The sequence below is a fragment of the Rattus norvegicus genome, chromosome 15 (assembly GCF_021556685.1).
Source record: "Rattus norvegicus strain SHRSP/BbbUtx chromosome 15, alternate assembly SHRSP_T2T, whole genome shotgun sequence".
Classification (NCBI taxonomy): domain Eukaryota; kingdom Metazoa; phylum Chordata; class Mammalia; order Rodentia; family Muridae; genus Rattus; species Rattus norvegicus.
The window spans coordinates 92,996,215-93,068,303 of NC_141548.1; the positions used below are offsets into that span (position 1 = coordinate 92,996,215).

At 36.3% G+C, this 72,089-nt stretch overlaps 1 pseudogene; it reads left to right on the plus strand.

The window, feature by feature from the left end:
* Nucleotides 1-40,261: 40,261 nt before the first annotated feature.
* Hnrnpa1-ps27 (heterogeneous nuclear ribonucleoprotein A1, pseudogene 27) lies at nt 40,262-41,346 on the plus strand (annotated as a pseudogene).
* Nucleotides 41,347-72,089: the final 30,743 nt, after the last annotated feature.

Consider the following 72,089-nt stretch of genomic DNA (forward strand, 5'->3'; position numbering starts at 1 on the left):
TTTATTGTTATAGATAAAGGCCTTTAATTGTATCTGCTTATTTCAGTGAACACATATTTAAACATGGATATTGCAATCAATTTTTGCACAGTTATTTTGGATTTTAACCACAACGACATTTTGTATATTGGTTGGAAATTCTATCAAAACAATTTCGTTTCTACTCTTAACCTTTCCCACTTTAATGTTCTTTTAAAGATTTTGTTTCTTTCATTTCTATTGAAAAATGTCACTAATTTTAAATTTTATTTTGCTTTAGATTGTATCAGAAGTAACAGGTTCCATCATACAAACTTGATACATGTGTGTAAGTATGTTTTGATCTCATTCCTAGAAATTTACTTTAGTGATAATTTGTATAACACTCACAGAGGACTACATTTCATCCACATTACTAACAAATAATACCATTGCTTTTGAAATTAATTATCAATGTAAAATTGTTACATAATCTTTTTCATATTAAAGATGAACCTTATCTGTCCTTTCAGGGAAGAGGAGAGAGAACACCATATAGTAGAAAAATGACCATGTACAACAACCTAAATGAAGAAACACTCATTGCATTCAAAATTATACTGAGCATTGACTTAGAAGGAATTGATGTTCCCCTTATATCACCTCAAATGAATACAAGACTCTTTCTAATTTTTATTTATTTTATTTTATTTATTTATTTTTACATTCCACATTTTATTCCCCTCCAAATCCACCCTCCAACTGTTTCACATCCCATACCTCCTCCCCGCCCCCCCTTTCCTGTATCAACGAGGGTGTCCCTACCCCACCCACCTGAGGCTTCCTGGGGCTTCCAATCTCTTCAGGGTTAGGTGCAACTTCTCCAACTGAACTCAGACATGGCAGTCCTCTGCTGTATATGTGTTGGGTGCCTCAACTCAGCTGGTGTATGCTGCTTGGTTAGTAACCTAGTGTCTGAGAGATCTCAAGGGTCCAGGTTAATTGAGACTGCTGGACCTCCTACAGGTTTACCCTCCTCATCAGCTTTCTCCAGCTTTTCCTTAATTCAACCAGAGGGGTCAGCCGATTCTGTTCATTGGTTTGGTGCACATTTCAGCTGCTTGTTTGGTCTTTTAGAGGGCAGTCATGACAGGTCCCTTTTTGTGAGCATCCTATAGCCTTAGTAATGGAGTCAGGTCTTTGGGCCTCCTCTTGATCTGGATCCTAATTTGGGCCTGTCACTGGACTTCCTTTCCCTCAGGTTCTTCTCCATTTCCGTCCCTACATTTTTTTCAGACAGGAACAAATACAGGTCAGAGCTTTGACTGTGGGACAGCAACCCTCACTTGATGCTCTGTCTTTCTGCCGGAGGTAGGCTCTTCAAGTACCCTCTCCCCACTGTAGGGAATTTCATCTAGGGTCTCCCCCTTTGAGTGTTGAGAGTATCTCACTCCCCAGGTCTCAGATGAATTCTGGAGGGTCCTCCCAACTTCCTTCCTCTCAAGGTTACCTGTTTTCATTTTTTCCGTTGGCTACACTAAGAGCTACAGTATTACCCCCCCCACACACACACACCCAATACCAGATCATGTTCCCCTCTGCCCCCATCCCCATCCTCTTTTCTTTTCCTTTCCCTCCCTCCCTCCCCACTTTGGTTGCTTTCTTCTCCCTCCCAAGTTGGAATGAGGCATCCTCACTTGGGCCCTTCAGCTTGTTGATCTTTTTTAGTTCTGTGGACTATATTTTGGGTATTCTTTACTTTTTTTTTTCTTTTTGGCTAATATCCACTTAGTGGGAACATACCATGATGTCCTTTTGGGTCTGAGTTACCTCACTCAGGATGATAATTTCTAGTTCCATCCATTTGCCTACAAAACTCAGTATGTCTTCATTCTTAATAGCTGAGTAGTACTCCATTTTGAACCACCTGAACCACATTTTCTGTATCCCTTATTTTGTCGTGGGTCATTTGGGTTATTCCACCTTCTGGCTGTCACAAATAAGGCCACTATGAATGTAGTAGAACATGTGCCCCTGTGGCATGGTGGTGTATTCCACCATTGGGGTACCAGTGGTGTACACCATTGGGGTGTCTTCCCAATAGTGGTATTTCTCCTTTTTTAGGTAGGTCTATTTCCAATTTTCTGAGTAACCTCCAATTTGGTCTCCAGAGTGGTTGTACCAGTTTTCAAACCTACCAGCAATGGAGTAGTGTTCCTCTTTCTCCACACCCTTTGACAATATCTGTTGTCACATGAGGATTTGACCTTAAACCATTATGACTGGTATAAGGTGAAATCTCAGAGACATTTTGATTTTCATTTCTCTTATCACTAAGGATTCTGAACCTTTCTTTAGTTGCTTCTCAGCCATTTGATAATCCTCTGTTGTAAATGAGGTTTAGTTCTATACTCCATTTTTTAACTGGGTTGTTTGGATTTTTTGGTGGTTAGCTTCTTGAGTTCTTTATATATTTTGAATATTAGCCCTCTATGGAATGTGGAGGCAGTAAAGATTTTTTTCCCAATCTGTAGGTTGCCGATTTGTCTTATTGACTATGTCCTTTGCCTTGCAGAGGCTTTTCAGTTTCATGAGGTCTCATTAATCAGTTCTTGATCATAGAGCATGAGCCATTGGAGTTCTGTTTAGGAAAATTTCCCCTGTGCCAATGAGTACAAGGCTCTTTCCCCCTTCCTCTTCTATTAGATTCAGTGCATCTGGTTTTACGTTGAGGTCCTTGATCACTTGGACTTGAGCTTTGTGCATGGTGAGAAAATGGGTCTATTTTCATTTTTCTACATACTGACATCCAGTGAGACCAGCACCATTTATGAAGATGCTGTCGTTTATCCACTGTAAATGTTTGTCTTCCTTGTCATCTCTTTCTGAACCTTTTATTGTCCATTTTTAGGAAACTTTCAAGCATGAATTATGCCTCTTTCTCATCTTTGTATGACTTCTCCCACACTCTAGACAATTTCACCACTAGGAACATCTTTCTCAAGTACCTCAACATGATTTACTTGAAGTGCATTCACAGAAAATATATCATCCTTGTCTCTGAGCCTTGTAGAAAGTTAACAGCCTACTGTAGAAAAAAAAACAGTTTTCACAAAATCTATCTATCTTGAACATATTGGCCAATCTCCCCTCTATTCCTTTTAAGAACTATTCCTTTCTCACTCAACACAAATGTTCCATCATTAGAAAAGGATATTCTTCCTTCTCTTCCGAAGAGCAGTAGTCCTTAACAAAATCTCATTTGCCTTTTTAAAATCACCTGCATGGACTTTTACCTTACAGCCCATAACAGCTATCTGATTAAAGATAGACTTCCATATATTGGATATGTGCATTAGATATCCAGTGCTAGAATAGAGACATTTCTTCTGAATTTTTTGGCAAAACAAAAATATTAATGCTTAAGCAAATTTATTTAGAAGAAATGTACTGATGAATGTTGAATGAATTCTATACCCAGCCTTCAACATTATTTTATCTCTCTTCTTCTCTTACAGCTCTCCTGACACCTCTAAGCATTTCACACATTCTTCAGGCACACGTGTACAGTGCATTCTAAGCTAATCCTTTCTTAATTTCTTCATCAGACAAAATGACAAATTATATGCATTTTAAACATTTTTATGTCTGCATGGACTCTTCTTGCATTTCTAAATGCATAAATCTTCTCTAAATGTGTAAATCATTTCTAAATGTGTAAGTCATTTCTATACATACATTTTAGTGTTCAGTTTATTTTCAGTATAGGTGCTAAGAACCTACATTTTTGAGCTATGAAACATAACTAGAAGCACAATGGCAAGAGAGAAACTGGGCATAGGAATTTGCCCTCAGGATTATATTTACTTCTGTAAATTTCTAAGTAATCTCTTTTCATAAGAAATGTATAACAATATACTTAAATATTTGTAAACATCCATCTTTTTATAGAATTAACCAGAAAAGATATCCTTATCCCACACCTAAAAAAAATCTGATATTATTTTTACTAAACAAAACCTCTGGCATAAAAACATGCAATGTGATAGGGTTTTCCTAACAATTGTGATGGCCTTGGATCTCTACCCAACACCATAAAATAGAAACAAAGATTGAATACAAAACGCAGATTAAAGCACCGACTAAGACTAGAGGTAAACTAGGGAGACAAGCCAAGATTTGCTGCTCACTTCCTTCTTGTGAGTCAGAGATTTCAAACAGGAAGCTGGGCTAATCAAAGCCTCAAACATAAAATGAGACAGCAGAACAAGAATGAACTAGAGAGCAGGGTGTCTTGCTCAACAGAAAACCAAAGCAGGCAGAAGCTTGCTTTTTAGCTAAGACAAAGAATTAGAGCAAAGCTTCTTTGTGCATAAAATATTACATTACAAAGAACTGAAATGGCAATCTAAACCTAAAGCTGGAAAGTTAGTCGGAAAGGATTTCAATCATTTCCTCATTCAGGACTCCCTTTGCGGTATGATGTGAGGTTCTATCTGCATAAAGTTTCTCTTACAATTAATTACTGAGATTTTAGTATATATTGTGCACATGCATCTTAAAGCCACTGATCAATAATTTTAATACATCTTCATTTAAAGCATTTTAGTAGAGCTCCTGTCTCATGTGATGAAGCTCACAACAACTCCATAAGTAGTTGCAATTACCCAAATAGATGAGTTTTATTATTTTAGATTTTAATTAGTGGAATATCTACTTTGTCATTTTTCTTCTATCTGATGACCTTTGAAATTTAATATAAAAATGATTCATGGAATTTACATAAAGCCTATGAAGAGATAAACACATTATTTCCATGATTCTGACATTAATTTAATTCATGAGCTCAACTCTGACTTGCATGTCTCTGCAAGCATTAGGCAGCAAGTGAGTTCGAAATGTTTACCATCTACCAGGTAAAAACACTTCAGGTGGCAATGGTTGCCACCTTATGAGATACAACTGTGTATTTTTTCAGTTAATTTGTGTCATTACATTCACTGGCTAAAAATAATTGCCCAAGAAGGAATAGAAATAAGAAAATGTGAGGTTAAAGTAGTCATGCAGTGAAGTACACCGTGGGGTAACTTATATGCTTCTTCCAAGAATTAATGTTCATCAATGTCACCCAAGTTTTTTGATAAATTTAAATTTTGGCCCAGAAAGTTATGAATGACCTGAGATTTGTGCACCATCATGTTCCAGTGATGTTCCTGATGGTCATCTAAGAGGACTTTTGAGCTGATAAATATTGAATGACAACACCTATACTGTTATAAGTACCAAAAAAGGAAAGATCTGACAGGTCGAGGTGAGGGATCAAGAGTGCAAGTAATCTGGACTGCAGAGGTGAATGTTAGTTCATACTGGGATATATGAGATCCTCTTCAAAGAAAATAAGAAAGCAAGAAATCAAGAAAGTAAGGAAGGAAGGAGGGAGGGAGGGAGGGAGGGAAGGAAGGAAGGAAGGATGAAAGAAAGAAAGAAAGAAAGAAAGAGAAAGAAAGAAAGAAAGAAAGAGAAAGAAAGAAAGAGAAGAGGAAAGAAAGGAATTTCATTTCAGAGCTGGGGAATTTGTATCAACCAGTAAAGTACCTGGCATGTAGCTTGAAGACCCAAGTTCAGATCTCAGTACCAATTTTAAAAGTTATGTGTAGCAATGTGCATCTTTTAGGCTTGGAGCACTTGCTATTTTGCACACTGAACCATCTCCTCATCTCCAACTTATCATTTCTGGCATGCAAAATAGACAAAAGTTAAAAGTACATCTTGAGAAAAGTGTACTAGACTACAGATAGTTTAGTCGTTTGCATAGCACTATGAACACTGTAGGGCACAATGGTACTGCTGAAAATTTGAAATTGAAGCTTGCAGTACAACATCTGAAACACTTTCTTTATAACCTATTGTTGAAACATTATATTGAGTTTCTCAAACTTGTACATGTCAATACAGCTCAATCAGATATGAACTGAAAAGCATGCTGATGTCTATGGTCTAGGCTACTGCCTGAAGCCTTGCTGATGTCCTTGGGATGTTTCTATGCAGAAGGTGGGGGGAGGGTAGAGTGAATACTGATTTGAGAGCCCTGTGCTGCTACCTGGGGCCATGGTAATGTGTACAAGTCATGCTACCACCTGGCATCAATGGCCATCTATCAGGGTACATGTTGACGTCTGTGGCCTGTGCTGCCATCAGAGGCCACATGGATGACCATGTCCTGTGCACCAGCCAGACTCTGCTGCAGGAATCCATGTTGATATAAATGGTCTGCCTTGTCATCTGAATTGATGTTTGTAGTCTATGATGTCTGAAAGGGGATTGTGTAGGTTGGTGGTCATTGTACATCTGGGGTCTGTACATATCTGTGGTCTGTATTATCACCTGAAACCATGAGAAAGCCTGTGGCCCTGCCCCTTGCTGACTGTAAGGTGCAAGGAAACTACTTTTGCAGTGATTCTGATTACTCCAGACACACAGTTAAGATGACAGACCAGAAAGGATACGCTGACAAACTCCACCCCCAAACCTACCCTGCTGTCCCCCAAACGAGAATTGGACTAAACAGGAATGCATTGAAGAGAACTCTTAAAATGTGTGTAGGATGCTGAAGTTAGAGCTCCATTATTGATGCTTTCATGCAGGGCTGAAAAGGGGACAGATTTTGATCTATTTGAGGAGCAGGCCACTGAGAGTTTGAGCATGCTCCAGTGAGTATACAGACAACACATATTATAATTGCTTTTTTTCTTCTATTTTTTTAACTTTTATTTTTTTAATTTTAAGTGTACTTATTTTGTTGGTGGGGTGGGGGGAGGTCACAATGGTGGGAATTGGACATGGAAGGACTACAAAGTCATTGTGTGAATTTCCCAAATTGCATAATGTAAAAATCCCATAATCAATAATAATATTATATTGGGAAAGAGTGATACTGAAGATTTACCAATGTTTGTTAGAATACTGGGTGTCTCTATAGCTTCTAGATGGACTTCTGCATTGCAAAATTTGAAGAAAAAACTATCACTAAAGTTTTTCAATAAGTGGAAAATGAATACTCTAATCTTTCTATGGGATTAGTTTTAATGAGAAATGGGTATTCAAAAACTCTGGGGTTAAAGTTGTCCCAAAGGTTTAACTATAAGGCAAGGTTTTGCAAGGGTCACTCATTTTATTCCCATTCCACACTACTTGTTTTTCATTTTCTTGGAACACAAAGGTTCGTGCCTTACTAATGAACTAATTCTAATTCTTCCTAGGTAAATGCAAAATGTTAAAGGCAGTTTCAAGAAATGCCTTATAAATTTTGGTTCAAAAATTTTAGGGCTGTGTTGGTGTCCCAAAACCAACTGCATTCAGGTTCCTGCCTGGCTTCTGGAGATGACCTCTTCAGATTCCACATCTTCAATGCTGTGAGTCACAGCTAAGGATGCTTTCCTTGATTCTTGAGTGACTCTCTGATTCAAGGTCTCTGTCTCCTCCTGGAGATGTCCTCTATCTTCCCTCACCTGTCAGTTGAATATTTCCTTTCATACCCATGGCTCTTGCAGACATGAGTGATGGGACAGAGACTGAGGGAAGGACCATTCAATACCTGGCCCAAATTGAGACCCTGCCCATGGGCAATCCCTAATTAATCCCTGACACTATTAATGATACTCTGTTATGTTGAAGACAGGAGTCTAGTACAGCTGTCCTCTGAGAGACTCCACCTAGCAGCTGACTCAGACAGATGCAAAGACCCACAGCCAAACAGTGGATGGAGTTGGGGACTCTTGCAGAAGAATAGAAGGATTGCAGCCTGTAGCAGGATAGTAACTCCACAAGAAGACCAACAGAGAAAACTCACCTGGATTCCTGGGGATCTCAGAGACTGAACTACCAACAAAAGAACATAGAGGGGCTGGACCTAAACCTCGACAAACATATGTAGCAGATGTGCAACTTGGACTTCAGGTGGGTCCCAAACAACTGGAATGGGGGCTAACCAAAAGCTATTGCCTGCAGGTAGAATGTGTTCTTATAGCTGGGCTACCTTGCCTGGCCTCAGTGAGAGAGGATGTACCTATACATGCAGGGGTAGGGGTATACCCATGGTGGGGCACATATTCAGAGGAGAAGAAGTCCGAGGATGGGGAAGAATTGTGGGAGAGGCTCGCTGGGAGTAGTAAGGGAGATGTAAACTTAATAAGTTAAATGATGATGATGATGATGATGACGACGACGACGACAACTACGACGAGGAGGAGGAGAAGGAGAAGGAGAAAGAGAAGGAGAAGAAGAAGAAAGGAAGGAGGGAGGGAAGGAAGGAAGGAAAGAAGGAAGGAAGGAGGAAGGAAGGAAGGAAGGAAGGAAGGAAGGAAGGAAGGAAGGAAGGAAGGAGGGAAAATATAGGTGAAGTAAAATAAAGAATAAAAGAAAGGCCTTAAACACTGGAAGCGCAGTGAACCCATGAGTGTGGAACATCTTGTGATACATGTGACAGCATGCCATCACACATCTCTCAACCTCAACAGCACATTCATTGTGAAACTCTGTTTAAAGTATGAAAAAACAAAACAAAAACTTTTATTATATAACGTTCAAGATACAATCATAAAAGAACAATTACCCTTCTGGCTAAGCAACAGCCTACCATAAGTAAAACAGTAACTTGTGCCAACAGGACAAGTGTCTGAGATTTCAGGCAAGTACAGCTTTCCGGCCCCTTGTGCAAACAAGTTTTGAGTTGTTGACAACATTTATAAGCGTCTTCTAAAACTAAAAGTGCAGGTTTGTTCCCTCCACTTGTTATAAGTCATAAAATTCCAACATTTATTCCATTTTAATTCAACACAGTTAAAAATAACCTCGAGTATATGACAAATTGGAAGTTATGATTTTTTTCTTGGTTTTGTTCCTTTTTCTGTGTTTCTTTGAAATGAACCAGGTTTCCTCAGTTAATGCTTAACAGGTATGTAACCTTTTAGATTTTCATCTTTTCAAAGACATTGCTGAGCTTTGAGTAGAACCACTTAATGCATATTCAACTTCAGACTGACCAATAATTTCCCATCCTTAGCAGAGTAGCACTATGCTATATCATTCACGTTCAGAATTGGTGATAGGAATTTGGAAGACATAAGGAAAAGAATTCCAGGACATTGGAGCTGTATTGATAGAACTAGTTCACAATGGATTCGGACGTGTTCGAATTTTAATAGATTTGATAACTTCATATTTTCCTGTGTCAATTATTATCCCAGAACTGGACATACAGTACAGGTATTGCATCTTTAATTCACCACTAGTAATTAGCCTTGTAAAAAACATTACATAAATGGTGACACAATTTTAAATAATACTTGTTCCTTTCCCAATCTCATAAAAACAAGTTTCCTTCCTTATCTCTGAGGTCAATTTTAACCCAAATAAAACATCAGTTCTTTGGGAACCGGCAGATTTTAGGAAATCCTTTCTACGTAGAAATGGAAAGTGACTCACTGTGGCTTCTCTAGCTCTGCTCTAAGGATTATGGGTAGACTCTCGTGGAATCTGTCCCATCCCTGAGGCAGGTTGCTTATTGCCTGTTGGAACTCCTCATGACTGAATTTTCTTCTCCATTTCAATAAATGCTTCCATAATTCAGCAGGATTGAAATTTGGAAAGCATTCAAGAAATCTGTGATACTTTCTCCAAAACTAAACTTCTGTTAAAACATTCTTTTCCCCTAATGTTTAGGGATGAGCACCTGTCAACTGTCTGTAATGAGACGATTTAATACCTTCAGGCGAGTTAAGCCTAATCCTAGACATTTGGACTTGGTGGTCAGATAGAACTACATAGTGTCAATTTCATTTTAACAGAGAATTATCTCACAATGACAACTCGATGTGTGCCCCACGTTCTTACCTAATGTGAAATTATGTTATTTGCCTTGAAGGGATGGTTTACACCAGTAGTTCTCAACCTCCCTAATGCTGTAAACCTTTAATGCAGTTCCTCATGTTGTGGTGACCTCTAACCATAAAAATATTTTGAAATAGCATTATATAAATCATAACTGTAATTTTGCACTGTTACAAATCACAATCAGATATCACATGTAGAATATCTGCTATAAGACCCCTCTAAAAGGGTCGTTTGTCCCTCAAAGGGGTTATGATCCGCAGGTTGAGAATGTCTGGTCTGCGTGAGGTTTCCGTTGTAAATCATTTCTGGTGATACACTATGCATTTTCATGGGTCATGGGAACTTTTCTTTGAATTTGTTAGTCATATCTTATACACAGGAAATTATTCATATAATTCCAGACATAAAGACCTAGTTTCCACTACCTCTCAAAATAAGACTATGATCATTCTTACTCCTGGATGCATTATACCTGTGAATTACTGGCAGCTTTCCCTGTCTTTATTTCTGTAAAATGAAACTAAGTGCCTATATTCTCATTTACATAAGCTCAATGAAGGAAGTGAACAAAAGTAGGACATTTGAAAGAAGCTATTTTCCTGAAATAATAGAAAATGTTGAAGACATATCTGTAAATACTCATTAGCTCTAGTGTCTTAGAACAGTGTTAAAAATAATTTTCCAGGTCTCCTACAGTGTCAGCTTGCCACGGTAATAATCGCTTATCACTAAAATATTTCGGTGGCTACTTTATAGGCCCAGTCCAAGAAGAAATAAAATTGTTATGAGGCATTATCTTACACATCTAAGGATATCCGGGGGGCAGGGTTGGGGACAGGGAAGTCCACTGTACCCACGGTTACTTATAGCAACAAAAATAAAAATGTTTCTAAAAGATTGAGATAGACATTGAAGACTAAACATAAATGAAGTATTCCAGTTTGGAAACTCAGCTGCTAACATTTTTAATGTACCATGGTCTCCCAGACATGACAAATACTATGTGCAGCTTTATTTTAGAGAGGAAAGATAATGAAAGAGCTGTCTTGATCTGGACAGTAAGAAAGATCCAAAAAGCATGTATCAGGAATTGTGTATACAGCACTGAAATCCATTGGCTTGATGTAAATGCATAAGACTTTTTGGTTATGATTAATTATCTATGTTTTAATAATCGACTGCATGGTTCTCTGTCCTCAGAAACAAACAGTACTAATTTATTTCCTAACATCTGTGTTGATAAAACTGAACTCTCTAAAAGTAATTTCTGAGAAGAAACATCTGATCGTATCCCATCAAATAAGCTTCCCTTTTCAAACATTAAACAATTAAAGAAGATAAGAGTTTCTCTAACATTGCTTTAAGTGATAATATCTTAATGACAACAACATAAGGAAGTCTGAAAATTTTGCATTGTTTTCTATTTCTTGATATTATGTCTTGTTTTGCATGTGTCAATATAAATATTTAGACCAATGCTTTCTATAGCATATGGCACACTAAAGATATACATTTCTTTCTCTATAAACTGATGACAAACGTCTGAGTGTGACTAAGTACTATCAAAAAAAAAACAGTCTGAAGTCATTCACAATTTAACAATGATCTGACCGATAGAAGCTACTCTGACAAGATACAACATTGAATTCACAATACTAATACCACTCTTCTTAATGTCCTCTAAGACTCATAAAATACTCAGGACCATGTTTCGGTTTCACAGACTGAAGAAGAATTACAAGAAGCCTCAGGACATCTTATCACCCAGTTTCTTCAATCTCCTGTCATATTGTAATTTTGCTTGTCCACATTGTAAATAAGTGAGTGTTGTGGAGATATCTTGTGAAGAATGGAGTTCTGAAATTGTTACTCAGTGTGTTCTGTCATCACGGACTCTTGCTTCCAGAAGATAAGCAATTATCAATTTTGTAGGCAGTTCTAAATTATATCTGAAAATGCACTTATCATCTGGACTTCAAATTATCATGTTAGTACATTCAGCCACTTGATTATCTTCAGAGTTCTAATGGAGATTGTTCAAAGGAAAAAAAATTGCTCTTTTCTCTGTCAGTCAACACATACAAGCAAAGTAAATGTAGTGTTTGTGCAACGTAGTATTCTCTTAAAACATGGCCACCTGCAGTTAATGGGATTGTGAGGGTAAGAATAGGCTGCTTTCTCATCCTCCGGTCCGCAAATACTCCGCAAGCTTTTAGTGGAGATAATTAAATTGAGGATTGCTAGGAAATGAAGCAGAATCAAAGTATTTGGAAATAAATCATTCCTAAGCTTTTTATCTCAACTACCTTTCTAATCATAATCTCATGCTTCCTTGGGAAATTAAGTTCTCAGTAATATATATTTCACACACACACACACACACACACAAACACACACACAAGAAGGATTGGAAGATATAAGTAATAAATAGAATTAAGGAAGTTGAAAAGGCATAATAGAACAGTTATAGATTTATTTATTCTATAGATAGGGTGTCTCATTCTATACGTTTGCCAGAATGTCAGTGAAAACCATCAAATAATATATGCCATTGCTGTTGCCCTTGACAGTCCCTGAAATGTGGAAGATAAGATTCCATTGCCGAAGACACTGCATATTTCAGACAAGGCAGAAGGAACTGACCCGGAGCATTTCTCCCTGGTGATGAGCTCTTGCCGACTCTGAAGATCTATGCAAGTGGTTCAGGGATAAAAGCGTTCAGTGGTCCCACCACAATGTAAGGCTAACAAATCATAAAAATAGTGATCACAGCAAGATATCCAAAATGACACAATAATGGTATTTGTACCTTGGGGGTAACCAGCAACTCTCTAATTAGACTTAGAGCCTGCTCAATGGGAGGGAACTAAGCTCTGTCCTAGTGCTACAGACCTAGTCAACTAAAGCAGTTGATGAGATCGTGGACCCTAGAGGAAGACCTAATACTCTTCTTTGCCTCATCCAGAATAATTTCTATCTGTATTACAAATGGTTATTTATTTTATTTTTACTTCTTATGGCTTTTGCTGGTTATTTTAATTTGCATTTCAAATGTTATTCCCTTCCCTGTTTCCCCGCCATTAGCCCCCTATCCCATCCCCCCTCCTCCTGCCTCTATGAGGGTGCTCCCTGGCCAGTCCACCCCCTCATGCCTCAGTGCCCTAGCATTCCCCTATCCCGGAATATTAAGCCTCCAGAGTACCAAGGGGCTCCCCACCCAGTGATGACAGATAAATCACTTCTACATATCCACCTGGGGACTTGTGTACCCACTCTGTACTCTTTGGTTGGTGGTTTTGTCCCCGGGAGCTCTGGTTGGTTAATACTGTTAATACTGTCCTTCCTATGGGGTTGCAAACCCCTTAAGCTCCAAAAGTTCTTGTTTTACGTCCTCCATTGAGGACTCAATCTGACATTTGGCTATGTGCTTCTGCATCTATATTGGTCTGTCTCTGGCAGAGCCTCTCAGGGCACAGCTATATCTGGCTCCTGTCAGCATGCACTTCTTGGCATCAGCAATAATGTCTGGGTTTGTTGTCTGAAGATGGAATGGATCCCTAGGTGGGACAGTCTCTAGGTGGCCTTTCCTTCATTCTCTGCTCCACTCTTTGACCCTGCATTTCCTTTTGACAGGAGGAATTCTGGATTAATATTTTTGAGGTAGGTAGCTGGACCCATCCCTCAACCTGGGTTGTGCCTATCCAATGGATATGGTCTCTAAAGGTTGTATCTCCCTTTTGCTGGGTGTTTCAGCTAATGTCCTTCTTGTTGGGTCCTGGGAACTTCTTGGGTCCCTGGTATCTGAAATTTTCTAGTGATTATACTCAGTTGTCTCTCCCCCGCACTGCTACACACATAATTTCAAGTTGCCGATCCTCTGTACCTCTCCCCTGTCTGAACTGGCCTCCATTTTCCCCTTTTCCTTCTAACCTCCTTCCAGATCCCTTTCTCTCTCTACTTCCAGGGATTATTTTCTTCCCCATTTTGAGTAGGATTGTAGCAATCACACTTTGGGGTGATTTTCTTTCTTCTTCTGTTTAATATGATCTGTGAGTTGTATTATGTGTTTTCCATGTTTTTTTTTTTGGCTAATATCCATTTCTCAGTGAGTACATATATTCCGTGTGTGTTCTTTTTGTGACTGGGTTACCTCACTGAGGATGAATTTTTTTTTAGTTCCATCCATTTGCCTAAGAATTTCATGATGTCATTGTTTTTGATAGCTGAGTAGTATTCCATAGCATACATGTACCACATTTTCTGTATCCACTCCTCTGTTGAGAGAAATCTGGATTGTTTCTAGCTTCTGGCTCTTATGAAAATAGTGGAGCAGATGTCCTTGATATATTTTGGAGCACCATTTGGGTATATGACCAGAAGAGGTATAGCTTGGTCCTCAGGTAGAACTATTTGCAATTTTCTGATGAATCACTAGACTGATTTTCACAGTGGTTGTATTAGCTTGCAAACCCACCAGCAGTGAAGAATTGATCTCCTTTCTCCACATCCTAGCCAGCAGCTTCTGTCACCTGAGTTTGATCATAGCCATTCTGACAGGTATGAGGTAGAATCTCAGAGTTGTTTTGATTTACATTTCCCTGATGACTAAGGATGTGGAACATTTCTGTAAATGCTTCTCAGTCATTTGAGATTCCTCAGTTGAGAATTCTCTGTTTAGCTCTGCACCCCATTTTTAATAGGGTTATTTAATTCTCTAGGATCTAATTTCTGGAGTTCTTTGTATATTTTGGATGTGAATTCTCTATCAGATGTAAGGTTGGTAAAGACCTTTTCCAATCTATTGGTTGCTGTTTTGTCCTACTGACAGTGTCCTTTGCCTTACAGAGCCTTTCAATTTTATGATTTCCCATTTGTCAATTCTTGATCTTAGAGCATAAGCTACTGGTGTTCTGTTCAGGAAAATTTCTCTTGTGCCAATCCGTTCAAGGTTCCTTCCCACTTTTTCTTCTATTAGATTAATACTATCTGGTTTTATGTAGAGGTCCTTGATTAATTTGGTCATAAGCTTTGAACAAGGTGATAAGCATGGATCGGTCTGCATTCTTCTACATGCTGACAGCCAGTTGAACAAGCACCATTTGTTGAAAATGCTGTCTTTTATCCACTGGATGGTTTTGGCTCCTTTGTCAAAGATCAAGTGAGCAAACATGTGTGGGTTCATTCCTGGGTCTTCAATTCTATCCCATTGATCTACCTGTCTGTCTCTGTACCAATACCATGTGGTTTTTTATCATTATTGCTTTTAGTATAGCTTGAGGTGAGGGATGGTGATTCCCCAAGAAGTTCTCTTATTGTTGAGAATGTGTTTTTGATATCCTGGATTTTTGGTTATTCCAGATAAATTTGAGAATTGCTCTTTTTATATCTGTGAAGAATTGAGTTGCAATTTTGATGGAGATTGAATCGAATCTGTAGGTCTAACTCTAGTTTTGTTTTCTGTTTTGTTCGGTTTTACCAAGGATACTAACAGATGAAAATAACTGATAAGTAACAGGACAAACAAAGAAGTAGGACTCATCAGGCAGGAAACATTAATAGCTTATTTATATCCAAGTGGTCAGCTCTAAACACATGTAGATATGTAACATTAAATGTATTATACAGGCACTGGTGTTCGCATGTGTGTGTATGTGAATGTGTGTGTGTGTGTGTGTGTGTGTGAGTATGTACATGTATGTATATCACATGTCTAGGAAATTGTCCATTTCACGAAGATTTTCAAGTTTTGTTGAATATACGTTTTTACAGTAAGATCTGATGATTTTATGAATTTCCCCTGAATCTGTAGTTATGTCTCCCTTTTCATTTCTGATTTTGTTAATTTGGACGTGCTCTCTGTGTCCTCTCGTTAGTCTGGCTAAGGGTTTATCTATCTTGTTGATTTTCTCAATGAACCAAATTTTGGTTCTGTTGATTCTTTCTATGGTCCTTTTTGTTTCTACTTGGTTGATTTCAGCTCTCAGTTTGATTATTTCCTGCCTTCTACTCCTCCTGGGTGTATTTGCTTCTTTTTGTTCTAGAGCTTTTAGGTGTGCTGTCAAGCTGCTGACATATGTTCTTTCCTGTTTCTTTCTGCAGGCACTCAGCACTATGAGTTTTCCTCTTAGCACAGCTTTCATTGTGTCCCATAAGTTTGGGTATGTTGTACCTTCATTTTCATTAAATTCTAAAAAGTTTTTAACTTCTTTCTTTATTTCTTCCTTGACCAGGTTATCATTGAGTAGAGCAATGTTCAATTTCCACGTATATGTGGGCATTCTTCCCTTATTGTTATTGAAGACCAGTTTTAGGCTGTGGTGGTCCGATAGCACACATGGGATTATTTCTATCTTTCTGTACCTGTTGACGCCCATTTTTTGACCAATTATATGGTCAATTTTGGAGAAAGTACCATGAGGAGCTGAGAAGAAGGTATATCCTTTTGCTTTAGGATAGAATGTTCTATAAATATCCGTTAAGTCCATTTGGCTCATGACTTCTCTTAGTCTGTCTACATCTCTGTTTAATTTCTGTTTCCATTGATGAGAGTGGGGTGTTGAAATCTCCCACTATTATTGTGTGAGGTGCAATGTGTGCTTTGAGCTTTAGTAAGGTTTCTTTTACGTATGTAGGTGCCCTTGTATTTGGGGCATAGATATTTAGGATTGAGAGTTCATCTTGGTAGATTTTTCCTTTGATGAATATGAAGTGTCCTTCCTTATCTTTTTTGATGACTTTTAGTTGGAAATTGATTTTATTTGATATTAGAATGGCTACTCCAGCTTGCTTCTTCTGACCATTTGCTTGGAAAGTTGTTTTCCAGCCTTTCACTCTGAGGTAGTGTCTGTCTTTGTCTCTGAGGTGTGTTTCCTGTAGGCAGCAGAATGCAGGGTCCTCGATGCGTATCCAGTTTGTTAATCTATTTCTTTTTATTGGGGAGTTGAGGCCATTGATGTTGAGAGATATTAAGGAACAGTGATTATTGCTTCCTGTTACATTCATATTTGGATGTGAGGTTATGTTTGTGTGCTTTCATTTTATTTGTTTTGTTGCCAAGACGATTAGTTTCTTGCTTCTTCTAGGGTATAGCTTGCCTCCTTATGTTGGGCTTTACCATTTATTATCCTTTGTAGTGCTGGATTTGTAGAAAGATATTGTGTAAATTTGGTTTTGTCATGGAATATCTTGGTTTCTCCATCAATGTTAATTGAGAGTTTTGCAGGATACAGTAACCTGGGCTGGCATTTGTGTTCTCTTAGTGTCTGTATGACATCAGTCCAGGATCTTCTGGCCTTCATTGTTTCTGGCGAGAAGTCTGGTGTGATTCTGATAGGTCTGCCCTTATATGTTACTTGACCTTTTTCCCTTACTGCTTTTAATATTCTTTCTTTATTTTGTGCGTTAGGTGTTTTGACACTTATGTGACGGGAGGTGTTTCTTTTCTGGTCCAATGTATTTGGAGTTCTGTATGCTTCTTGTATGCCTATGGGTATCGCTTTATTTAGGTTAGGGAAGTTTTCTTCTATGATTTTGTTGAAGATATTTACTGGTCCGTTGAGCTGGGAGTCTTCACTCTCTTATATACCTATTATCCTTAGGTTTGATCTTCTCATTGAGTCCTGGCTTTCCTGTATGTTTTGGACCAGTAGCTTTTTCCGCTTTACATTATCTTTGACAGTTGAGTCGATGATTTCTATGGAATCTTCTGCTCCTGAGATTCTCCCTTCCATCTCTTGTATTCTGTTGGTGAAGTTTGTATCTACGGCTCCTTGTCTCTTCTTTTGGTTTTCTATATCCAGGGTTGTTTCCATGTGTTCTTTCTTGATTGCTTCTATTTCCATTTTTAATTCCTCCAACTGTTTGATTGTGTTTTCCTGGAATTCTTTAAGGGATTTTTTGTGTCTCCTCTCTATGGGCTTCTACTTGTTTATTTATGTTTTCCTGGAATTCTTTCAGGGATTTTTGCGATTCCTTTCTGTAGGCTTCTACTTGTTTATTAATGTTTTCCTGTGTTTCCCTAAGGGAGTTCTTCACGTCTTTCTTGAAGTCCTCCAGCATCATGATCAAATATGATTTTGAAACTAGATCTTGCTTTTTTGGTGTGTTTGGATATTCCATGTTTGTTTTGGTGGGAGAATTCGGCTCCGATGATGCCATGTAGTCTTGGTTTCTGTTGCTTGGGTTCCTGCGCTTGCCTCTCGCCATCAGATTATCTCTAGTGTTACTTTGTTCTGGTATTTCTGACAGTGGCTAGACTGTCCTATAAGCCTGTGTGTCAGGAGTGCTGTAGACCTGTTTTCCTCTCTTTCAGTCAGTTATGGGGACAGAGTGTTCTGCTTTCGGGCGTGTAGTTTTTCCTCTCTACAGGTCTTCAGCTGTTCCTGTGGTCCTGTGTCTTGAGTTCACCAGGCAGGTCACTTGCAGTAGAAAAGTTGGTCTTACCTGTGGTCCTGAGGCTCAAGTTCACTCGTGGGGTGCTGCCCTCGGGCTCTCTGTGGTGGCAGCAACCAGGAAGATCTGTGCCGCCCTTTCCGGGAGCTTCAGTGCATCAGGGTACCAGATGGCCTTTGGTGTTTTCCTCTGGCATCCGAGATGTATGTGCAGAGTGTAGTCTCTTCTGGTTTCCCAGGCTTGTCTGCCTCTCTGAAGGTTTAGCTCTCCCTCCCACGGGATTTGGGTGCAGAGAACTGTTTATCAGGTCTGTTTCCTTCAGGTACCGATGGTGTCTCAGGCAGGGGTCCTGCCGCTCCTGGGCCCTCCCCCACGGGAGCCCAGAGGCCGTATATAGTTTCCTCTTGGGCCAGGGATGTGGGCAGGGGTGGGCAGTGTTGGTGGTCTCTTCCGCTCTGCAGCCTCAGGAGTGCCCACCTGGCCAGGCGGTGAGGTCTCTCTCCCACGGGTTCTGGGAGCAGAGAGCTGCTGCAGGCCGGGATCCGCGGGTGATGAATATTCTTGTTATCCAAACAAAGAAATAATGTAGAAGGAATTATTCTCCTCAAAGTTATAAAGATTTGTGAAGCATGCAAGAAAATGTAACCCATTTAAAAGTATCTGTCAACATAATATCTCACTTGGAATTAAATTAGAAATGATGCATCATTAACTTGGAAACACAATCTGTAATATAAGCATATTTTTAAAAGTAAGTTAAGCTGTTTAAAAGTTTAGAGCAGAGACTGAAGGAACGGCCATTCAGAGCCTGCCCCACATGTGGCCCATACATATACAGCCACCAAAACTAGATAAGATGGATGAAGCTAAGAAGTGCATGCTGACAGGAACTGGATATAGATCTCTCCTGAGAGACACAGCTAGAACATGTCAAATACAGAGGCAAATGCTAGTAGCAAACTACTGAACTGAGGACAGACTCGTGTTGGAGGAATTATATAAAGGACTGAAAGAGCTGAAGGGATTTGCAACCCCATAAGAACAACAATGCCAATCAACCAGAGCTTCCAAGGACTAAACCATTACCCAAAGACTATACATGAACTGACCCATGACTCCAACGGCATAGGTAGCAATGAATAGCCTTGTTGGGGCACCAGTGGAAGGGAAAGCCCTTGGTCCTGCCAAGGTTGGACCCCCGGTATAGGGGACTGTTGGGTGGGGTGGTAATTGGTGTTGGATGGGGAAGGGAACTCCCATATAGAAGGGTTAGGGGGTGATGGACAGGAAACCAGGTAAGGGGATTGCATTTGAAATGTAAATAAGAAAAACCTAATTTAATAAAAATGGAAAATAAAAGTTAAGCTGTTTAAGTTTGAAAACTTCTCTCATGCTCATGCTTGTGTTGTGTTGTATCATATAGTCTTGTGTTGTTTTTGGAAGTAATTGACAAAGAAAAAGAACTGAATTATAGCAAACATCCCACAGTCCAGCTACTGTTAGGTTCATTTTTACAGTAGGAGGATGTTGGGCTCAAACATGCCAAAGTTTCCTATGTAGGGCAAATGATGCAGTAATGAATCCAGTCATCATGTTTGGCCAGATCCTTTCATGGTCTCTGTTTCTTGCTTGGTTGATCACCAACACACACCATTGTATACTAACCAGATTTTGTTCACATTGTTCATCTTATTTTATTAGAAGTTGTTAATTTAACATACAATTTGTGTATGATGTGGTGTTTCTGAATACATATACAACATATACTGATCAAATGATGAAATCAACTTAAATCTCTATTCTATTAAAAGGCATGCCTTTGCAATTAGGGAAATCTCATTTTCTGTGATCTATTATTGATTTCCATAAAAAAGCTTTCACTTTATGAAGCAATGTAATTATTAGCACTATTTATACTCTGTCTTTTATGTTAAAAACTTTAAATATATAACTTTATTTTGCATTTGTTCATCTAATTTTTAAAGTAAAATGGTAAAAATTATTTCATATATAAATTATAATTAACAATAGCAATATATTATTATACTGCCATTTACTACTGATGGATTTGGAAATCATATCTTAATTACTATTTTCAGTCTAATGGATGTTTATGTAAACTCAGAAGAACTTTACTTTAAGTCATAAAGGGAGTGCATAATTCTTCTAATGTGGAATAAGTGCCCAGCTCTCTGTGGCTGCATACATATAAGATGCCAGCATATTTGTGCCCTGGTATAGGGAGGCCATTTATTTGACTAAACCACAACTGAAAGCATTTCACAATGATAATAAATGTTTATGGATCAAAATGATGCTATGTCACATTGTATTTTTAAAGTGATAAACTATTATATTTGAGAGGGGACTGATATATATTATGAGACAAGCTACTTCAATGACATGAAAGATGAGCAGGATGTATTTTCTCATAAAGATAACACACCAATGACTGTAAAACAGAAGTTGCTCTTTTTATTCAGACTTTCCATTTGTATTTTTAAAGCATTTAACGGGAGGTTTCCCATTCCAAGGAACTTGACTTGTGCAACACATTCAGCACGGATCATGATCTAAGAATTAGGCTATGAATGAAATACAGTGCCTACTGTCCTAACATTATTCTTAAAAGTATCTTAATGTACTTAATGCTGTCACCACAGCATGATGAATTAAAAAAACACTTAGGAATAAATTGGAATATTTTCTAGAATTTGTTTTCTAATGAGATTTTTGAATGATATTCAGAAAACAAATACAATATTAATACTACTGGATGATATAAATGCAGTACCAAATGCCACACTCAAACTGAATTGGTAATATTAACATATAGAAATGTATTTTTAATTTGTATATATGATGATAATTTCCATATTCAGTATGGCAGTGCCTGCTTGGTTGAAATACAAATTTCAATGTCTTTGCTTTTACAGATTTTCCAAACTGCTAGTTATGTGTTTCTCTTAGGTTTAGCACTATGAAAATATACAAAATGATAATGACCAATATAAGTATCAAATTTATATTTGAATATGACATAAATGAACACAAATAGGAAAGGGGTGAATATAATGGAATTTTACTTGTGATGTGATTTATTATGAAAATGATCCCTTACCATTCTTCAGCCATGTATCTCAAATACCTGTCATAGGACAAACTCTTTGCAATGCAATGGTATACAAAGAAAATGTTCTATATTTGTTATTTCCAAAAACTGCTCAGTGGAAGATAAAATATTCACAGGCAAGGTAGCATGATCCTTTAATCTGTGCCCTTTGATGGCAAATGGAGGGCTGCCTCCACATATTTAAAGTACTAATGCAAAATATGTTTGTCAGTGTGTATGTGTGTGTGTGTGTGTGTGTGTGTGCGTGTGTGTGTGATAGAGGAATAAAGTTTGTTTACATTCCATTAGAAGATTGATTGCAAATACTATTATAAGGACGGTGTGTGAGCTCTGTAAACAAGAGTGACTTTGAAGTCTATCATGAACTTTAGAGAGCTGACATCTAAGACGAGGACAGAAGATTGAAGCAAATTATAGAAAGCAGGTATAGCATTATATGTTACAATTCCATCACTCAGCACTTTCAAGATTATTAACTCAAAATTGAGGCTAACCTGATCTGTACAGCAATTCCAGGTTAGACCAGTCTCTATAGAAAGAACTTGCACCACAATTACCATATTCTACTAATTGGTCTACATAACCCAGATGAGATATTTAAGGTCTCAATTTTTATTTGTTTATTCCTCAAAAACCACATCCACTGTTTTCTTTTGATACATTTTAATATAAAAGTTAAGTACTATATAGTTTTTTTACACTTTTGTCTTTAAATTACAAGTCATCAAGTTGATTTAAAGGCAAAATAAAAGTTGCTTATATCATCATCATCATCATCATCATCATCATCATCATCATCTCTGTATATATCACACATTCCAATCTCCCATTCTCATTTAACCTCATGCTCTCTAAAATGAGTTCATGCAAATGAGAAAAACATTTCATGGAGTCTTTATGCTACTTGCTCATGATTTTTAAGTGACATGTTTTCATGTTGTGCTCTTTCTTTTAACACTTGGAAGCACCATATTTTGCCATAATCTGGTAGACCTGCTCACTCTATGCCTTTGGTAGAAAAGTACAATTTCAGTAATGGTTGAGAAGATGACATTTCCTCTTTTATAAGTATAATTATATCCAATTTTAAATGTAAGAGCATTATCTTTTTTCTTTTTTAGTGAATTTATTAAGTTTATTCACTAGTTTCACATATGTACATGATGTACACATATGGCACTCACCAAACTACCTTTCTTATTATCATTTTAAACTATAATTTGAATATATTTCATCTTTTGTTTCATTGCCAATACATAAACCATAAGTTGTAATAGGATTGTAGACAGAAAAAATGCCTAAAATCATTGGATAATTTTTGAGAAACTGGAAGGAAACTAGTCACATAAAACAAACATTTAGCCTTATAAATTCAGGTTAATTTCAGAGAGTGAAATGAGTTGGATATAGTATATTTCTAACCATGTGAATATTTCCCATTATCATGTACTTGTACATAAGCTCTTGGTTTGATCGATATTCATAGTAACTCTGTAAAGTACACCTTGACGCAAAGGAGACACTTGAGGAAGCTGGAATGCGTGCATCAAAGATATAGTACAAATGGGATCTGGGATTAGATTTAGGTCTGTTTATTTACGGTGTCTAAGATAGTAAGCAAAAGGAGGGTACAAAATATCTCCAATGCCTTACTAGAATAAAGCCTTACTAAAATTCTAGGAATGAATGGTATAAAGAAGAACATAAATCTAAATGTCTATGAGTTCCATTTATTAAATTATTAAATGGTAAGAGATAAAAGAGACAAATTGAACTCACTGTATCATATAGCCCAGTTTTATTAACCTGCTGTTGGTTCCTATTTGGCAGTGTTATTTTTTATATTTAAAACAAATTATTAATACCCAACCAGGGCCACGTATCTGCTTGAACATATTACTTTATTGCTATTGTGTTTATACAAGGATGCTGTAAATGACAGGAAGCACCAGCACTGTCAACATCCAACTAGCAACATCAACTACCAACTCCCTTTTCCCATTACTATTTTTTGTTAATCTTTTAGTAAAACGCTCAGCTTAGCTTAAACTAATGCAGCTAAGCAGGCATTGAAATTGTGGTCAACTTATCTAAACTTTGTGAGGAGGAACAGTTACACATTCAACTTAAACTGTTTATATAAGGTTTGGTTCCTCCAGTATCTATTGATTGGGTACCACGTTTCAGCTTTTTTTTTTTTTTTCCTTTTCTTTTTTTCGGAGCTGGGGACTGAACCCAGGGCCTTGTGCTTGCTAGGCAAGCACTCTACCACTGAGCTAAATCCCCAACCCCAACGTTTCAGCTTTTTTGATCAAACATTACACAAGAGATGACAACTGAAGCTTTAAGGCAGCAAAAGAGATGTGCTGTGCTTGAACTAAGGAGTTTGACTTGGGGCTTCTTCTTAAATGCGACACATATTCAGTCATGATTTACTACATTTCTCTGCAATTTCACATTTTGAAACAAACATGAGAAAGGACTCTTTGAAATTCTCCATGTGCTGCAATTAGATGGTTGAAATCACAAGCACTCTACAAGGCAAAGGTAGATACATTCTAACTATATAATCTCAAGCAGTAACTTAAATTCACTTTGAACTTCTGTTTTGTACTTGGATGATCAGTATGAGGTTGCATTTGAATTATTATGCTTTGAAATTATTTCTAAAGATAGTCTTTATCTACTGTCAATCAAGCTGTACGTTGTCTCGTTTAAAAGGAGCCATTAGAAATCTCATGCTCTGCTGAAAGCTGATGACTCGTGGAATCTTGCATTTATCAGGTAAATAAGTGACCGGCCGTGATATTACTGCCATACATACAAATATGGCTGACTAATTAGATTGGAACTATTTAAAATATCAGAAAGGCCTTGAGCTCCATACAAGGGGATAACAATGGATCGATTTGCATTCTTCTACATGCTGACATCTAGTTGAACCAGCACCATTTGTTGAAAATGCTATCTTTTTTCCCCCCTCTGGATGGTTTTAGCTCCTTTGTCAAAGATCAAGTAACCATAGGTGTGTGGGTTCATTTCTGTATCTTCAGTTCTATTCCATTGGTTTACCTACCTGTCTCTGTACCAATACCATACAGGTTTTTATCATTATTGCTCTGTAATACAGCTTAAGCTCAGGGATGGTGATTCCCCCAGAAGTTTCTTTTATTGTTTAAAATAGTTTTTGCTAGCCTGGGATAGCATTTGAAATGTAAATACATAAAGGAAAATCCAGTAAAAGGAAAGAAAAAAGAAAAAAAAAGAAAATATCAGAATGGCACTTTTAGGAAATTACAACTGGAGAAATTACACCACAAATATAAAAAAGCAGGCAGCTTGTTGAAGTGTATAACCAAGACATCTGTTTGGTGTAAAATGACAACTTTGCCAAAACATGAACTAATTGTCTAAGTAAGAAAAACAGAGTTTCTCTCTTAAGCTATTTGAGCATTTTCAGATAATTAATCTGGCACTTTAATTTCTTCCTGTGTATTTCACACTAAATTTACATTAGCAGCCTGCCAGTTTTCTATTTACATGAGTCTGCAGAGCTTGTTTCTACAAAGAAATGACAAAAAGCTAGCGTTTAGGGGGTCCTTTAAAAAAGAAAATTTTTTCAAAAATAAAATTCTTGAAACAAACTTCTACTTTTTGGTGGAGTTCAGAATTCAGTATCAAATTTAAATTTTATATGCTTCGTGGTTTAATCTTATCAATGAAAACAATTAATAATTCAAGACTTATACTATGGAAACAAGGGCAATTGTAAATAAAATTAATGTATTCTGTTCTTTTCTTTGCATGGAAAATAAACGCTATAGAGATTCTGTACTGGCAGAGCAGATGTTTACAACACAAGACAGGATAACACTAACCTCCTTTTGTCCAGTGTATTGTTCACAGTGCGGTGGATTTTGTTGAAAGAATAACCATAAGCTAATGCATTTATTTCCTATTGCTTAAGTTTTTCTCATAGAAAAAGAAATCACTAAAAGAACACAAAAATATAGCTCGGTTAGCTAATCTAATTTGATTTTCTGTTCAACAATATTAATTTGAAATTTGTCATGTGTACAATGATTTAATGCAGGGGTTGGTGGTGGCACAGAAAATAAATATTCTAACCACATTGTATGTAAAGTCACCACATTATGTCCAGAAGCAGTATATTTGAAACATGTTTTATTTGAGTACATGTGTAACTGTGTGAAGCTATATTCCAATAACCTTTATGAATTTAGGCTGAAGAAATGCTGCCTTTCCCATATGCTAGAAATAATAAACAATTCACATCAGCATCTATCAAGATTAGGGAAGAATACAATGCTGATTTTTCTTTTCGTTTTCTGCTGAAGAAAAATTTAAAGAGTCCATATTCACTTCATCTGTTTTCTTTTTGCTTTTATATGTGGTGATTTATAAAGTCAACTTAAAGAAACAGAACACACTTTTCAAAGAAAGAAACTAATGCAGTGTATTAATGACATCTTGAACTTTATCTTTGGAATGAATTTCTAAGACTGGCATTTGTGAAGAGTTGCTGTTTAGATGTGACAAATGATGGGATGGGTGACCAGCTTGATTGAAAGGAAGATCAAGAGGTGAGCTTTGCAGGCAAATCAAGCATCTGAACAAAAGTGATATGGCAAGGGCATGCTTGATATGTTCTTGGAACAAAGACTAGGTTACTGTAGGTTAGGGTCCAAACAGCAAAATTCCAAAAACCCTGAAGATGTCACTCTTCATGATGTCATGAAGACATGAAGAACATGTTGCCAAAGACAAGGGACACCATCTGAATGTTCTCCATTGACTATCTCAGCTAATCCCAGAGTCTATACATCTTAACTCTCATTGATCTCTGCATATAACCCACTTCCTCAAACAGACTTTAATGAATACAGTTGAAAGAGGAAATACTGTGTCTTGGGTGGATAAAAGAGACGAATGATGGTGTCCCAAACCAATGATGAATAAATAAATATTAAACTGCATCTCTACCATATTTTTGTGAAATTAAAGTTTTCAAATGAGAAAAAGTAACAACAGAGTGGAAAGCCCTTTTCAACATCACAGTAGTATTTGCTGTGGCCAAATTCTGAAAACCGTAAACCCAGAATACTTGTGGGTTAAAATTCCTGTTTTTCAATTGGACACCAAGATTAGACAACAAACTAGTAAAATATGATTCCATAGCATTGCGTTTACAAAATCAGAGGTAATCGGTTTCTTCCTGAAACCAGAAGAATGATAAAGTGCTGCTGTATGTCACACACTCTGGTGCCAGTTTTGGAAATGTTTACATTTGCAACCCATCCTTGGTAAACAAAGAACTTGAGAAACTTGGCAGAAAGCTAAGCAGCCTGCAGATGCACACAGTCATTTTCTAAAGCCTTTGGGGTAGAGACTCTTTATTGTCTTTTATATCACAGGGTCTTCCCTTGGTGCTTATCAACCTACACAGGCACAGCTAATGTCTTCCTCCTATGTCCAAAGGGCATATTGGTTTGTTTTAAAGCTCAAGTGCTATAAATGTGCCTTCATAATTTTTCAAGATGACTGTCATATAAGAAAACATTTCATCAGTTCTAGTATAAATGCATTATTCTTTAGTGTAATTAATAGTTGTATTTTATAACAGACACTTTTGAACATTTAACATTATCATATACTGTACATTGAGTGTTAGAAGATATGTTTATTAATAAATGTGGGAGATTTTCTCTATTAACCAGCCAGAAAACCATGGAGAAACTATTTAAATTTAAATGAGTATGATGAAGAACAAAATTCACCAAGAATAGATGACATAAAAAGGGTATTATTTAATAGGTTGTTCTGTTTTATAAATATATAATTTATAGGATAATTCACCTACTTCTGGCTATTTTGAATGTATCATTTGATAGTAATTAGTTTCATATATATGACAAATGTTTCTGGTAACTAAATGAATGCATATTGAGATAGTGGGAAAATGCTCAAATACAGTTAAGACTAAATATGTCTGACTACATGACATATGACCCACCAAGGATAGCTGGTTTTAAGGACAAATACCTTACCACATTCCACAACATTTCTTTTTTTTATCCTTTGCAGAATATGTGTTTGTTGTGCTTCATATGCATATTCACATACATGTAGAGCCTGAAATTTGATGTGGATTTTCCTACTAGACCCCAAGTATCTTCTCCCTGAATCTCAGATGTCTTTCTAAATCAAAGTAATTTGTCTCAATATTGACTTCACTATGTCATCAAGCTGGCAAGCATTTCCTGTGAGTTCCCTATTTCAGCCTCTTTAAGTGGTGGCAATGGCTGCTCTCCTCTCCTCTGCCACTTATGTGGACATTGAGGATCTGGTCTCTCATCTTCAAACTTGTATACCGCATTTTATTAATTTTGTCATCTCTCCAGCCTCCAATGTCCCAATCTTCTTTGTGAAACTATTCTGGAGAATACAAAATCTTTATTGATAATAACTATCTTATGTGTGAGTAGGGAGAAATCTATTTGGGAAAATTTTGTTAAAACAAATCGTACTATGGTCATTGACTTTCATTTTGCCTAGGTGTAGACTATCCTAAAATGATGCGATCGTTTAGTTCCTGGAATTATCTAATCTAGGTTCTGTCCAGTTTCTGCATATATATATATATATATATATATATATATATATATATGTGTGTGTGTGTGTGTGTATATGTATATGTATATGTATATATGTATATATGTATATATGTATATATGTATATATGTATATATACAGTCAAAATACTTGATGTGTAATTTTCAAAGTGTCTTTAAAAATCTCATATAAAATTATTTAATAAATTTAAGTAAAATGTGTTATGGTTTCTAGAAATATTTCAAATTGTTATCAAAACATTTTAAAATGGAAAATAGTAATTTAATCATAAAAAGGATATTTATGGAAGAATATGTACTCTGAAAGGCATAATACAGGCACATCCTGTTGTAACATGTGACATAACAATGGTTTCTAAGCTCCTAGGAGAAGCTTAGGAAATTAGTTCTGCTTGAGATTTACTCTAGAGCAGTGTTTCTCAACATGTACAGAGCAATTACTTTGGGGTCTAACAATCTTTACACATGGGTTGCTTCAATCATCACAAAGCACAGATACTTACATTATGATTCATAACAATACAAAAATTATAGCTATTAAGTAGTAATGTATTTTGTGGTTAGGGTCACTATAACATGAGGGACTAAATTAGAAGGTTACGACATTATGTAGGTTGAGAACCACTGCTCTAGAGAAAGAAAATACCCTCTGAATTGTGAACAAGTGAGAGAACAGAGCATGAAGGCTTATTTTTCTAGAGACCTACACCAAAGTCTCTAATTTTAAAGATGCACAATTGCCAGAAGCATATTGAATTGGCTATTACTCTACAAAGTGCATATACATTAAAAAAATATGAGTCAGTATACAAGTTTTAATAACTAATAAAATCCTTGAACCAGAAATTAAGATCTTACAATTTAATGGTATTTAAAACTGGTACAGGCGTTGTCAAGACACTCTACAATTTTTACAGACGGATCCCCAAAGAATAAAGAAGCGAGGACCCATGATTGTACAGCAAGTTCTTAACAGTCACAGTTCTGGACTTTCTGTGGCCATGACTAGAAGAGGCAAGCATGAGATGCTTGGAAACATGAAAGTCAATTTATAGCTTATTATGTAATATATAATATTATTTATTTTATATTATCCATTATATAATACATATTATATTATTTTGTTTTACATTACCAAGTGTCATGCATACTCCCCAAAAGAACCAACATTGACTAGATCAGATTCTCAAATAAATTTATGAATTTGATATTAGTATGTGCTTTGCAATGTATTTAGTTACTAGTATTGTTGACATGATACTTTATTAGCACTAATAAAGTAGCATAGTTTTCATAGGAATATTGTGATATAATAAAAGTTATTTCTATGTTTGAAGTATGTATTTTTCATTGGGTTATGAATACTACTAGAAATTGTCCCAATAAACAATAGCCCCATTTTGGTGTTATATAAAATAATTTTAAATTAAGCTATTAAATAGCACTTGCCAGCTAAGTTGACTATATTTCTATGTAGATAAGAAGACAGGGTGGGATTTTTCCTTTTGTACTCTGTACTCTCAAATGGTTCCAATAACGAGGGATGGTTTAACTCAATCTTTCTAAGTCAAATAAGAGAGTAATAGGAAAACATAAAAGGAAAAAAATAAAGTAGCTGTCTAAAATGCAGACATTTCCCAAATGTTAAAGAGAAAGCATAAGGAGGTGACTGGTACTGACAGTTTCCTCCAATGCAGCATTCATCATTTTCAAGTGTCACCTTGATGACAAAGAATGATAAGAAATTATGAATAAAATTATTTCCTCATATATAATTATGTTCCCACAATATCACTCTTCTGCTCTTTAATTCACCATGAAGTTCTTCCAGTGCTTGAAGAACTTGTGATAAATGATCCCAAAGCCTGCTTTATGTTTTGTGAAGCTTGTAAATAAAGGGGCATTGTAAAGGTGGCTATGACAGGATTGGGAGTCTGAATGGAATTCCAGAAGAACTGACAAGACGCTGAGATAAATTTGTGATGGAAGAAATCCAAATAAGCACGGTTGTAAACTCAGATTCCATGGTTTTCAAAAGATTCTTTCCAATTATTTAAAGTCACTGGTTTATTTCTTCTATTGAAATTCTGTCAAGTTGAATGCTCCCATCAATACATGTTGTATTTATCAATTAATTTGTATCTTTATTTTATCCCACATAATTAAGTACCCTTGGGAATGAGCCATCCGTTAAACTTTTGTACTCTCATGCTTCAACTGTCACAGAGGTTGAACTGTGAATTGCTTAATCTTTTAGAGGGATCTAATTTGTCAAATAATGAATAGGTGACAAAGACTGAAGACTTTTCTTTTTATGAAATAATACATAAAAGAGTTACAAACCGTGAGGTTTTGTGTGTATTCTGGTGTATGTGTATATTCCGAATCCCAGGTTCACCAACAGTGGATGCCATTGGACACATCAGCTGTCTTTTCTTAGAAGCCATCTACCTAGATTTTGAATGACTTAGTAGCTTGGAACTTGACTAGCAGGACAGATAGGCTATCCAAAAATAATTCCTGGGATCCACTCATTTCTTCCTTTCTTACCTTGTTATTTAAATTGTGTCACATCTCTTACTGTTTCATATGGGTTATGGAAATCAAATTCAGAGCACTAGCACCTTTTCTGACTGATTGTGCCCCATTTGCTTGCCTTTTCTTAATTCACACAGAACTGAATCACATGACTCCATAATTATGGCTGAGCCCTTCAGTCCTTGGCAAACACAAATAGCAGGAAAATAAAGCATTTGGCTACATTTTACAATTACATCAGCAGGTTTTTCTCTAAAATACATTGTAACCATTTACTTCACAATCTTATTTTATAAAGCAGGAAGCTTTGACTTTTGCTTCTTTGTAAGTTTTGGAGTATTTTGAAAAAACAACAGATTTCATGGGGAAGCTGTAGAATGCAATCTATTTTTAAATATTAATACATTTGGCCTGCTTAAATTTTATAACGAAAAAGAACATACTTTATTGCAGAAGAGACTATATGATATGTTATATGCATATGTATATGTATATCTATATCTATATCTATATATATTTATGCATACCACATATTTTATATATACAAATATATGGTATATTTTGTTTATTAGTTTCTTCAATAAACTAAAACATTAAAGAATTGAAGCATAAAATGTTGATAATTACTGCTGTGCAGTTAACTTAAATATTTGCACTGAGAAATAATGTTACTCGTATTCACAAGAGTACTAGTATTCATATTCTTTTAACTTATACATAAATCAAGAAATTGCCCATCAATGACACAAACACATTGTAGACCCCAGGGAGCTTCCAGAGATTGAGACACCAACCAGGCAGGATATAAGGGCTTGTCTGTGGCCCTGGACACATATATACCAGAGGACTACCTGGTCTGGTCTCAGTGGGAGAAGATGTGCCTGGTCCTCTTGGGGGCTCATCGTCTCAGAGGCAAGGAGGAAGAGGAGGTTGGAATGAGAAACTGTGGGGAGGATGTGGAGAGATGCAATGGCTGGAATGGAGATAAATAAAATATTTTTTAATAAAAGACTATCTAACCCGTAGATAACAGAAAACACAAAGAACATCTGTTGCTTTATTTTCGACAACATAAAAATGATAATCCAAACAAAAATGAAAATACATGTTTATTTTAAAAATAGTTCTCTGGTAATCCCATAATATATACAATGTATATTTATACAATATCTATACCCACCACCCATCCCATTTCTCTCAGAATCTACTTTAATATTCTTCTTTCAACTTCATTTTCTCTCTCTTCCTTATTTAGTAAGCCACTTTGTCTTCTCCTTCAGTACACCACTGTTAGGCTAACCACTGGATCAGCAACCCTATTTACAAGTTCTTAATCTGTGTGTTGTCATCCACTGACAAAAGAAGCTGCGTTGATGATGATGGATAAGAGCTACATTGGCCATATGGGAAAATATTAAGAAGGTCATTGTTATACTACAATTTTTGGTAAAATTATATGTGTAGGTGTTCCCTGGGGCCGAAGGCAAGCCAACCATGGGTTAAGGGTACGGTTTACAATGGGAGGTATGTCTTCTCTCCTCTGGAATGAATTTTAAACACAGCTAGAAAACTGGTGGCCACCTCAACAATAGTCTTGTGCCTGTTGCGTCAATAGGCAGATCTTGCCAGGCCTGTGGTTATAAGAGACATGGAATTCCCTGCTGAATGGGCCTGTGGGGGCCCACAAGATACCCCACAGGATTTTTTCACAGTATCATAAAAGGAACTTACTCAGCATGGAGAAAACTTCCAGGTCTGCATCTATTTGATTTCTTCATTCCCTGTCAGCTAACTGTGTGGTGTACTTAGCAATATAGTCTTGCTCTCAAGTTCTGGTAGACAACGAGACTTACTTGCAACAGCCTAAATTGCTTTAAATCAGCAACTAAAGGGAAATAGTTCAAGGCGATGGTGGGGCCATTGTTTGATAAGCTATTTTTGCTTTTGTTTTTGGTAAGTTGTTTGATTTAAGAGAAACTATAGAAGAAGAAATATAAAATGTAGCATAGCAGCCCAGCTTGGTGATTGCCTTTAAACCCAGCTGTCAAGAGAGAGTATCATATCTGTAATTTTGTGTACACAGAAATCAGGACAGCCATAGCTACATAGAGAAGGCCTGTCTCAAAAGGCCGACAATATAAACAAAGCTAATACACAGCAGTAATTAAAATATATGTTTGAAATTAGTAATCATTATTTGTGCTTGTAGTCAAGAACACTCTTAAACATACTAAGTTCATAAACTTAGTGTCTGTGGCCCTTTAAAATTCTAGCCGAAGCCTTAAGCCAAAGCTTATTGTGATTGGAAATGGAATCTCTGGATAGGTGACATGTGTAAAGACATTGTCAAGGCAGAGCCCTGATATCACAGGGTCAGTAAAAAGAAAAATTAGGAAGTTCATTCTCTTTCTTATCCATGAAAGACTGCAGGGCGAAAGAACAGTAAATTCTTCAAAGGAAGGATTCATCAACTTTTACCACCGAAGATGCAGAATTATTCTTAAAAAATCATTTATTTCATTGCAAATTAATTCAGTAATGCTTAAATAAAAAATGAGAGTATAAAATTGGGTCTTCTTATTCCTCATTTTGCTGGGACTGAGCAATCAGGAGACCACTACTCCAAAGAGACGCTTTCTATGCAGGCCCGGGTTATTCCAGCTTCTGTGGTCCATATTTTGAGCAGGGGCAGTTAGATAATAAGCCATTACCTTCCTACCCTCACCCATCCCTTTTTCAGTTTTGTTTTCTCCACAAGGTTTGGAGTTCTTTGAAATAATTTCATTCTGAGCTCTTATTATTTCTCTGCCTCACGTCTCCCTGTAGAATTGCATGCAAAACAAGCAGAGGCTTTTCTGTTCTTGTTTATACTGAGTCTGCCATGGTCAAGGCTCACACATTCAGAAATAACGTTCTACAGCTTGTCACACAGGCAAAAGTTTGCAGAAACAAACACAATGGCAACTCCAGTTGGCTTCATGAGGGAATCTATTAAGGACACCAATTTGGATCGTTTTCTATACTGTGAGTGTAGAAGAATAACACATACATTGTAACTTATGCTTGAATCACTTAATGCTGCTCATTTTGGAAATCATAGGCCTACTCTTTTTTAATTTTCTTTCGTTTCTTTTCCGGATATCTCGGAGGTCCCATGAAGAATCAAGGCAACCATTTGAGTTCTGGCACGGATTGGGTCTGATGAGTGAATGCCATTCTTCAAACAAGTACTCCATTATTAATTCATAAAATTGGGTGACAATGTGTTTACTTGAGTCTAGACAGAGTAATTACTCAGTTTTGACTTACTGTTTCTTTTTTCCCAAAGAGTGTTACAAAATATAATTGCATTGGAGTACAGGGGGAGCAGCAGATATTAAATATTTGAAACTCTAATATTCTTAACAAACACATTAACATTAGCAACCTATTTATTTGAGTTACTGTTTACGAAGAAAATACAAAACACTTAAGGACACAATTTTTCATATTGTGCCATGTTTATGTGATCCCCAAAGAATCCCCTTTCAAAGAGTCAAAGAATTCTTTGTAATAGAGGCAAGCAGGTCACTCCATTTTCAGGCTATTACATCAACACTTCAGGATGCCTTCTGAATGGAGACTATTGAAATAGCAGTCTGCCTACTTCTCTGTTGGCCATTTCAGACTCTCCAATGAAGTCCTCAGTATTTATCATTACTTTACAACATAGTCTATCAATCATTTCATACTTTAAATTTTTTCCAATACTACAAAACCAAAAACCAAATGTCAGCTATGCTTATAGGCAAGTTTTCTCCTGTACTTTCTCCAAATTATTTTTTTAAATTAATTAGGCGTTGTTAAGAATTATCTTTCTATCATTGCAATATTAGTGTATGTTTTCATATATATCATAATTATATAAGGATACATAACATACCTTCTTTTGACATGAATAAAATAAAATTGTTTTCTATGTTTATTTTGAAACAGGAACAAAGCAAGGGACAGGGGGACCTTCTACTGTGCAGCATGTATGATAAGACCTACCAGGAAAACGCAGATTATCTTCTGAGATATTGTTAGAATCCTATATCCAAAATTCCTTCTTCTGTTTTTTAAATGTTTTATGATTATTTATTCATCCATTTCTCTGTGTATGTATACGTGTGGAATGTACATACTTGTGGTGCTTATGGTCATCAGAAGATTATCAGTATTGTTGTCTCTAGCCTTCTTCATCGTCTACAATTACAGAAGTGTTTAAGATTTTAGATAGCTTGAACTTCAGACAATTTTATATGCACTACTTTTTGAATATATCTTCCAGAAAATAGGAAATTCAAAATGTTCTGCCATGTCCAAGTTGGTGAGCATTGTGTACACATTGTGTATACACATTCTCTTTGTAGAACAATTTATTGTTCTCTTTGTAGTATTGTCAGAAACCAGCATACTGATTTCCACAGTGGTCGTGCCAGTTTAATTTCTACCAGTGATGTATTCTATAGCTCTGAAATTTTGTCTACAGTGTGTCATATATGTTCATGTACTCTTATTTTTTTATTTCTTTTACTGAATTCTCATAAAAATACAATTTAAAATTTACAGTGTTAAATATGTTGATACTATTCTGTTTGTAGACCTTGCCCTAATTTCCTTGTAAAGAAGTGAAGAATTAATTCTTCAACATGTCCAATTGAAAAAAGTTTAAAAACACATTGTTAATAGCATACAATGAATTATTCTCTACCAGTAGATGCAATGTTTAACTCCATATTTTAGAAAATAAATGATAAAATATGTACAGAAAAGGCTCCACTGATATGTCACAGACATTACAAACAAAAATGTACAGACGAATGGTGAAGTTTTAGTTTTACCTGTGAGAGGAAGTGTGGCTACATTCGCCTATGTAACTAGTCCCATGTGATTGCATAATACCTTCAAAAAGTCTGGGAAATACACAGAAAAGCTTCAAGTAAGATTTCCCATTAAACACAGGGCCATGAAGATGTAGGGATGGCTCCAAAGTTAAAAGTGCAATTCTAGAGAAATGATTATAAGTTCTCAACATCCAAAGTCTGGTGGCTGACAAACTCCTGGTTCTCCATCTCCAAGTAATTCAACAACTTCTTCTGGACTCCTGACACACACACACACACACACACACACACACACACACACACACACACACATACACACACACACAAACACACACACAAACAGAAAGAGAGAGAGAGAGAAAGTACATATATATGCACACATTAAAACACAAATACACATTCCAATGCATATACTCAGACACATGCACATAAATGAAATAAATTCTTAGAAAAATACAACTAAACCATAAGATTTTATATTTGTTTTTGAAATAAGGACATAAATTGTAACACAAAAGTGAACAACTAGTATGAGCATTCATGTTTTTATGGCTGTAAAACAAGCTGCACTCCTAAGGGTTAAAGAGACAGATGTCTAGAGGTCAGGGTTCACCTAGTAAATTGGGAGAGTTTGATTCTTTTCTTGACTTGTGTTTTCCATTATTTTTCGGAAATTGGTTTGGAACCCTTGAAAGCTTCTTGTGAGCTACTGTTTCCCACAAAGGAACTCACATATCATTAACATGTATTCTTGTTACTATAGAACAGATGGGATGGGTTATATCATATGCAACTGGGTCTCAGCTATTTAGTGTGTCTATTCTATGTGTCTGTCCTCTTCCCCTTCAAAGGTAAAACGTGCCTAAGGAAGTGAACACCTTTCTCTGATATTGAGTAGGCTAAGTGAAAATTCATGTGATTAGGTCCTGGTAAATTAGTTTATGATAAAAACAGTATATTAGTCAGGATTAACTAAAAGAATAAAACTAAGAGAATCAATATATACTACAAAGTTAAATTGCATAGTGTGATGATTTGAATAAGCATGGCCTCTGCAGACTCATACATTTGAATCATTAACCCATAGGGAGTGGCACTATTAGGTCGTTTGACCTGGTTAGAGGAATTCTGGTCTTATTGGAAGAAGGGCATCACTGTGGTGACAGTTTTGTGATCTCCTTTGCCCAAGTTATTCCTAGTATGGCACATAGTCCTTTTCTGTTACATGTTGATCAAGATGTAGCACTCTTGACTCTTTCTCCAGGATGTCTGACTGGATGTTGCCATGTTTCCTGCCGTGGTGATAACACACTAAGCTTCTATAAGTCAGCCCAATTAAACGTCTTTTAGAAGTTGCCATGGTCATGATGCCTCTTTGCAGCAGTGGAAACCCCAACTAAGATACATGGCATGGGATGGGTAATCCATGTTAGACCCATTTATACGCTTGAACATTTAAGAAATCTGTAAATATGTAATGCCCAAGATTGGATTTCTATACAGACAAATTTGGCCCTAAAATTCTGAAGAATTCCTGGAGAATGGTTTGTCTTTCCCGTACATTAGCTCAAAGCAAAGAGTCGCCATGCTAAGCAAGAATGGCAGCAGCAGTTGCAGATGCGGACACAGTCAGTTTACTGATCAGTAGGGAGTGAAGCCAGGCAAGTCTGAAGGACACTGCTTCACAGTCCTCATTGTATCTGGGTTATAAAAGTCATTTGCTGAGACACTGGGCAGTGCTTGCCCCAAATAAGTCATTCTAGGGTAATCTCTCCTTCTCTTAAGATCATTTCCACCCATGTGTTTGTTTTATTTTGAAACATACAGGAAAATAAGAAGTATAAGGATTGTCTGCTGAACATTCCACTTTTCTATGAAGCAGTTAGATATTTACAATGTTCTAATGTACTTGAAATGGGATATTCTGCTATGTTTATTTAAATTGCTACAATGTTATTTATTTCAAAATGAAGGTTATGATTTTCATAGTTCTTCTACATGCTGACCTCCAGTTGAACCAGCACCATTTGTTGAAAATGCTATCTTTCTTCCATTGGATGGTTTTAGCTCCTTTGTCAAAGATCAAGTGACTATATGTGTGTGGGTTCATTTCTGGGTCTTCAATTCTGTTCCACTGATCTACCTGCCTGTCTCTGTACCAATACCATACAGTTTTTATGACTATTGCTCTGTAATACTGCTTGAAGTCAGGGATGGTGATTCTCCCAAAAGTTCTTTTATTGTTGAGTATAGTTTTCACTATCCTGGGTTTTTGTTATTCCAAATGTATTTGCAAATTGTTCTTTCTATCTCTATAAAGAATTGAGTAGGATTTTTGATGGGGATTGCATTGAATCTGTAGATAGTTTTTGGTAAAATGGCCATGTTTTCTATACTAATCCTGCCAATCCATGAGCATGGAAGACCTTTCCATCTTCTGAGATCTTCCTCAATTTCTTTCTTCAGAGGTTTGAAGTTCTTGTCATAAAGATCTTTCACTTGCTTGGTTAAAGTCACATCAAGATATTTTATGTTATTTGGGACTATTGTGAAGGGTGTCATTTTCTTAATTTCTTTCTCAGCCTGGGTATCCTTTGAGTAGAGGAAGGCTACTGATTTGTTTGAGTTAATTTTATACCCCGACACTTTACTGACGTTGTTTATCAGGTTAAGTAGTTCTCTGGTGGAACTTTTGGGGTTGATTAAGTACGCTATCATATCATCTGCAAATAGTGATATTTTGATTTCTTCCCTTCCAATATGTATCCCTTTGACCTCCTTTCACTCTCTGATTGCTCTGGTTAGGACTTCGAGTACAATATTGAATAAGTAGGTAGAGAGTGAGCAGCCTTGTCTAGTCCCTGATTTTAGTGGTACTGCTTCAAGTCTCTCTCCAGTTAGTTTGATGTTAGCTATTGGTTTGCTGTATATTGCTTTTACTAAGTTTAGTTATGGGCCTTGAATTCCTGTTCTTTCCAGAACTTTTATCATGAAGGGGTGTTGACTTTTGTCAAATGCTTTCTCAGCCTCTAGTGAAATGATCATGTGGTTCTTATCTTTGAGATTGCTTATATAGTGCATTAGATTGATAGTATATTAAACCATCTGTCCATCCCTGGGATGAAGCCTACTTGATCATGATGGATGATTGTTTTGATGTGTTCTTGGATTCTGTTTGCAAAAATTATATTGAGTATTTTTGCATCAATATTCATAAGGGAAACTGGTCTGAAGTTCTCTTTCTTTGTTAGGTCTTTGTGTGGTTTTGCTATAAGAGTAATTGTGGCTTCATAGAAGGAATTTGGTAGGACTCTGTTTCAATTTTGTGGAATAGTTTGGACAGTATTGGTATAATTAACAACAAAAAATTAATACAGAGGTGGGGACACATGAAATTTATTTTGTTCAAATATTATCACTGTCTATAGAAGTAAATTAATTCGGTAGAATTTTAACTAAAACCTGAAACATCTTTTCTAATTTCTTTCTAAGATGGATGTTGCTAAGGAGAAATACGATTGTGAACATTGATATTAAGAGAATTTGTGAATGTTTTACTGGGAAAGTGCAGTTTTCTTCAAACCCATTACTTACTGATTATTGGTATTCTAAATTTAAATTTCTTCGAAAGCCTTTTTTGACCAATGTAGCCTTCAATAAAAACCTGTCCCTTTATCATAACTATCATCTCTTCCAAACATGCTGAGCTTTAAATTTTATTATTATAATTTATTAATTTTTCTTGGTAATGTTTGCAATTTTTATTTTCCAGAAGATCACTAGAGACAGTTGTAGAGAGGCCACACACGTCTTTGTGTTAAGTTAAAATTGTTCCCTTTTCCTACTACTCATGAATGTATCTGTTAAATTCCTGAATAACATGTAATGCTGGCCATTGAATATGAATTTCTAAAATTGAATTTATATGAAGTTAGCTATGAGCAAATTTCTGTTGTATGTAATGATGCACATTCACAAATATGTAAGAAAGAAAGCAGGGAAAGTATCCACATGAAAAGGAAAAATAATGAAATGACATTTTACTCTTTGAAAACAGAATCAATTTGATATGAATGACCATTTTGTTTTATTTCATGGAGGAAAACAGTGTAATGCAAAGACAGACAATTCTGTTCCTAACTGAGTCTGCCTTCTTTTATAAAGCCTCATAGGAATACAATTTCAAAAATAGTCACCAATCATCAAATTGGGAGCTCATGTCTGTATAGTGTGTACTGCTGAATGCATTTCTAGTTATTTCCAGTGAAAGGCAGAGAATCAGTGTTAACTCCTTCATGGACTATGCTAAAATTTCTTATTTCACAAAATATCTTCTATTTATAATTTCTGTGGCTTAATACTGCGATCTTATCTTCATTCAATCCCAAACATACCATAGCTGTATAACCAAAGATTATTTTTATTTCTAAATTTGGTACATATTTAAACCAATGGAAAAACCACGAGTTAACAAATAATATTTACCAAACTTGTATTTTTACTCCCTACTTGAAAACAAATGTGAGAGAAAACTATTTGTCCATCAGACGAGTATGAAAGTATAATAATAGAATAATCTACATAATTTTTTGTCACTCCAATATGTGTGTGTGTGTGCTCATGTGTGTGCATGTGCATATGTATGTAAGCTTTTCAGTACAACAGTTTCCAACTAAAGGCACAAAGAACACAAATCGAGAATAGACAAATATTTGAATTAAAATTAGTGCTCTCTCCCCATAAAGTGTAAGGGTGATGCACACATTTCAATAGATTCATATACAAGTATGACTATTTTTCTTCTTGGAAGAGGCAAGTCTGGTCTCAAAATGGAGGGCCATGATCCAAAGGAACCAGAGCAGCTGAGGAAGCTGTTTATTGTTGGTCTGAGCTTTGAAACCTTAGAGGTTAGCTTAAGAGAACATGTTGAGAAATAGGGCACACTTACAGAGTGTGTGGTAATGAGAGATACTTAAACAGAACATTCCAGAGGTTTTGGTTTTGTGACCTAGTCTTGTGTACAAGATGTGGATCCCGTAATGTGTGCAAGGCCTCAGAAGGTTGATGAGTTTGTAGTGGAACCAAGAGAGCTGTTTCTGGAGAGGATTCTGTAAAGCATAGGACCCATTTATGGTGAAGAAAATTTTTGTTAGTGGTATTAAAGAGGATACAGAAGAATATAATCTGAGAGACTATTTTGAAAAGTATGGCAAGATTGAAACCATAGAAGTTATAGAAGACTGGCAGAGTAGGAAAAAGGGAGAATTTGTTTTTGTAACTTTTGATGATCATGCCACAGTTGATAAATATGTTGTTCACAAATACAACACTATTAATGGGCATAATTATGGAGTGAAAAGAGCCCTTTCTAAGTAGGAGACAGAGTCTGCTGGATCACAAAGAGTTCATGGAGGTGGATCTAGCAAATGTATGGGTCATAGAGGAAACCTTGGAGGTGGCAGAGGAGACTTTGGTCATGGAGGAAACTTTGGTGGAAGAGGAGGCTATGGTGGTGGAGGTGGTGGCAGCAGAAGTTATTATCTAAGTAGTGATGGTAGATAGAATGGATTTAGAGGTGATGGTGGCAACTATGGTGGTGGTCTTGGTTACAGTTGCAGAGGAGGTTATGGAGGTGATGGACTGGGCTATGGAGACCAAGGTGGTGAATATGGTGGAGGAGGAGCAGGAGGATATGATGGTTACAATGGAAGAGGAAATTTTGGTGGAGGTAGTGGTGGAAACTATAACTTTGGAAATTATAGTGGACAGCAACAATCAAATTATGGACCCATAAATGGGGAAGTTTTGGTACTGAGGGAAGCTCAGGCAGTCCCTACAGTGGTGATATAGATCTGGTGCTGGAAGTAGTGGATATGGTCCAGAAGGTTTTAAAATAAAACAAAAATGGCTATAGTTCTTAGCAGGAGAGAGAGAGGAAGGAGAGGAAAGCTGCAGGTTCCTTTGAGACAGTCATCCTCAATGCATTAGAGGAACTGTAACAATCTGCCACGGAAGGAACAGGGATATATATTCAGAAAAGTTACCGTGGACAAGACAGGAAGCCCCTCTTGTTCAGGACTGTCATAGCCACAGTTTGCAAAAGGTGCAGCTGTCGAATAGTGCAATGTAGGGTCAATTAGATGTACATCTCTGCAGTGTTTTATCTGTTGTAGCTTTGTCTTTTTCTTTTCATTACATCAGGTATATTGCCCTGTAGTGGTACTGGAAATAAAAAGTTAAGGAATTTTAAACTTTTCAATATTTGTGTAGTTCAGTTTTTCTACATTTTAGTACAGAAAATTTAACAAAATTTAGTTTCGAAGGTGTTTCCTGGTGAGTTAACAAGCAAAGAATATCATCGTTAAGGTCTATTTTGTATGAATATTCCTAAAGTTAGATCTAAAAAACACCTACCAACTTGCAGTTGAAGGGGAATCTATTCTCCCCATTTCCAAAATTGTGATGAGTGGGCAATGAAGTGAAGAGAAGAAATATTTGTATGTTTGCAATGCATGTTTTAGATAATTAGGATGGCATAATAATCAATGGCATATTTATCAATTAAATAGCATTAAGATTACCTTCAAAAAGATATCAAAAAAGAGAAAATTGTATAATTTTTGATACATCTACTATCAAATATTCATTTATCTGTATGTTCATTATAATACTTTGTTATTTATTCTAGTGTTATATTTCTAGTGTTTATTATTCATTCTAGTGTTTATTCTAGTGTCATACAGTAGTGAAGCACAATACTGAATTTACATCCTTTTTTAATTAAAGAATAACAGAAAAGCACAAGTTAACAGGATTCTTAAACAAGTAGCTTAGAGTTGATATCCATCATGACTACCTGTTGCACATCTCTGGATTCCTTAGAAACGAACTAACTCTTGGATGTCCTGAGTATTGATTTTCTCATACTTTAGGTTATGTGAGTTTCCTCTTGGTAGACATTAATATTGTGAAAATAAATAAGTGAGTAGAGAATTTGAAACAGTACTCAAAATTTAATACATAAAATAATCAATCAACATCACTTTAAAATACACTACTAACAGCTCGAAGTGAGACTTGGGGAAGGTGTTTTCCAAGAATCCATGAAACAATCAGTCAAAGAATATAATTTGAAAATAAAATAAAATAATTCATTATTGGTATTAAGTATTTTTGTATTGATAAATCTAATACTTGGTGGACAGGATAGTAATGAATATAATCAACACCATTGTATTGCTGCATCTATAATTTTGTAGTTCATCGTTTGGATTGGAACACATTCCTTGGTGAGTGAACATAATATGCATATACATATTTATCTTTATTAAGCTATTTCTCAGATGAAAGTTGTCTAAACACTGATTCTGTTCACTGCAAAGAGTTATTTCTAACTATTATTATTTAAGAATGGAATTATCTTTTTCTTTATACAAAAGAATGCTCTTGATAAGTTAGAAAAGTCATGAGCACATTTTCTAGATGGTCTTTTAAAGCTTATTTATTATGACACATATACACATAGATATTTAGAATCATATATATATATACATATATATATAATCTGAATAAAAATGAAACAAAGTAGATTAGTCCAGATACCATATTTTTTATCAAATTATTAGAAAAATGTGAATTAGAATTTTAAAAATTCCTTGATAGGTTATCAAAAAACTCACAAAACTAAAAACATTCAGAGTAAAATGTAAATCAAGCAAGAATCCAAATTCCTAGGGATTACATGGAAACTAAATCTAATTTAAGGTTTAAAAGTTATAATGATAACTACATGCCAGATTAAAATTAGAAAAAGATGTTGAAACAAGATATTCAAATTTATATCAACTCCATATGGGATTAATTATATTCTGAGACTCAGTGCGTATAGTACACCAAAAGTTTTAGTTAAAATTAAAATAATCCAAATCAAAACAAAGGGGAATCTTTGGTTAAAATAATGTTAAAATTCTTAGCTGTACTTAACATGTTGATAAATCAACGTCTTCTCTATTAATTTCATAGTTTGCATAAAATTGTATTTAATACTTTTTATAATGGATTCTTTTGAAGAGACAAAGAAAAGGTAATGTCTATGTACCTATTACCCTAATGAACGTCGCATGTGAAAGAGAAAGTCGGGCAAATGCCCAAATTAAACTGGAAACTATAGATAGAGAGGGCCAGGAGCTCCCCTCTCCTCAGCACTGCATATGTGTGTGTCACCAATCACGAAAATGTTCATAAATGGTCAAAATTCGATTGAGAATTTATTCCTGCTACTATAAAACATGTTTAAAGATCATGGCTGGGGAGTTTGCAGGTCTTAGGGAAGAGCCTGGTGTTGCTATTTTCAAATCATGCTTTACTTGGTTCTACATTAGCAGCAGAAGGGGGATAGTATTGATAATCGTCTAAAAGCAGAAGTGATGTAAAGTAAGCAAAGCTGGATTTTAAATATCAAAAGTTGGAAAGTTTGTTATACTTATGTTAGTCAGCATATGTAATTTCACTTTTCTTTCTCTTTCTTCCTTCTCAGATCATCCTTGTCTGACTCAACATAGTTCTATGATCTTATGGGCTGATATAGGAAATGGTCATCATTTTCTTTTCTAAGAACTGTTTCTTAAAACAACTCTGGAACAGATTCAATAACAATAAAACTATGGTTTTTAGCAATTAGGTAGAACTTGCTAAGAAAAACTATGTGGTTCCAAAAATTACTTTGGAAAAATATTTTAAACTGCTACTTTAACTTTCATGTTTATTGAAGGTGAATATAATGGAATATGTGTGTATATATATATACATATACATATATATATATATATATATATATATATATATATATATATATATATATATATATACTCTTTGCCCTTTCTTTCTTAACGGTTTGATATGCTATTATTTTAAGAATGTGTTCATTTTCAGTTAACTGAAGTTAAGGTTCCCTCTATCCAACTGTCATTTTCTTATATATTTCTGACCCCTGCCTTCCTCCTGTCAAGGATATTTATGTTTTTGTTGCTGATATTGTTTATTTACTTCTTTCTTTTTGTGACAGAGTCTTGTGTTTATAATGATCAGTGTTCCCAGTTGGCTCAGGTAACTTGATCTTGATTGGTGATAATTTCTGCAGAAGTTAGTGTAGCCTTCACAGAGAAAGCGCAGCACTTGGAACTGACTTTGAGATTTCCTACTCTTACCCACTTGCTCTGTATTTGTTCTCTCTTTGCTTCCTATGTTGAGTTGTAACCTCCAGCTTCCTGCTTATGCTGCAATTCATGTGGCTTGCTAGCATACCTCTCTAACATTATGGTCTCATCCCTCTGGAATCATAAATGTAAAACACTCTTCCATAAAATATATTGATTACTTTGATTGTTACTCTTTCTTTACATTCTTTTGACTATTTTTAATATTCCTCAGTTAAACACATAACCTTAGATTTAAATCAGTAGTTTCTTCAAACTCCGGCACGTGAAACTCTAAATATCTACCATAACTATATTAAACCAATATGTATTTATACACTTAAAAAATTGGTTTAGCATTGTCCTGCTGGAGCACACTAATAAATGATTGCAAATCAAATCCAGTAATGAATTCAGGATCATGATTTTAAGGCTAGCATGAACTATAAAGTGAGACTGTGTTTCAGAGAAATCAATCATCTAACATTGACCATAATGATGGTGGGTAGCTTATGATAGACATGCCCTCAGTTTAATCTTGATCACATAAAGAAAAACAAAGGCCCACATCAAGACTGCCAAAACAGTGAACTATGAAATGTCCTGCTTTATCTCTTTGGATTAATTTGGTTTGAAAATCGAGTTTATTAGGTATTAGAATGGCTATTCCAATTCACTTCTTGGGTCCATTTGCTTTGAAAAATCTTTTTCCTACTCTTTACTCTGAGGTAATTACTATCTTTGATACTAAGGTGTGTTTTTGTATGTAGCAGAATGATGGATCCTCTTAGCCTGTGTCTTCTTATTGGTAATGTAGCCCATTGATGTTGAGAGATATTAATAACCAATAATTGTTTATTTCTGTGATTTGGATATTGTTGTTGGTGGTGGTGGTAGTGGTGGTGGTTCTGTGTGTGTGTGTGTGTGTGTGTGTGTGTGTGTGTGTGTGTGTGTGTGTGTGTGTGTGCGTGCGTTTCCCTTTTTTTCTTGTTGTGGAATTATTTATTTCCTGTGTGTTCTGGGTATAATTATTCTCCAGGGGTTGGTGTTTTACTTCTATCACCTTTTGAAGGACTGTATTTGTGGACTGTATTTGAAGGACTGATATTGTTTCAATTTAGTTTTGTCATGGAGTATCTTATTTTCACCAATTATGGTGATTGAAAATTTTACAGGTATAATAGTCTATGTCAACATCTGCTGTCTTTTAGAGACTGTAAGACATTTGTTCAAGCCCTTCTGGCTTTTAGAGTCTCTATCAAGAAGTAGACTATATTTCTGATAGTTCTGTCTTTGTGTGTAACTTGCCCTTTTCCCCTTGCAGTTTTTAAGGCTTTTTTCTTTGTACTATATATTTAATGCTTGATTATTACATAGTGTGAGGATTTTCTTTTCTTGTTCAATCTATTACATGTTCTAGAAGCTTCTTGTTTGTTGAGGAAATTTTCTTCTCTTATTTTGTTGAAAATATTTTCTGGACCTTGGGACTAAGAATGTCTCCTTTTATTTTTATCATTCTTAGGTTTGGTTTCTTCATAGTGTCCATATTTCTATGATGTTTTGTGTCAGAATGTTTTTTTTTAATTTAACATTTTTGTTGAGTGATGAATTGATTTCTCTTATCATATATTCAACAGCTGAGATTCTGTCTTTTACCTCTTAGGCTCTGTTGGTGAAATTTATGTCTATATTTCCTGGTTTCTTACCAAGCAAAGATTTTACATCCCCAGGATTTCTGCACCCTGTGTTCCCATTACTGCTTCTGTCTTCATTTTCAATTCTTGAACAGTCCCTTCATTTCCTATATCAGTTTGATTGTAACTTTTTGATATTTCTTCAAATCCTCTTCATATTTATTAGTATTTTTATATCTATATTTCTTTATAGCTCTTTCAAATGCCTCTAAAATCCTCCCAACATTGGAATTAAGGTCATTTTCTTGCACCTCAGCTGCACCTCAGTGATAGAATGTCCAGGGTTTGCTGTAATAGAAATGTCAGCTGTGTTAGAATATACAGGGCTTGCTGCAATGGAATAACTGACCTCCCACAGTGCCATATTGCCCAGGCATTTGTTGATTGTGTTCATATGCAGGCCTTTTGTTATCTGGTTGTCCCAAATGTATTGTGTATTTATTGGTAAAGGTTCAGAATATATATTATTTGCTTTCAAAGACTAGGGTGCTCAAAAATATTTATTCAACAAAAGAAGTTTAGCCTTGCAATCTGCTAATTAATGAATATCTAAACAAGAATGAAGCACCTGATGGTTTCAGTCTGTGAAAATAGCCTCTTTAGTACACTGCTTGCTACACCTCTAACCTCATATAGACATCACTGCGTGTGCTGTGGTAACAGTGCCTTTGCTTGTCTTTTGATAAAACAAATAACTGGGCTTTTCTAGTTACTGATCTTAATAGGCCTTAAACATTCTCCTCCCGGGATTTAATAATTTTTTTGATAGAAACCAGGAAGTTACTCTATACCTTTGTAGTACAAAAAGCAATCAGATCAAATATACTCTGGGTTTTGAAAATGTGTCTTAAATGAAAGCATATGCACATTATGTACTATTCTCATCCTACCTAAGTGTGCGGATCTCCTGATAAATTCCTGGAACAACTGTCTAGGGAAATACATTTTGTGAAAATTCAGACGATACATCACAGATATACTTTGACTTTGTGGAATGACAAAGGAAGATCTGAGCCATTTGAAAATTGCCAGAACCTTTCTTTCAAAGCTTACCAGGACCATGAGTCATGGTTTAGGTGACAAGATGTCAGGATGTGACAAGATATCCCAGTTATGTAACATGACAAGGAACTTAACTCAGTTCTAATGCTGAAAAAGTACAAGCCAAAGTAAAAATAAAAATGAAATAGGTCTTTCCCACTGTATTTGATGAAAAGATATCAAAGGACTTTATAAAGTACTTCTATTTTTCAAAATGTACAAACTCAATATCCGAGCCAAAGAGCAGGAGCTTTTGGAAGGGAAAACTCAAATGTTCCATTAGTGTTTTATACACAATCTTCAAAAACCCTGGCAAAAGAACACAGCTCTGTCAGAGTGCCACAGAAAGCACGAGGAAAGCATTTTTATTAAAAGCAGAAGACTTGTGTTGAATAAGAAGTAAAATGTTGAGAAATGTGCTTTTATAGATTTAATGCATCTCTTTGCTGTGCTTAAACTGTGTGAATTTAGGCAGGATGTGTAATTGTGAAGACAATAGGCTTTTTTTTTTACCTTCAACTTGAAATGTATAGGATACAAAGCAAACACTCGAAAGCTCCAAAACTAGATGATTATATAAATGTAAGAAAATACAGTAATTAGTGAAACAAAATATTCCACTTATGAAAATTGACTAAATGAAATTTTAACTCATTTTTTTAGAAGATAAAAGTAAGTGGAAGAAAGGGACACTATAATCTCTGAAATTTCCAGGCATATGAAAAGCATATGCCATTCTTTAAGGAATTATTACTTGAAAGATGGCATCTCACCATACAGTTCTTGTTCAGTCTAGCACTCACAATTATCTAATAAGGTAATAAAATTCATAATAATATTTTGTTTATTATATATGATTATCCAATATTTCTAAAAAAACACTGTGAAATGTCTGTCCTGTCACTATAAAATCATTTAAAATAGGTTTAAAAACTCATTATATTATTCAGTCATAATGGTAGAATATAAATATTTACAAAGGAACCTGTATGTTGACTAGTATATTAGATATAAAGAACATACACTGTTAAAGTTTTCATAGTGCTTGTAGAGAACTAACTAAAACTTTACACTGAAAGTTCTTTAGCATGTTTTATTAGCATGAATCTGTAGTCACAACCTCATGTCTTCCTTTGCGTTAAAGACATCTATTTAATTTCAGAGTGTTTATTTGTTTCATTTTTCCCTACATGAGATTGCTGATCATATCCTAGTAAAGGATTGATTATTTTAAAACCTAACTACTTCATCAGCCTGTGGCATTTTCAGCTGTCTAGTAGAGCATATGATTGCTTAGTGAACATTTGTGCTTAAACAAGGACATTAAGATTTATTATAACTCAACTCAGGTGAGAAAATTGTATTAGTGAACATAAGCAAGTCTAATACAGTTATTGCTCTAATATCCTAGGAGCTAACTTTGGGCTAGTTCACATAAACACAGACCATATATCTATAAGATTTTCTTAGTAATTAGCCTTGAGTGCAGTTATATGCAAAAAATCAATTTGAATAGACAATTATTATTTTAAAGTCTAAAGGAAACTCATCTTTTTCATCTTTTTTAATCTTATGTTTTATTCAAAAAATACTTACTTAATATAATGAGGTTTCCAGGATCCAACAACAATGACATTCGTCAAAATACCCAACAAAGGGGAAACAGATCCTTAGAGAACATATCCAGTGGGTAGGCAAGATCCTTGGTTGAGGAATATGGCAACCAACCCATTTCAAATGTATTAATCCACAAATGTTCCTGTCAAAAGGAAATTTAGGGACAAAGACTGGAGCAAAGACTGAAAATTTGTATTAGCATTATAGGTCTAAAACTTCCAAAACCATGTTGTTGTTTTGTTGTTGTTGCTGTTTTCTTTAATATTGTGGCTCTTACTGTTGTTGAACTACTCTTAAACCCAATGGAGAGATATTGGTTATGATGAACCACTATTCAACTATGATGCAATACCATGAAGGTGTTTTCGCTGTTCACAGGCATTATAGGTCATTAGAATAATTATTTTCTTTTCATTTGGAAGTATACATGGTACCTTCTGATACCAGGAAGGTTTGTCACCATGAGACTACATCAGTTCAGTTCTTTTTTTTTTTTTTGGGGTTCTTTTTTTCGGAGCTGGGGACCGAACCCAGGGCCTTGCACTTCCTAGGCAAGCACTCTACCACTGAGCTAAATCCCCAACCCCATCAGTTCAGTTCTAAGTCATGGTTTCTGTTTATGAAGTGTACGTTGGTTTAGGATGTGGAGACTTAACTCTCTAAATTTGATCCAATAAAAAAAAGGGGAGGGGGAGTTAAACATCCCTGGCCAACAACTTAACAGAGAGAATGTATACCTTTAAGATATCACTGTCAAGGTTACCTAAATAAGAGGTGAAGAAAGAGGATCACAACAAAAGTACCAAATCTACAAAAGGGAAAGCTGGTTAAGAATTCAACACTACACGAAGAAACACAAACAATAAACTAAAGCTGAAAGAGAGGTAGTTCTCTCCAGGGAAGAGTACACCAATCACTTGTCTGGTGGCAGGTTTTCAGCACTACAACCAGGCACACAAATAACATTATATATATACACATAGATATGTGCATGTAATAACACTGTATCAAAAGGGGTCATCAGTTTGATGGAGAGTGAGGCAGGGTACATAGAAATGTCTAGAGGGAGGAAAGAGAATGGACAAATGGCCTGATTGAAGAACAATGTCAAAAATAAACATCAAAAATCAATGTAAATAAAAAGAGGATCACTGGACAATGATCTTCCGGAATCTCTATTCTGTTCACCTCTTTGGGATTACAAATGTACCCTGGAATGAACAATGAATTACCTTTACTATAGATTGCATTTAGAATATTGCCAATTATTTATAAAGCACATGTGTCACTGGAAAGTCGTGCAGGAAACCATATACAACCATCCATAATCTGATAACAAAATTCTCAGTACAATATTTGGATAAAAAAAAGAAAAAACTATTGAAGATCAAGACCATGACACTGAAATGTGGTTCCAGTACAGTCAGAAGATTTGACACTGTTGACCACAAATTAAAGCAATTTTATGTGTTTCTCATAGTAAGTCGTTTTCTGTGGTTGTTGTTATTGATCATTTTTATATCATATTTTCCTCTTTTACTGGTAATACGACTGGGCTGGTGGCCTTCAGAGTATGTTCCTGCACCAAAGACACTATGACTTAGCTGACACAGTATTACATGGGCATCAGTTTGGCTTATTCTTCCACGTTCACAGAGTTGTATGGGTGCGGTTCTTGGCAACAGGCACTGTTGTTAGTTTACTATAAGCATCCAATTTTCTTAGCAACAGCATGGCTTGTTTTGACATTTCCATGGGAACCCTTGGGCTGACTGTTTAATTGAATGCAACTCATTTTATTTACTAGAATATGCCTTTAATGACAAGGGATACCAAGTTAGTTAGAACTTCATCTCCCCAGTCATTTTGAGACTTTATTAGGGTCACTTTCATATTTAGTTTATCAAGGAAGTTTAGATCATCATTTCAAGCCTCCAACACTCCTCAGTTCCAACTGTTTCTTCCTATGTTCTCTCTCTATTCCTTATCCAACCCCACCTCATTCTCCCATTCCTTTCCCCACATGTCTTCATCCACTAGTGTTATCTGTTGTATTTCCCCATACCAGGAGATCCACATGGCCTCCTAGTCCTTCCTCTTTAATGAATTTATCTGGGTCTACATATTATAGGTCAGTAATCACTTATTTAATTGCTAATGTCTACGTATTAGCAATACATACCATATTTAACAATCTGGGTCTCAATTACTGGACTTGGGATGATAGTTCCATTCATTGGCCTACAGGTTTGATGAAGCCACTTTTTTTTAAACAGCTGATTAGTACTCCACTGTGTAAGTGTAACTAAGACACTTTTTCATCCATTCTTCTGTTGAGAGACATCTGGGTTGTTTCCAGTTTCTGGCTATTATGAGTAGAGCAGCAATGAATGTGGTTGAAAAGGTGTCCTTGAGGTAGCATGGAGCATCCTTTCGGTATAAGCCTAGTTGTTGCATAGCTGGGTACATTAACTGCCAAGCTTCTGAGGAAATGGACAACTGATAATCATAGTGGGTAAACAGGTTAACACTCTAACCAGCAATGGAGGAGTGTTCCACTTACATGCTCTTCCACAGCATGAGTTATCATCACTTGTGTTACTGATCTTAGCAATTCTGACAGATGTAAGGTGGAATCTCAGAGTCATTTGATTGGCATTTTCCTGATAAATGAGAATGGTGAATATATTTTAAGTTCCTCTCAGACATTTGTGATTCTTTTATTGAGAATTCTCTGTTTAGATGTATATTCCATTTTTAATTGGATTATTTAGTTCGTCGATATCTGGATTTGTCCTCTATTAAATGCAGAGTTGGTAATTTTTTCCATTCTGTAGGCTGCCTTTGTTTAACTGAAATTGTTCTTGCTTAATAAAAGCTTTTCAATTTCATAAGGTCCCATTTATTGGCAGTCTTAATGTCTGTGCTATCAATATTTCGTTTTGTATATCCTCTCCCGTGACAATGTGTTCAAGGCTATTTCCCACTTTCTCTTTTATTAGATTTAGTGTATCTGGTGTATTATTGAGGTACTTGTACCTCTTGAATTGAGTTTCATGCAGAGTGATGAAAATGATGTACTTGCATTACTCTACATGCAGACATCTAGTTTTACCTGCACCATTTATTGAAGATGCATTTTTTATTTAGTATGTAATGTCAGACTTCTGTATCAAAAATCAGGAATTCATAGTTGTATTGACTTATATCTAGTTCTTCAATTTGTCTCTATGTATCTATTTCTATAGTAATATCATGAGCTTTGTATTATTATAATTCTGTAGTACATTTTGAAATTAGTGATGGTAATACCTCCAGCATTTCTTTCATTCTTCAGGATCATTGTGGTGATCTTTTTTTTTTTACTTTTCCATATTTTATTTAAAGGATTATGTTGGAATTTTGATAGGGATTGTGATGAATCTTCAGATTACCTTGGCAAGATGGTCATTTTTACTATGTTAATCCTACAGATCCATGAGCATGGAAGAACTTGCCATTTTCTGGTATTCTTCAATTTCTTTCTTTAAAGACTTGAAATTTGTGTTATACAAGCCTTCCACTTGCTTGAGTAGAGTTACCACAAGGTATTTTATATTTTAGTCTATTGTGAAATGTGTTGTTTCCATAATATTTTCTTTGTCATTTTATTAGTGACTTAGTTTGTATCCAGCTAACTCTTTGAATGTATTTATCAAGTGTAGGAGTTCCCCAGTGGAAGAAATAAAATAGGGGTTCTTGTATATCTTTTTGGGTTTTTTTGGTTCTTTTTTTTTTTTTTGGTTCTTTTTTCTTTTCCGGAGCTGGGGACCGAACCCAGGGCCTTGCGCTTCCTAAGCAAGCGCTCTACCACTGAGCTAAATCCCCAACCCCCTTGTATATCTTATTATCTGCAAATAATGATACTTATACTTCCTTCTTTCCAACTCGTATTCACTTGATATTGTTCAGTAGTATTATTGCTCTAGCTAAATCTTTGATGGATATACTGAATAGGTATTAAGAGAATGGAAAAGTAAGCTCAGTGGTAGAGTGCTTGACTAACAAGCACAAGGCCCTGGGTTCGGTCCCCAGCTCCGAAAAAAAAAAAAAAAAGAAAAAAGGAAAAAAAAAGAGAGAATGGAGAAAACTTGTTCTATTTTAGTAACATTGCTATGAGGTGCTCTCCATTTATATGTTTTCAGGGTCAACCATTTGGCACTGAAAAACCAGTGGGTGTGCTCTCTCCTTGGAAAACCCATTTGTTCTGTTCCTAGTTGCCTGTACTTCTTTGTATAAAGTTGCAAAGTTGAGGCCCCCTGGGTATTTCCTTATTCACTTTGGTATGTCGATTGGTGTTATACTTGTTCATGTCATACTTGGGCAATTATGTTGGTAACATATTATGGATGTATCTTCTGATATTACTAGAAGATAAGATCTCACAATAAACTTCCTGATCTCTATACATCTTAAACTCTTTCTGTCACATGTTTAAACTCTCTTTGGATATATTCTATAAAACCGATGTTCTTGAAAAATGGCTGTACAATTTATAAGTATATTTTACTCAGTAAATTTTCCAAATGATGTTCTCCAAATGGGTACACATAAGTTTTTTGCATAGCTATTTATAAGTTGGTATTTGGATTTCCAATTAGACTTTACCAGGTCTTTATTGCTTGGCAAAGCATTTGTAGAAAGTAAATTAAAAAATAATTTAAACAAATTATATTTAGCAGGGTTTATTAGAGATAAAAGTAATCAACATTGCAGCATGGCAAAGCAAAATTAGTTCAGAAAAGTTTAGTCAGCAGCATAAGCAATTGAGCTTTTTAAAAAAATCAAGAAGATAACTTGATTTGTTGCAGCTAAATGATGCCCTAATAGGGATAGTATGAAATTATTTTTTTACCTGGTCATAGTTTGAACCAATACCTTGTGGTGGATTGAAGATAAACTTTTAGTAACAGAACGAAGAAACTATTTCTTTTTAATATATTCTGAAATTAAATATTTATCGGAGTATATAATAATTCATGCTGCATTTTATTATATAGAAACTGAAACATTTATTGGTTATTTTATTTATTTACATTTCAAATGGTATCCCCTTTCTCTGTTTTCCCTTCCCCTGCTTGTACCACAGTGCTCCCTTACCCACTCACCCATTCCCTCCCTCCTCACCTCCCTAGCATTCCCCTACACCAAGAGGCCCTCCTCCCATTGATGCTAGATAAGGCCATCCTCTGCTTCATATGCAGCTGGAGCCATGGGTCCCTACATGTGTACTCTGGTTGGTGGTTCAGTACCTGGGGGATCTGGGGGTGGTTGGTTGGTTGGTATTGTTGTTCTTCCTATGGGTTTGCAAACCCCTTCCATTCCTTCAGTTCTTCCCATAATTGCTCCATTTGGGTCCCTGTGCTCAGTCCGGTCATTGGCTGCAGGCATCTCATCTGTATCAGTAAGGCTCTGGCAAAGCCTCTCAGGAGACAGCTTTATTAGGCTCCTGTCAGTAAACACATTTTGGCTTCAGCAATAGTGTCTGGGTTTGGTGTCTGCATATGGAGTGGATCCCCAGATGGGAGAGTCTCTGGATAGTCTTTCCTTCAGGCTCTGCTCCACTCTTGTCACCATATTTCCTTTAGACAGGAGCAATTCTGGGTTAAAAATGTGAAGATGAGTGAGTGACTTCATCCATCAACTAGCGGTGTTGCCTAACCTGGCCTCTGCTTTGTTGGATATTTCAGCTAATCTCATCTCTGCTGGGACCTGGGATTTTCTTGCTTTCCTGGCATTTGGGACTTTCTGGTGGCTACTCCCAGTTCCCATTCCCATTGTTATAAACCTCTGTTCAAATTCCTGACCTTCTCTGTACATCACTCCTGTCTCCATCCATACTTGATCCTGCCCTCCCCTTTTCCATACCCCTCCTCCCTTACTCCCAAGTCCCTTCCATTCTCTACCTCCTGTGATTATTATGATCCCCCTTCTAAGTAGGACTGAAGGATCTGCACTTTGGTCTTCCTTCTTCTTGGGCTTCATATGGTCTGTGAGTTGCATTGTGGGTATTCCGAGCTTTTTGCCTAATATTTAATTATCAATGAGTACATACCATGGTCATTGTTTTTAATAGCTGAGTAATACTCCATTGTGTAAATGTACATTTTCTGTATCCATTCCTCTGTTGAAGTATATCTGGGTTCTTTCTAGCTTCTGGCTATTATAAATAAGGCTGCTATGAACATAGTGGAGCACGTGTCCTTATTATATGTTGGAGCATCTTTTGTGTGTATGCCCAGGAGAGGTATAGCTGGGTCCCCAGGTAGTAATATGTCCAATTTTCTGAGTAACTGCCAGACTGATTTTCAGAGTGGTTGAACCAGCTTGAAATCCGACCAACAATGGAGGAGTGTTCTCTTTCTTCACATCCTCACAAGCATCTGCTGTCACCTGAGTTTTTAATCTTAGTAATACTGACTGGTGTGAGGTGGAATCTCAGAATCATTTGACTTGCATTTCCCTGATGACTAAGAATGTTGCAACTTTAGTCTAAAGCTTACTTGATTTTTAAAACTGTCATTCATGTCAAACCAATAAGAAGAATCCCTAATTGTTTTCCCCTATATTGTTTAGCCGTTATACTATAATTGAATGTAAGTTTTGGAATTATAGTGACTTAAATCGATTTTATAATTATCTAAAGTGATAATGAAAGGTGATTTTTACATAACAAAATAAATCAATGAAAAATTAGATATAGACACATGACTATGAGATTAAAGCCGTGTGGGATAAATCATGGACCCCGTGGCCTTTGCTCTGCACTTTTCTTTCATGTTCTTTTACTCATAAGAATAGTCAGTACTACATTTGCTCTTTGCAAATGTTTATGATGTTGTGTTTTTAAGTTCTATTCTTTAAACGAATTAAGCTCATATCTATTTGGTAACTATAGCATGCGACTCCGTGTTTCCGGTCCTTCCCACACATTGCACAATTTCAGCACCTACTGTATTCCCTTACTGCATCCCATTCCCCTTTTCCACATCGCTAACCTTTCATCTTACTATCTTGATAATAGTCCTGGCTCACATCTCATTCTTTTGGCTCTGGCTTGTGTCTTGCTTTTTTCCTGGCTCTAAGCCTTATTCCTACTCTCTCAAACCCTCCGACTTCGGAAATGCTCACTACACCATCTTTCATTTAGTTCAAAATTTACATTCTAATTGGAGAATCTCCACAAGATCTTAGCCAGTCCCAATTGTCTAATATATTTTGATTTAAATCACAGAATCGTATCAAGATCCTCTCAAGCCCAAATAGACTAAATTAGTTTTATTACTGGAATATTTTTACTATCATTTTGACTTCCAAAATGTTAACTGATTTGAACCATCCATCCTAAATCACAAAACAAAAGAGAAGAAAATTAAGCTTCCTTTCCCGTCTTTACTCCAATGATAATTTTAAAAACATATCTTTTCTTGTCTTAGATAATTTTAATTAATATTCTAAACTTTCTCAGTTATAAGAAACAACTATAGTCTTAAGTCACTAGAAATCTTTCTAAGGCTTTTTCTGTCTCTAATTAAACTTTGTGTATTTAGTTATTTACTTATTTTAAGTTGTAAATGATAGTGTCACATTGTGTCTTAGTAATCTCCTTGCTCTTCCTAAAGGCATTCTTGGGAGCATGGTATCTTTTTCTAATTGCTCTCAGTCAGTTTGTTGATTTCCATTGCACTTTCCAAAAAGTCATTCACTATTTATCTTTAGCTTCTCTAGCTCTTTCACTACTGTAATTTCAGCCTCCTAATCCCTCAGTGCAGGGACACACACACACACACACACACACACACACACACACACACACACACACAAAACACACACCTACAGAGAAACTCATACTTTATACTTGTCAACCTTAGATATGTATAGATGATTCCAAAAGAAAACATACTTGAATAAACTGGAAATTCCAACTGTTGGTTGTGTCTCCCAGGAGGAAATGATTCAGATATGACTCTCACTTGGCTGTGAGGCCCCTAGATAGATGATAATTGGTATCCTACAAATATTCTCCCTAAGGGTACTGCACCACTGTAAAGATCTGGTCCAAGCAAGGAGAGGGGGTTTGTAAATGGCCAAATCGTTCGGATCATTGATGACATAACCCTCAGAATTTTCACCTCTTATGTGGATAGCATAAAATATGAAATATGTACATAACCCAGGGAAGAAAGTCTCCTCAGAGCCTAAGCTCCACATCCTACAGCAGTAACTGTGTCACTGAAAATTTCTGTGATAAATCTGCTTTTCAATCTCATTTTTTGCACTCTTTTCCTTAGACTTTTCTTTTTTTTTAATTTTCAGTACCAACTGACTATTGTAAATTCTTTCCTTGAATGTGCCTTGAATTCCACATAAAAAAGTGCTTTCTAGTTGTCCGGCTCTAGCATAAATCTACCTCACATTCTAGGCCCTCTTGAAAGGTAGGGTCTGAAAAATCACAATTGCAGTAGAACTTCTTATACAAGTAAATTTGGAGTCTCAAAACTATAACTATCATTATTTTATTCTAATATTTGTAATTAACCACTTTTTTTTCCAACATGCTGATTTGTGAGAGATAATAAGCATAATTAGTTCAAATGTACATTTGGCAATTTAATAACTTAAGTCAAGTTCTACATTTGATAACTATGTATATAAGAATACTATTTTTTTCTGTTTTAACTTATTATTCTTTCATGTATGACATCACAACTACAGCTTCCTTTTCCTCCTTTCCTTCCACTTCCCCCTTACTCTTTTCTCCAATATACACCTCTTTCTCTTCAGAAAAGAGCAGGTCTTCCAGGGATATCAACCAAATATGGAATATCAAATTCCAATAAAACTTTGCACCTCCCCTCATATTAAGTTAGAAGAAACAACACAGTAGTAGAAAAGAGGTTCCAATAGCAAACAAAAGAGTAAGAGACAACCCCTGCTCCCACTGTTATGAGTCCTATAAGAAGACTAAGCTACATAAACATAACATGTAAGCAGAGAGCTTAGGTCAGACAGGTTCTCTGAAAGATGGTTCAGTCTCTCTGAACCTCAGTGAGCCTAAGCTAGTTGATTCAGTGGATTTTCCTTGACCCTTTGGTTCCTTGCTCTCTCTTCTACAGAATTCCCTGAGCTCAACTTAATATTTGGCTGTGGGTTTATGCATCTGTTCACATCAGTTGCTGGACGAAACTTCTCTAATGACAGTTATGCCAGGCTGCTCTCTGATAGTATGGCAGAATATAACTACAGATCATTTTATCGTAATACTGTATCAATATGAATAGTTGAGCAATTAAAATAACCTAGTATATATTCTGTCCACATTTATGTGTTTGGTACTAAAGAAACGTATATGTATCATATGTTTGTCTTATTCATAGTTTTACAGAAGTGATCTGGGATAAACATGATCAATAGCAGGGCCACAGGCTTAGTGACTAGCACTTTCTGGAATTAGGGTCCTGTAATTTCCTGCATTGTTATATAAAATGGTACACTTACTTATGGTCAGCAAAAGATAATATATTTCAAATAGAATAAGTTGTGTTGCACAGAATAACAGCTATCCAAATAATATGACATTTAGGAGCATAACAAGCTAACCAAAGGACCAATATTTTATTGGTCATACAGTCCTCATTAATATTTGCACCAGAATATTTGGTATTCCCTAAAGGGTTTCCACAAATGGCCTGTCTCTAAATATGTTCTTGGGGTTGGGGATTTAGCTCAGTGGTAGAGCGCTTGCCTAGGAAGCGCAAGGCCCTGGGTTCGGTCCCCAGCTCCGAAAAAAAAAAAATAAAAAAAAAATATGTTCTTGTTTCTTCCCATTTAACAGTATCTTAATATGATACAGAAAAGTATTACACAGTATATAGCATTGATATTGTAAAAAAAAACCTATATTTGACAACTCTGTAGACATTGTTCATTGGATTTGTATCATTTCTCTAGAGGGATTAGACTTATTTCAAACTATTTCTTCATATAATACCCGCCCCTACTATTATTTTCGGATACTGTACACTTGAAGCTTTCTATTACCCCGAAGGAACTGACAAGGTAATAATTAAGAAGAATCAATGGTTGATGATTGCTTTATTTTGCAGAAGCTTTACTTTCTAGAAATCTGAAAGTTAGCTGGTGGGGATGAAGCAATCAATGACAGTCGATTTTTCTGTTTCATAACTGTACCAGCTGGTTTTGTGTGTCAACTTGACACAAGCTGGAGTTATCACAGAGAAAGGAGCCTCCCTTGAGGAAATGCCTCCATGAGATCCAGCTGTAAGACATTTTCTCAATTAGTGATCAAGGTTGGGAGGACCCATTGTGGGTGGTTCCATCACTGGGCTAATAGTCTTGGGTTCTATGACAAAGCAAGCTGAGCAAGTCAAGGCAAGCAAGCCAGTGAGCAGCATTCCTCCATGGCCTCTGCATCAGCTCCTGCCTCCAAGTTCCTACTCTGCATGAGTTCCTGTCTTAACTTTTTTGGTGATGAACAGCAATGTGGAAAGTGAAAGCTGAATAAACCCTTTCCACCCCAACTTGCTTCTTGGTCATTATGTTTTGTGTAGGAATAGAAACCCTGACTGCTACAATGACTGACTCATCCATGCTCTATTATCACAGAAACAACTCACTGCCAAAATGCTAAAGGTAACTAAGGGTAATGACAATAGCTTTCAATATTTCAGATTTTATAAGACCTCACTGGAAAACAATTAGAAAAAAGGGTGCTATGTCCTGACACTTGTCTCTATAATTTTTTTTAGTTATATGGAAAATATATATGCATATATCCTGTAATACATTATGCATTTTCTAGGTGTCTTAGTTATTTCTAATAAATTAGCAATGTTATATTTTCTCAAAGGGGAAAAATGAAAAAAATAAGAGATCTGTCAGAATATCAGCCACCCTTTATTCTACATAAAAATCATTGAGTCATATATGACCATGTACAATGTGCATAATTAAAAGTGATCAAACTTATTAAATTATTTATAGTTAATTTTGTTTATAGAAACAAGCAGTTAATTTAATCATTTATCACCTGTTTTCTTGTTTTGTTTCCAAAACAACATCTTGTTACCATAATTTATAAACAGAAAACCAGTGTTCACTATGTAATATTCAATTACAGAAGTATTGGGAAAAGAATTCAGATCAATTAACATTCAATGTTAGTTCAGTGAAGATATAAGCAAATCAATTAAGGTAGATTATCATAAAGAATTCTGCTGAGCTAATGTATAATGTCAATTCATTAAGGACAATGGTCATAATTGTTGCTCATAGTGATAATAAGCTAATCATTGACAGCATAAAACAGTATTAAAGGTTCTAGATTTTTTACTATATCTGTGTAATATTTATGCAGTGAGTTTATTTACAAGCTAACATTATCGTGCCACATACAGTCAATTTGTAATAAATTAGAATTCAAAGTAATGGCTTAATTTAGCAGGGAGGAAGATAACTAAAATTGAAATAACGCAAGGGAAATGTAGATTGATAAGTTATATAGGGAAAAAAGGGTTAAGAAGTAAAATCTCATGATAATAACATGCACACTACTACTAAAAGCCAAAAGTCGTATGGGCTGAATATCCACTACATTTACATCAAGAAAAGCAGCTGTTGGCTCAATGAATGCTTTGCACGTGTGAGCTTTCAGTTAAAAGCTTATTGCCATTGTAGTATCCAAACTTAACTTCTTATAGGAGTCTTTTGTCTGAGTTCCCGTCATCTCCCTCTTACTGTTTTCTCTTCATAGCTGCCTTTTTGTAGTTGTGAATGTGGCCAGAATGATACCTTGAGAAAGTTTGTTCACACAGAACAATATCAGATCTCTACACTCTGTACAGATGACTGATACATGTTCCAGCCTCAGCTACATGAAGGAACCTGAAGATGGGTGATTGGGAGTTATGGAAGAAATGAGTTGGAGTGAGTGATAGATATACCTAAGCAGACAGCTCTGTAATCCATGTGAAATAGCTCTCTGATTGCAGACCAAAGCTCAGTCTTTTATTTTGCATAAACTACCTTCTTAGAAATTGTATATAAATTCATTCACCACAGGTTCCCTTTTGATTATCCGATGAATCAACATTTTAGGACCTTAGCACCTTAACATTCTGGAGCTGGAAAATGGTCCCATTGTTCTATTACTTTATCATCAGGTTTTTGCTTTCCAACTCCTGCAGGACATAAGCTTAGCTGTCCTGAGACTTGCTCTACAGACAGACTTGAAGTCATAGATAAGCATGGCCCTGACTCCTGAATGCTGGGATTAAATGTGAGTGCCTCCATCTTCAGACCTAAGCTTTTCGGGACCTACAGACTTTCTCTGTCCCACGTTTACCTTGACCTCAAAATCTGTTTGCTTTTGTCTCCTGGAATTAAGGGATGTGTACCACCCTACCTGGATCTATAATCTTTTCATGACCATCATTCCTCAAATTCCAGATAAAAAGTCTTTACCTTTCAGCCTCAATATCGGGCTCACAAGTGTGCCTCTCTTTCTGAATTGCAGTACATTCCAGATTAAAAGCCCAAACTAGGGGTTGGGGATTTAGCTCAGTGGTAGAGCGCTTGCCTAGCAAGTGCAAGGCCCTGGGTTTGGTCCCCAGCTCCGAAAAAAAAAAGAAAAAAATAAAAAAAAGTACAAACTATTTCCTGTTCAATTACAAACACTATAAGTTTAGCTACACAGGATGTCCTACGATCACTATTCCCTATATCTCTTTATGTCCTTGAATAGAGGATCCAGCTCCATTTTACTTCATGGTACACTTTATTATTTGAACAATATATTTTATATTTAGTTTAGCAGGCTCTTGTTTTTTATACTTTTTCTCTTTTGTGATTTAGGTTTCTTCCTCTGTGGACCAAATCATGTCTCCTTATCCTAAACATAGTAAAAGCCATATACAGCAAACCAGTTGCTAACATTAAACTAAATGGAGAGAAACTCGAAGCAATCCCACTAAAATCAGGGACTAAACTGTCTCATTAATGCCAACTCATTAGTTCTTTAAGGTCTGTGTGGTGAAATCCCTCATGCAATTCATATTGCATCCTTACATTTTTTTTTTTTATTAACTTGAGTATTTCTTATATACATTTCGAGTGTTATTCCCTTTCCCGGTTTCCCGGCAAACATCCCCCTCCCCCCTCCCCTTCCTTATGGGTGTTCCCCTCCCAACCCTCCCACCATTGCCGCCCTCCCCCCATAGACTAGTTCACTGGGGGTTCAGTCTTAGCAGGACCCAGGGCTTCCCCTTCCACTGGTGCTCTTACTAGGATATTCATTGCTACCTATGGGGTCAGAGTCCAGGGTCAGTCCATGTATAGTCTTTAGGTAGTGGCTTAGTCCCTGGAAGCTCTGGTTGCTTGGCATTGTTGTACTTTTGGGGTCTCGAGCCCCTTCAAGCTCTTCCAGTTCTTTCTCTGATTCCTTCAATAGGGGACCTATTCTCAGTTCAGTGGTTTGCTGCTGGCATTCGCCTCTGTATTTGCTGTATTCTGGCTGTGTCTCTCAGGAGCGATCTACATCCGGCTCCTGTCGGTCTGCACTTCTTTGCTTCATCCATCTAGTCCAATTGGGTGGCTGTATATGTATGGGCCAAATGTGGGACAGGCTCTGAATGGGTGTTCCTTCAGTCTCTGTTTTAATCTTTGCCTCTCCCTTCCCTGCCAAGGGTATTCTTTTTCCTCATTTAAAGAAGGAGTGAAGCATTCACATTTTGATCATCCGTCTTGAGTTTCGTTTGTTCTAGGGATCTAGGGTAATTCAAGCATTTGGGCTAATAGCCACTTATCAATGAGTGCATACCATGTATGTCTTTCTGTGATTGGGTTAGTTCACTCAGGATGATATTTTCCAGTTCCAACCATTTGCCTACGAATTTCATAAACTCGTTGTTTTTGATAGCTGAGTAGTATTCCATTGTGTAGATGTACCACATTTTCTGTATCCATTCCTCTGTTGAAGGGCATCTGGGTTCTTTCCATTTTCTGGCTATTATAAATAAGGCTGCGATGAACATAGTGGAGCACGTGTCTCTTTTATATGTTGAGGCATCTTTTGGGTATATGCCCAAGAGAGGTATAGCTGGATCCTCAGGCAGTTCAATGTCCAATTTTCTGAGGAACCTCCAGACTGATTTCCAGAATGGTTTTACCAGTCTGCAATCCCACCAACAATGGAGGAGTGTTCCTCTTTCTCCACAACCTCGCCAGCATCTGCTGTCACCTGAGTTTTTGATCTTAGCCAATCGCACTGGTGTGAGGTGAAATCTCAGGGTTGTTTTGATTTGCATTTCCCTTATGACTAAAGATGTTGAACATTTCTTTAGGTGTTTCTCAGCCATTCGGCATTCCTCAGCTGTGAATTCTTTGTTTAGCTCTGAACCCCATTTTTTAATAGGGTTATTTGTTTCCCTGCGGTCTAACTTCTTGAGTTCTTTGTATATTTTGGATATAAGGCCTCTATCTGTTGTAGGGTTGGTAAAGATCTTTTCCCAATCTGTTGGTTGCCGTTTTGTCCTAACCACAGTGTCCTTTGCCTTACAGAAGCTTTGCAGTTTTATGAGATCCCATTTGTCGATTCTTGATCTTAGAGCATAAGCCATTGGTGTTTTGTTCAGGAAATTTTTTCCAGTGCCCATGTGTTCCAGATGCTTCCCTAGTTTTTCTTCTATTAGTTTGAGTGTGTCTGGTTTGATGTGGAGGTCCTTGATCCACTTGGACTTAAGCTTTGTACAGGGTGATAAGCATGGATCGATCTGCATTCTTCTACATGTTGACCTCCAGTTGAACCAGCACCATTTGCTGAAAATGCTATCTTTTTTCCATTGGATGGTTTTGGCTCCTTTGTCAAAAATCAAGTGACCATAGGTGTGTGGGTTCATTTCTGGGTCTTCAATTCTATTCCATTGGTCTATCTGTCTGTCTCTGTACCAATACCATGCAGTTTTTATCACTATTGCTCTGTAATACTGCTTGAGTTCAGGGATAGTGATTCCCCCTGAAGTCCTTTTATTGTTGAGGATAGCTTTAGCTATCCTGGGTTTTTTGTTATTCCAGATGAATTTGCAAATTGTTCTGTCTAACTCATTGAAGAATTGGATTGGTATTTTGATGGGGATTGCATTGAATCTGTAGATTGCTTTTGGTAAAATGGCCATTTTTACTATATTAATCCTGCCAATCCATGAGCATGGGAGATCTTTCCATCTTCTGAGGTCTTCTTCAATTTCTTTCTTCAGTGTCTTGAAGTTCTTGTTGTACAGATCTTTTACTTGCTTGGTTAAAGTCACACCGAGGTACTTTATATTATTTGGGTCTATTATGAAGGGTGTCGTTTCCCTAATTTCTTTCTCGGCTTGTTTCTCTTTTGTATAGAGGAAGGCAACTGATTTATTTGAGTTAATTTTATACCCAGCCACTTTGCTGAAGTTGTTTATCAGCTTTAGTAGTTCTCTGGTGGAACTTTTGGGATCACTTAAATATACTATCATATCATCTGCAAATAGTGATATTTTGACCTCTTCTTTTCCGATCTGTATTCCCTTGACCTCCTTTTGTTGTCTGATTGCTCTGGCTAGAACTTCAAGAACTATATTGAATAAGTAGGGAGAGAGTGGGCAGCCTTGTCTAGTCCCTGATTTTAGTGGGATTGCTTCAAGTTTCTCTCCATTTAGTTCAATGTTAGCAACTGGTTTGCTGTATATGGCTTTTACTATGTTTAGGTATGGGCCTTGAATTCCTATTCTTTCCAGGACTTTTATCATGAAGGGGTGTTGAATTTTGTCAAATGCTTTCTCAGCATCTAATGAAATGATCATGTGGTTCTGTTCTTTCAGTTTGTTTATATAATGGATCACGTTGATGGTTTTCCGTATATTAAACCATCCCTGCATGCCTGGGATGAAGCCTACTTGATCATGGTGGATGATTGTTTTGATGTGCTCTGCATCCTTACATTTTGACTACCTGAGAAATCCTTTAAAGAAAAGCTCTTATCTGATTTATGTATTCTTGAGCTCATGTTGTCAGAGTTCTTTCCCACAGCCTTAAGGGCTGCCCTAAAGATCATCACCATTTTGCTGAGGATCACAGGATACATTCATACTTCCTGTAATTGTATACTTTCTGTTTATCATGGAGTCATTAACCTTGTCAGGGAGAACATTTCTCAATAATATTAGCAACAAGAACATGTCCCTAAAGGAGCAACATGATGTAAAATGTGTACATTATTATGCAAACAAGCTTTATGCCTATGGCAACCATCAGCACTCAAGGAGACCTACATCTTGCTGACTCAGCTCCAAGGGCAGAAACCCTGTCATACTAACCCTTATATGACCCTGTAGGACCCAACAGATAAATATTTCAGACTATAAATAATGATAAGATTTTCTTATGTCATAGATAGATAGACATAAAATATATTTTTATTAAGACAAATTAATATACTTTCAGAATGGTTAAAATTTTGAAATATCTTAAATTTTTATAATTATATTACTTTTATTATTGTCAAATATTCGTGCCTTTGATTTTTTTCTTGACTCAGTATATTGCTATGTAGCCCAGACACCTCAAGTCCCTGCCATACTTACTGTTTCAGGTTTTGAAGTGCTCAAACTTTAAGTATGAGCTTTTGTATCCTTATTATAGCTTTCTTATTAAAATAAAAAGGCATAGTTAAATTATGTAAGTGTTATACTAACTTTATATGTTCATATTTCTTAGAAAATATCCAAAATTAGGTAACTTGTTTATTCTACAAATTTAATATTATTCAATATTTTAGCTATTTCAAACAAACATTTTGTTTACTTCAACTAAGCATATCTGATTTGAGCATAATACTGGAATTATGTGTTAGGTGCAGCATTTACATACTGCAAGAAGAGATAGGACATGTGTCATAACAAGGAAATTTGTACATACGCTAAGCAAAATATTTGGGCATTTCTATAATTTAGCTTGACAGTGGTGTTTTATCAAAGCAATATGTGTATACACACACACACACACACACACACACACACACACACACACATGTCCAAAAGCTTGGATTACCCAAGATACAATACATAGACTACATGAAGCTCAGGAAGGATGACCAAAGTGTGGAAGCTTCAGTCCATCTTAGAACGGGGAACAAAAATATTCATAAGCTGAAATATGGAGAAAGTTTGAAGCAGAGACTGCAGGAAAGGCCATCCAGAGACTGCCCTACCTGAGGATCCAACTGATATACAGTCACCAAACCTAGACAATATTGATGAAGCCAAGAAGTGCAAACTGACAGGAGCCTGATATAGCTGTCTCCTGAGAGGCTCTGTCAGAGCACGACAAATACAGAGGTTAATGCTAGGAGCAAACCATTGTACTGAGAACAGGGTCCCCATTCAAAGAGTTAGAGTAAGAATTGAAGAAGCTAAGGGGTCTGCAACCGCATACGAACAACAATACCATCCAACCAGAGCTCCCAGGGACTGAACCACCATCCAAAGAGTATACATGAACAGACCCATGGCTCTAGCTGCATCTGTAGCAGAGGATAGCCTTGTTGGTCACCAATGGGAGGAGAGGTCCTTGGTCCTGCCAAGCCTCAATGCCCCAGTGTAGGGGGATGCTAGGTAAGTGAGGCTGGAGTGGGTGGATGGGAAAGCACCCTCATAGAGGCAAAGGGGAGGAAAATTGGACAGGTGTTTGCAGAGGGGGAAACAGGGAAGGGAGATATTATTTGAAATGTAAATGGATAAAATTTAAAAAATCCTCAAAACTCCCTACTATATTTGTATATTGTATTACTTTAATGTTTTCTCTATTTACTACATTAATATTTCCCTGTTGGGTATTCTTGCTTGTCACATAGTTTCTCAGATTTTCCTTAATTTTGGTGATAATATAATTTTTAAATAATATTGTGCATTGTATATTTTCTTTCTAGCTCATTACTTTTGAATTATCTCTGGTGACGATTTCAGAACACACTTCCGGTTCATAAACAATGCAGACTACTGCCTTTATTCTGCTCTCCCTTTTCTTAAGAAGCTGCACTCCTGTGCATACACTCTAGTATTGTCTCCTGTGAACCCAAGGTCTGCTGTTGTTTGCAGATACTTCTTGTATTACATCAAATTTTAGTATAGATATGTTCCAAGGTTGACAGATAACAAGGATTTAGCTCAACTCAGAGTGTTCCCAAAGACTCAGTACCTAAATTGCTGCTTACATTTGGAGTAAATTTATGTTTCTTGCTTTATTCGAAACAGCCATTTACATTGTAACCAGTTCGTGTTATTTGAAATGAATTCCTAGCCTTACATTATTATTCATTCTTAGGTTATATGCACGTTGTCTTGAGTATTTGACATGACAGAGCCTGTTATGAATGCTTCACTTAGTTGGTATTTTCAATTCCATTAACAGTTGTAACAATGTATAATTACTTTCAAATTCAGATTAATTAAGCTGTGCATACCATAATTATATATTTCGCATGAGTGTCTTTGTGTGCAAAATATAGCACACACACACAAACACATATATGTTTATAATTTAAATATATGTAATATTGTACAAACAATTATTGTTTATACTTTTTATTGGTTATTTTATTTGTTTACATTTCAAATGTTATCCCCCTTCCTCCCCTCTGCAAACCTCTAACCCATTCCTCCTATTCCTGCTTCTATGAGAGTTCTCCCCTACCCATCCACCCACTCCAATTTCATGGTCCTAGCATTCTCCTATGCTGGGGCATCAAGCCTTCAAAGGACCAAGGGCTTCCCCTCCCATGGATGCCAGATAAGATCATCCTCTGCTACTGTTGGTGGTTTAGTCCCTGGGAGCTCTGGGGGAGTCTGGTTCATTGATATTGTTGTTCTTCCTATGGGGTTACCCCTTCATCTCCTTCAGTCCTTCTCCTAACTCCTCCATTAGTGACCCCGTGCTTTTAATAAATATACTAACAAATTCATATTACTTCACTTATGAGTGATAATACAATACATAAAATCCTAATGGTTTTCAATACATTGTTTTGAATGATTGGAAGAAGATGCAAAAAGAAATGAATGTAAAAATAATTTGTGTTCTGAGAAAAAATATTGAATATTTTATCTGAAATTAAGTTGATTTCTGAAGCAGTCTTCTTACCACCAGGGAACATTTTTGGTTTGATAGATTAGAATATTAATAGTCAGAGACAAAATCTGTGGTTCATTATTCACTGCACCTGAATAGAAGCTTAAGATCACCTGTACAAAATGAGATTAATCATCCTAAAACTTTCAAGACGCCTATGGAGAAGTGGCAGCAGGAACTAATCAGCTTGAGAAATATCACACTAATGAGCTTGGGAATGTTGTTTTTCTTCTTTCCTGCCTTCATACTGTCTCATTAATTGTACCAAAATACTATCCATATCTGATTGACTTAAGATATTTATGTTTTATGCTTTTCTGTTCAAGACTTTGGGACTATAACCATATGTAACAGGCCCAGACCCTTAGCCCAACTGATGTCATTATGGTAGTTTTTCTCATACCATGGGGACTCAGCACATAGGCAGCCAGCCCCCTCCAAAACTCGAACAAAGACATAATCCATTGAAGTCCATACTTCTGAGAATATCCCTAAATGTACCAACATTCAGGTCTCTGTAATTATGCTTCTAGCTACCTACTCTTGTTGACTGAGTGGTGTCCAGCAAGAAAGTGGATTTCCATTTTAAAAACACAACCTAAGAAAGTCTGACGGTACTGAGATCCCTAACACTCAGTGTAGTTGCCAGCAGGCTGAAAAAGACATTTGGTTGGTTTGAACCTGTGTCGAAGTAGTTTTCTCTGGTGGATACCTGGCATAAACTATAATAGGAAAATATAGAAACCATAGTCCCATAGTGGTGATAAATATGTGAAAAAAAGAGTTAGAAAGAGATAGAATAACCGCAAGGGAATGGAATTTACAAATAATATAGTTATTAAGGACTTATAAAATATCCATAGCTAATTTCCAGTTTTTGGAACAGAAAGAAATGAGATTTCTGAGTGAGCTCTTTACAGTGGAGCCTATGCAAGTGAAAATTGTAGGATGATGTCACAGGTGAGGCAGGCACAAGATAGAAGTAGGCCTGTCCTTGGATGAGAAGGAAGGATGGGCAGGAGAGAAGTTTGAAGGAAGAGGAGGAGACGAGGAGAGAAAGGTAGAGAGAGGAGAGAGGGAGAGGGAGAAGCCATGGCAGGACAATATGCCAAGTGACGTTAAGGTTCCACTCTGTATATTTACAGGTTGTTATTAATGTTCCTAAGGGATGGATGGTACCGGGCCTTGTATGTTTGAATGTAGGCAATTATATCTTATCAATTGGATCTAAGATTATTGTGTTGAGTGTAGGGAAAGTATGCGGTGGCTGTAGACACTGGGCCGCTGAGGGGTTGGGATGTGTTTCTGCCAAGATATCTAGCAGATATCTTGGGACACCGCGGTGCTGGACCTAGGGAGGTAAAAGACAACAAACCATATATTATTTTTTATATTTTTACAACAACAGAAAATAGTGAAGGGCACAATGTGAGCAGACGGAGAAGTAAGAAGAGCAGTTGGATAAGCTTATAAACAAGTGACAGAGGCGAACGTGGTGGATTGAATCAGAATGGTTCCCATAGACTCCCACAATTAAATGTTTGTTTATCAGTGAGTGGCACGTTCGGATGGGATGAGGGGGTGTGGTCTCTGGGGACCGGCTTTGATGTTTCAAAAGACCATGTGAAGACCAGACATGTTCTCTGGGCCAAAAGAACAACATGTAGCTCTCAGCTACATCTTTAGCACCATTTCTGCATCTGTGTTACAATGCTTCCCAGTGTGGTAATGATGGACTAAACCAAAACGGCAAACAATCCTTTAAATGATTTCTATGATAAAAAGTTGCTTTGGCCATGGTGTCTGTTCACAGCATTAGAACATTGACTAGACAGCCTGTAAGAGTTTGGCACAAGAGAACTTTGTAGTGCTTTACCGTGCATAATAATCAAAATTAGGAAATAATAAAGTTGAGTATAAGTCAGTGGTAGAAGCTGGTCATGGCCCTGGGCTAATTCCACACTGAGTGGATAAATAATAAAATTCTAAGTTTGTTATTGATCCATTGAAGGGATTAAGCAAAAGTTTGGCTTTTATAAGGTGTCTGAGGAATGAACTCTGGTGTAATGGTCACATAATGGATGCAGCTGCCATCCAGCTAAAATATTATTGCACTCTATATATCTGATATCGATTCTCACAATGAGACATCAGCAGTAGAAATTTGGATATATACAAATTAAAAGCAGCTAGGACTTTCTGATGTTGAAAGAAATGATGGATTATTTATGCTTTTTTCTCATCTACATAATAATAAAAGTACTTTAATTCAGATGGAAAAAAAAACCTTAGCTAAACTGATCTGGGTAAGATAATCATGAATTTGTTAGAGTTGAGTTTTCTGTTAAATACTAGCATGAGTTGGTACTAATCTAATGGATGAAAAGATCTGTTTTAAAGGTTATTTGTCTTAAAATGTGAATATAAGCAGATTTATTGCAGCGGTAAAACTTTATGTGGAATGTATGAAAAATATCAGTGGAGGGTGTTAAAGCATACTCAGAAAATGAGAAATAGTCAAGAGAGATAAGAAGAAACTTGAAAAAAATGGGTAAGAGAAAATTCAAATAGGTGGCTAGCTAAGCTACATAAAGTCATAGCTTAAAATAGGAAGGATTAGGGAACTCAGTAAACTGCTGCTAAGTACATGCTATAGGTTGAAATATATTGGTGTATTTTGTAGAGATGTTCCTATTGTACTGAGTGAGTTTGGCGGTACAAATAGAAGAGAATTAAAAGACAGAAAGCATTAACTTAACCATAAAATGATTATCAACCAATCAGAATTTGAAAAGGCATGCAACATTCAATCAAAGGGAAGATGTGTCCGTCAACTAACTGAATCCACATCAATTCACCCATCTACCACGCCCTTCCATTCTTCCGCCAGATAATCTGTTATTGTGAATCTTTGAACTGTATTATAACTAACAATATAATTTCCTTCAGTGGTCTTGCTTCCTTAATAAATTCTGATTCCTTCTTGTTCAGATAGCTGTGCGATAGAATGAAGAAAATGCTCTGCTTAATAAATTAAATGACACCTCGTTTCTGTTTGCATTTCTTAGTTATGCTTAAGGCCATGGCTCATTATACTGCTAGAATATCTTGGGGGAGTAAGCAGTAAAGCTGGATGCCATGGAAGATCTAGCAGATTCTGAGATTGTGCATATAGCACTCAATTTCTTATCACATGCAAGTGTTTAGATATATGTATTTAAGACTTGTGTTGACTCAAGTTCGTTTGAGACATTCGTCAGAACGCGATCTGCACACTGAACAAACAGTAGCTGAGTGTTTATTCATTCCATGAGGATTAACATGGGCAGAAGAAAAATTAACATTGAAATATGAAAATCGTGCTTTAATCCTAGTTAAGGATGTATACAAGTAGGTGACAGAGAACATACCATCAGCTTCTTGTCTGATTTGTGTTTGTATGCCTTCCCATTAATATTATATATAAGTACTACTTAAGAGAGCTGTGTGTGATCAAAAACATTATACCTAATCCAAAAACCTGGTTCTAATTTAAATATGCTTTTGTATTTAAAAAGAAGCATTCAAACTCCTTTTATGTGATAGTAAAAGGACAACATTTGGTCTCTGTGACTTCTGATACCCTGTGCCTATTGAGAACATGTGCTTTGTGAATGAGAGTTCTACTTTCATCCTTCTTATGAGCTCTTTTCTGCAGACGCTTGGTAGTATAAGGCTTGGAAACTGTACATGAGTAAAATAAAACAGACTAAACTTGAATTTATACAACTAAAAGAGATTTCAAGGTCATGGCAGCTTTCACTCTGGGTCACTTGATTGCACCTGGTATTAATAATTTTAAAATCTGGAACCACAGTCAAGCAAACGAAATCTGAGGGTACACGTAGTTTATTGTTTCA